The following is a 72,089-nucleotide window of genomic DNA, read 5'->3' on the forward strand; positions in this document are numbered from 1 at the left end:
AAATGAAGAAGTACTTCAAGTGTGCTATGTGATCGTAGAATACCCTTAAAATTGAAAGGGAAGTTTTATAGGATAACTATAAGACCAACTATGCTATATGGATCGGAATGTTGGGCGACGAAGAAACATAATATCTAAAAAGTAAAAGTTGCCGAGATGAGAATGCTTAGATGGATGAGTGGTATAATATTGAAAGATAAATTAAAGAATAAACATATTCGTGGTAAGTTAGGTGTAGCTCTTATAGAAGATAAGATAAGGGAGGGACGCCTTAGATGGAATGGACACTTACAACGCAGGCCTTATAGTGCACCTGTGAGGAAGAGTAACTTAGTTACTATGGGGGCAATAGAAGGGGTAGGGGTAGACCTAAAATAACTTGGGAGGAGATAGTGAGTAAGGATTTAATATCCTTGAATCTATCAAAAGAAATGGTTCATGATCGCATAAATTGGCGAAAAAAGATTTATATAGCCGACCCCACTTAGTGGGACTAAGGCTTGGTTTTGTTGTTGTTTATTAAAACCGATTGTTCACAGCTCAAAAATGATGCCAAAAAGAAGAAAAAGAAGGCGATAAAAGCTACTTGGGATGATACCAACTCAAGTGAATCAGAGAACGAATCAAGTGACTAAGAGGTTACTTGCTATATGGCATGAGAGGATGAGAAAAGCTCCCCGTCCAAATCAATTAATTATTCTTGTAATGATTCATCTGACGAATCCAGTGATGAAAGTATACCATCTTATGAAGAACTTCAAAATGAACTATTCAAAGTGCATAAGATCTTAGTTAATGTGACTAAACGATACACATCATTGAAAAATAAGAATGAATGTGTAATGAAAGAATTAGAATCTTTAAAAACTTGCTGAAAGAGAAAAAGATTTAAAAATCAATGGACTAGAAAGTAAAAATGAGAAGAAGGTGATAAAAGAACTAGAAGATTTAAAATCCAAAACTTATATGGATAATGAAAAAGACTTGTATATTTATGAACTAGAAAATAAAATTACCAAGATGTCTCAAAACCAAGAAAAGCTGTAAGAAAAGGGTAAAAATATACAAGACGTAGAAATCAATGATCTTAAAAGAAAAATTGAAGATCAAACAAAATAATCTACAATCTTACTAGAGAAAAATAGAACTTTGATAGAATGATTGATGCACAAAGAATGTCTTTGAATAAAGATGGTATAAGATTCAATGGAATTGAAGATATAAGGAAAAAGAACCTATATATGGGGTACTTTACGAAAGCCTCCAAAGACTATGATAGCATCTCCTCTAATGCTTTTACTCACACTACATGTTTTCTATGTAAAAAGAAGGGATATATTAAGTTCGAATGTCCATTAAAGAGGAAAGATGTGAACATTAAACAAGTTTAGAAAGTAAAAGAAATATCTTTTGGTAAACCATCTGAACTCAAGAAAGTATGGGTACCAAGATGAAAGACTAATTCATAAACCAATAACTCCAAGAGTTTAGGTATTCCCTTTTAGAAATTAAGAAAGCTACTTAAATCCAATTCAATATAAGGATATTGAACTAGTTGAAATGGAAATTCTTAAAGATAAGTTTAAGAGCTTATTGACGATTATAACATTGAGACAAATAAAAACAAAAATGGCATTACTGGCCAAAAATCATAGGATGATTCGTACAAGGTTTAACTTAGAAAGTATTAAGATTTGGAAAGTAATATGAATTTTGGAATTCATATGAAATCAAAAGAAAGAAATTTTGAAGCAAATTGAGCTTATTGAATAAGTATTTTGATTAAGAAAAGATATAATTTTTTAAGAGATCATGTGCAAAAAGAATATATTATACTTAAGTTTGTGAATACAATTAACCAATGGGTGGACATCTTTACAAAACCTCTCAACAAAGAAAGATTTATAACTATTAGAAGAGAACTTGAATTACTACATAGTAGGGAAGTGGTTTAAGAAGAATTTGGAATTAGAAAAGAAAAAATTTTGAAAATTTTCTAGACTTCAGACAACTTAGCTTGGAAGCTCAGATGATTGAACGCTGTAACACTAAAGGTTCAAACGACTGAATCTGGACTTCAATCTTTTGAGGTGCTATTGCTTGTTCAGTTTCTTGTCCTGAAAATATTCAGATGACTGAAGTAAATCCTCAGCCTTCTAAAGTCGCGGGGTTTATACATTTAAACTCTTTAAAACCTTAACTTCAGCCTTTTGAACCCTATTCTGTCACTCCTCCGAAGCTTTCTCTCTCTTTCTCCGTCTCTGTCAATTCTCACCCAAAAACTCTTGAATCCAAGGCTCCAATCACGTTTCTAAATCACCACTTACGGATTCTAGGATTTCCTAAACTGAGTTTTGTTTGCTCTTTGATATTCACAATGTCTCACACAAAGACAACGACTAATCGAGGTACGTCTACTGGAAGAGATGACAACTACATAGAGGGATGGTTAGTTGCACCTCAAGTTAAGCTCTGTTACCGTGCTTCTCTCCGTTCCACCGATCCCATTCTTGGTAAAGTTATCGATACCTCTCTCTTCGATGAAGAATTTCCTAAAATACTTCCATTGTTTAGGGACATAGGTTGGTTCAACTTTGTAATTCATCAAGCCAAAGGCATGTTTCTAAACCTTATCAAAAAATTTTATGCTAACATGGTTTTTGGTGATGAAGTTTTATCAACTAAGGTTCACGATAAGAAAATCATTTTAACCCCTCAAATCTTAGCTCTTGTTTTAAATATCACTCCAGGTGAATTTGAGTGTCCTACTTTTTCTCAATCCTGGATTTTGGAACAACACTTCACCCCTGAAGCCTTTTTGCCCCTAGTTATGGAAAATCAACCAGTGTATTTTGGGCATCCTCCGTTGTATAAACAACTAAATCTTAAAGCTCAAATCCTTCATAAAATTATTTCGTACAACATTTTTTCCCAAAACTGGCTCATTTGATCATCTATCATATGTCAAATGCTTTTGTTATGGTGTCTCTAAAGGCAAGAAACTCGATCTGGCTAGTCTAATCATAAAGTGGATGTGGGCTAAACTAGAAGCTGCTAGGGTAACTCTTCCCTATGGATGTGTGTTAAACCTCATTTTTGCTCAGTTCAATATCTCTACTCCATTTGAAATGTTTATCAAACGCACACACTACGATCTCTTCAAATCCACCACCTTGAAACAAATGAGTTATGATAAAGGTGATCAAGGTTGGTACTTAAAAGGAGATAGGCCTCAAAGGGTACCACCAGCAGCTCCTCCTCCACCTCCAACACATGATCAGGGTCCTCCGACAGACACACCTTCATGGTTTATGGCTTTTCAGAGTGACTCTCCTCTTTCAGCCATGATATGAGGTCTAGACTCTAGAGCCCTTAGGAGCAAGTCTCCTCACTTGATCAGCGCTTAATCCGAATTGAGGAACATCAGGCTAGTTCCTCCCGAGGTGGTGATCCCATGGACACCAACCCCACCCCTCGCAGTGATAATGAAGATTCTGAAGGGGGGGAAATGAGGATGATGATGATGATGAGGTTCTGAAAGGGGGAAATGAGGATGATGATGATGAGGAAAGAAATGAAGAAGAGAAGATGCTGAGGAAGAAGAAGAACATGATGATGCTGATAGTTGAACTATTAGAACTTAAGAATCTTTTATGATGTATTAAGTGGATGAACATTAGTCTTTTTTGGATGTATCAATTATTAGCTTGTTGTTTTGGTTGAAATTTCCTTGCTTATCTATGCTTATAATGATTTTTTTACTTATCTTATGACTTTTTGCTCCTACCCCTCTATTTTTTTTTTTTTTTTTTTTTTTTTTGCATGATGTCAAAGGAGGAGAGAATACTGTAAGCAAAGATGAATAACATACATGGCAATATGAATCTTGAATATTTTGAGCAACATATGGATTATGAAACAAATTTGAAGATATTAAAGTATATGTTAAGATATGAAACATGAATTGTTGGCCTTATAAGGCTTAACATCCTGTTTTGATGCTAACAAACAAGTGAAACTTAACATATTTGGTTGAGTAATGATATATCAGGATTTACAAGGATTAAGCATGTAAATGTAAGGTCAAGGATCCATTGCAAGCTTATACTTCAAAGAAGGATGATATATGAAGTTTAAAGTATGGATTTTAAGATGATATTTTAAAACTTGAAGAATATGAGAGAAAACTTAAAAGTATATCAAAGCTTGAAGAAAAGCAAGAGAGGCAAACGAAAGCAAAGTAAGAGAGTTCAAAGAAAAGACAAGCATGAAGACTCAAGTGTCAAGAATGTTCAAAGTCCTAGAAGTCTTTATGTAAGTGCTTCATATTTTAAATATCTTTTAAAATATTTTTGAAGCTCTTTTAGGGTTGAATATCAACTTAGAGACTATTTTTTTTTTTTAAACCCTAGAAAATATTTTTGACAAGTCACATTTAAATCTTTCAAATAATAAAAGGATTTAAAAATAAAAAATGAAAGTTTCTCAGAAGATGAAACTAGTCAGCCGACTGGTTAGAACACACTAAGATTGGTCAGCCGACTGACAAACATCAGAATGAATAAACCTGCTTAGTCGACTAACAATTTGAACTGAGATTAGTCAGCCGACTGATCATTTTGAATGTGGTTGAGCCAGCCGACTGACAAATTAATGGAATTTATTTCTGGCAAACAGAAAGACCTCAGCCGCCTGTCCAGCCGACTGACTCTGAGAAATGAACTACCCAGTCACCTGTGCAGCCGACTGACTTCACGGGAATTTGAATTTTTAACTTCAATGGAAAAATTTTTTAAAAATAGTTTTTCAAATGTGAATGTTATAAAAACTCGGTGGACACTCCAAGTAACTTAGGGAACAAGGAAATTAATTCTAAAAAGTCTATAAATACTCCCTTAACCTCAAGGAATTAATAACCAAGGCAATCGCACGGCATTATTGCTTCCAAACTCTCAATATCTCTCAAAGTTCTCTATTGCTCATACTTCATCTGGTATAATTCATTTGAATTGCTGCTGAATCACAAGTCCACGGTTCTAATACTGAGTTTTCTCGATCACTAAAGAACCCTTGGTGATCTCTTTACTTGAGTTTCAATTCTATTTCATATTGATATTTAAATTCTTGAAGTACATAGTGCTGAATTTGTACTAATCTGCTCTGTTTTGAGAGTGTTCTTATACGTAGTGTTTTCTTCATATTTTTTGTAGTTCTTGGATGATTCGAGGTGTTTGGATCGTTGACCAAGCATGGGATATCGCTTGGAGAGGTGCAGCTCTGGCCAAATTGAAGGAGTGACCAAGTGAGGGGTATCACTTGAAAAAGCAGGCTCTAGCCTACTAAAAGAGTGTATAACGGTGTTGTTCCGCCCGAAAAGGAACTGGTTTAGTTGAATCCTTTGGTGGTTTGCCAAAGGCGAGGATGTAGGCTGGGGATAAGTCGAACCTCGTAAAAATCCGGTCTCACTCTTTTTCCCTTACTCTCTTTACTTTCAGCATATATAAACTGCGTGGATGTTTAAATTCCTTAATTATATACACTACGTGGATTATATATTAAATAAACTTAAGCTTAATTTGTTTTTGGGATTGCGGAAATCGAATGGGAGTACATTGGTTGATCAATAAGTTGCAGAAATCATAAGGAAGTATGTTGGTTGATTCAACACCCAAGACTTATTAAATTTGAAAGGGTTTTGGTCAACCAAACCCAACTGTGTATATTCAGTTCAGTCAACCAAACCTCTCAAGGGTCAACAGTTAGACTAGGGTTCAGCCGACCGAACGGTTTTTGAACATACCTTCCTCAGTCGGCCGAATTGACTCATGTTGGCCTTACAAGGCTTAAAATCTTGTTATCTTCTTTTGATGCTAACAAACAAGTGAAATTTAATGTATTTGTGTGAGTAATGATATTTCAGAGTTCATATATGTGAAAGTAAGGTCAAAGTGCCCACAAGGATCAAATATGATGGAAGCAAGGTCAAAGTGCTCACAAGGATCAAATGAAACTTAAATGAGCCAAGACATGAATTACTTGTTGAAGAACATGAGGACATGAATAAGTTGTTGAAAGTCAAGGCATATTAAAGTCAAAAGATCCAAAGAAAGGCAAAGTAAGAAAGCTTAAAGAATATGGAAGTTTGAAGAAAGATGGATTCAATCCAAGGACAAAGCATGAAGACTCAAGAACTTAGAATGTTAATACTTTAGAAGTCTCATGTAAGTGCTTTAATGTTTAAAATATTGTTTGAAATATTTTGAAGCTCTTAGGTTAACTTCTTAGACCTAAATACTTTTTAAAATACCTGAATAATATTTTTATAAGGTCAAAAATTATTTTAAAAAGATTAGAATCATTTTTGGAATAAAGAGCACCAAAAAGAGTTTTTTCCCAAATACTGTCAGTTTTTATACAGCCACATTGAGGTGAATTTTTATCTATTAAACACTCATTATTTTAAAGAGTGGTAAACATAAAAGTTGTAGGATTTTCTCTTAGCTTTCTTTTGACACCAATAACACCTAATTTGGAGTTATACAGAAAAAGTTATGGCCAAAACACTGAAACGGGGTCACTGCTGTCAAACATTTAAAAACTGTTCAACGAGCAAATTTTTAAAATTCTAATGTTTTAAATTATAGCCGTTTGAACCTAATAAATAGGGAAACTCTTTAAGGAAACTTTGGCAAGTTTGAAAGCCTATAAATACATGATTTTGCAAAACAAATAAAAATGTTAAGAATTGAAAAATCTGTTTTTGAGAAGCTGAAAGTACTCTTGTTCTTCCTAAATTCTCTTGCTCACTCATTGAAAAATTCTTTTGCTGACAACTCTGAAGTGCTGATCCTTCTTCCTTTGAATTCCTACTGCTAATCCTCTTCTAAGAAGGATATTGGTGAATTCTACACTTGAGTTTTATTCTATTTCCTATTGATATTTTACATTGAAGTATATAGTGCTGAAATTGTACTAACTTGCTCTTTGAGAGAGTATACTTGTACGCAGATTTTATCTTGTGTTTCTTGTAGTTCATTGACGTTCCAAGGTGTTTGGATCGTTGGCTAAGTAATGGGATATTGCTTAGAAAGGCGGACTCTAGCCTATGTAAGGAGTGACCAAACGAGAGAATATCGTTTAGAGAAGGCAGGCTCTAGCCTTAACCAAGGAATGTTGTAATCGGTTTTGTTCCACCTATCAACGGAACAGGTTTAGTGAATCCTTTAGTGGTTTGCCAAAGGCGAGGACGTAGGTTGGGTATAAGCCAAATCTCGTAAAAATCTCCGTCTCACTCTCTCTTTCCCTATTCTTTATTTTCAGTTCATATACAACTGCGTGGATGATTTAAATATCTAAATTATACATACTACGCATATTTGGAAATCAAGTAAACTTAAAATCCAATTTTGATTTGGGTTGCGGAAACAGAAAGGGAGTACGTTGGTTACACCATATCTTGCGGAAACTATACAGGAGTACGTTACTTGGTTAATACTCCAAAGATAAATTTGCCAAAAGTTTATTTGAATTCTAAATATTTGGAAAGAGTGATTGGATTTATTTATACAGGGTTTTACTTCAGTAAGCATAAATTATAATTCATAATCACAGGGCTTATATAAACAAACAAACTATCTCAAGATCTTATATTACCAAGCTGCTGAATACTTTATATCTTGGTTTGGTTGTTTGTTATTTAACTTGTATTTGGCAAATAAATTGATTGTTTAGTTTGAAGATTGTGTTTAATTGATTGGATAAAAGAACTAAGTTTTTGATTGATTAAGGAATTAAAAAAACAAGTCAAGAATTGGTTAAAAGAAATAAAAGAAGTTTAAGGTATTTTAAAAGGAATCAAAAGAAATTTTTAGAATCCAATTCACCCCCCATCTTGGGAGGCTATTCCTAATTTCAACTCATGTCTGACACCCAACCGTTCAGCTGACCGAATCTCTAGTTCATTTTTGATTGGGTTGACCGATCTATATGTTCAGCAAATCGAACTTAAATATAGTCGACCAAATCTCGAAGGGTTCGAAAATCACCCTTAATTCAATCGACTATATCTATAGTTCAAAAGTGCCTCGGTCAATCGAACTTGACAATTGGGTCAACCGAACTTAAAATATAGTCGATCTAACCTCTCAGGTTGTCAAAATTTTTACCACAGTAAATCAGTATTAATTTGCATTAAACATAATTAAACAATTTTCAAAATACCCTCGATGTCCCAACGGTTATATTTTTTCCCAACTCTATATACCCCCTTATTTGTCATAATTAGTGGGTGATTAGCATATAGATTAGCAAATTTTCTCTGAAAATTTTAGTGAGCTAAATCTTTTTTTCTCCTACTTTTTTCACAAGTATATTGCCAAAAAACTCTTTCTCATACTCATTTGATTATATATCTTTAGAAAGAGCATATTTTCCTCACCTTCTTCATTTGCATATTGATTGCATTTCGAAATTAGGTCGAGTGTTATTCTGTTGTGAGAATATTTCATACTACTCAAAAGCTTATCTCTCTCCCATACTTGCATTTGTTGTGTATTGATTTTTTGGAAAGTAGTTTAAAGTTTTTCCTATTTTATTTTATTTATAAATATTGGATTGGGAAAAACTCTTCATTGGTTTAAGAACTTGCATTTTTATTGCAAGTTTCTTAAGCTTACTTTGTGTTTTGATAAAATCATTTTTAGTAAGCTTAAACCCTAATATTTATTATGCGTGATACTTGAAAAATATTTTTAAAATATTTGATTAGGGTTCAGGAGATGCTTTGAATATTCATATTGCAAATACATTATCTTGAAATCAAAGGTCTCACTCTCATATACACATATTGACACACATATTGTTGAGAGTTAACACATTGGTTAACGAAATTTCACTTGAGCATTAATTCCTTATCATATGTGAGTGCATTAGTTGTATTGTGCATAGTGGTACATATCTGCTTGTGTAGAAGCATTTGAATTGTACGAAAAAATGGTTATCATCTGTTGTATTCCAGGCGAGGTCTGAGGGGATGTTGATCTAGCTCGTAAGGATCAGGTTGTAAAGGTCGAGGTCAATCCTGGTAATTTGACCTAATATTGTAAACGGTACCGCTCCACCCTTTAAGTGAGCATTAGTGGTAATCCTCGGGCTTGCGAGCCGAGGCGTGAATGTAGGTACAATTAGCCGAACCCTAATAACATATCCTGTGTCATTCTCTTTCCTTGCACTATTTAATTTTCATATTTATTTTTTTATATTTCATTTTCAGTGAATGCTTAGGAAATACTAACATTGCTTTAATTGTTTAAATATTTGCTCAGTTATTTACCAATGTGATTGGGATTGCATAGACAAACCCTAGGTTGTGTAATATTCTTTGTGGAATCTATATTGACCTAGGAAAAAAATTTTAAATACCTAATTCACCCCCCTCCTCTTGGGAATACACCAATTCCAACAGAAGTAAGCTTCAAGTTTAAGATCTTCAATGGGGATAAGTATTTAGAATTGAATGTATTTACATATGTCATATGATATAATTCGAAGCTCAAATATTCCCTAAACTGACCTTAGGACTCATGCATTTCATGAAAGATTCATTTACATTAGTTATAGGTTGAATAAATTTTTAAAGGCAAATTTTAGAGGTCTCGTCGACGAACACATGAATGCCACTCGATGATGAACAATTTTCTCTCATTGACGAAAAAATACCGAGAGTCCAAAAAATTCAGACAGTGCTCTCGTCGACAAACTCATGGCCTTATTGACGAACGAGTGTTGTACACTCGTCAACAAAGGTTGGGGCGCTAAACGGCATCTCAACGAGGATACATACGAAATTTACTTAACCTAAATGATCCAACGGCCAGAACATAATCTAGGGCTGAGAACACTTATAAAAAAGAATCTTTAAACCCTAGAAGAACACTTTTTGCATATTATTGAGAGCGTTGAACTTTTTACTTACATTCTGAGAGCCTTGAATCATATTGCTAAGAATCTTTGCTTGCATTCCAAATAATACACATTTATCTTGGCATTCTCATCATCAAAATTTAACCGAATACACACACAACTTCTGCTAATTTAGGTTCGATCTTGAGGTTTGGAAAAATCTTTCATTGAGTATTCAATCTGTTATTAAACGGTATTCTTCTCCATTAGTTGTTTATCTAAAAATATTCTTAAGAGCAAGACACCTATTTTCCCATAGTTATTTATTTGAAAAATCTTTTGGGAATAACACTCTAAAGGTTGAATCCTTATAATATTCGAAGTTACATCTTTATACAAAGAGTTTTACATTATTGGTGATAAAAGTACTTGAAAAACTATTGTTTTTGAATCTTTGTAATATCCAAAAACATATCTTTATTTAGAGGTTTAAATCTTTTAAGTTATTTGATACCAAGAACTTAGATTTGCATATTATTCAAGACTATTCTTTTAAAGATCTTATTTGTTATTCTTGCATAAAGTGATTTGAAATCAAACCCTAAGATTTTCAAAACATTTATTTATAAAAATTATTTTTGCGAGATATTGATTAAAGGGTAGATTTGTGAAGCATCTCATTCTTCATATAAAGATCATATCTTTGCATACATGTTGAGTTTCATGTTTTATCATATGATTATGTACTAGGAATTTTATTGTGCTCACTAGTTTGGTTAGAAGCATTTTAAGTTTTATAGAAATTGTAATCTTTATATTGTATTCATAGTTCGAGCTGTGAACCAGGGTTGAGGAAGAAGTTATGCCTCTTGTAAGCTGCAGATTGTAAGGGAAGTTTCGTCCTAATTAAAGGAGCGGATTTTTAGTGGAATCCTTGAGTGGGTTACTCAAGGCGAGGACGTAGGCTGGGGTAGGCCAAACTTTGTAAAAATCGAGTTTGCATCTCTCTTATCCTTACCTCTATTTAATTTCCGCGTAATCTTATTTGTGTGAAGATTGTGAATATTTTAAATGTATAGTAGGTCTACAAAGTAATCAGGTAAAATATGTTGATTGACAAAATCACTCATTAGGTTGATTAATTGAAAAACATTGAGGTAGTTATAAGTAGTTTTCAAGTTTGTAATTGATAGTTTTCAAAATTAGAACTTGAAGGACTTAATTTTTAAAATACTCAATTCACCCCCCTCTTGGGATAACACCGGAATTCACAAACTATTTGGCTTTGGGAACAAGCATGCCAAGTATCTATAGTAGACAGAACAATTTGAAAGTGACTGCTTGGATTTGAAAACCAGTGTCCCAAGTATCTGAAGTAGACAGAACAACATGGAAATGACTACTTGGATTTGAAAACTAATGTCCCGTGTATCTAAAATAGACAAAACAGTTGGGAAATGGTTATTTGGATTTGAGAACTAATATCCCAAATATCTGAAGTAAAACGCAAATCTTTCCAATTTGTGGAAAACAATGAATTGAAGGGGTGAGAAGTGGAATGAACACTATTTACAAAATTTATGTAGGAAATTTGTATGATATAAACATGATGATGCATGATAGGAGGACACATCCTAACTCTTCTCATGCAATGATTTTTACAAAATGGATGTGGATTGCTTCCTATCACTATTGATGTTATACAAGAAATACATGAAGATGTACAAACTTTTCTCCTCAGGTATGCGCGTGACTATCCAATCAATAAACAAGATTCTAAACCCAATCTTCAATTTTGATCCCCATCTTTCAAATTCTAATCTGTGGAGAGAGCAGTTCGTGTTTTGCCAATGATGCCCCTATTCAAGAAACAATGATTTGAGTGGAAAATACCACTTGTATTGTCTAGTGTGAGTGCCCCCTGGATTGTCTCCCAAATTTTAGCATGTCATCTGCCCCAATCTACTTGTGACCAAGTTATTCAACTTGACCTGTTTATCTTAAGAATTTTGATTTACCAATGTTTCATTAAATTTTCCTAACAATGACACTCACTTAAAGATTGCACTCTTAATTTTTTAAATCATTTTAAAGTTAAATGAATAAGTATGCAATCAGATAACACAATCTCATTAGGAATACGAATGAAATGTTCAAACTTGTCTATTTACCTGGTTTTTGTGCTTGTTAAATAGGAAGTGGCTTTACCAGTACTCTAACACCTTGTTAGCTTTTATATTAACTTAGAGAATCAAATCAACACGCAAACACTTTTTTTTATCCCCGGACTTGCTCTTATTTTTTTTTTTTACCCCGAACTTGTTTTGGAAAAAAAAAAATAGAATTGATACTGCTCATCTGTTGCACCCACTTCTACACTATTGACGCCAACTTCTAATGGTACTTTCTTGATTTGTGTTCCATAGCCTATCCTAGCCTTTCCATCCAAAATTACGATCAGTGTCTTATCTAATATTTTGATCAATATTCCAATTTCAAGATGAACTTTAAAACACGAGACAAAATATAGGCTAATAACCGGTGCAAAACTGCAAGTGCACAGTATCGTAATTTTATAATATAGTGATGTGTATAGTATCGTTCTCAGGGATTGATGTCTTAATTTTACTAAGTATCGAAATTATACTAACCTTAATTTTATTTAGAAAGATTAATAATTTTAGACTGCGAAATTGAAATAAAGTTACTTTAAATAAACTATTCAAGGGAAAATAAAACTGGTTGCCACGTATCAAATTAATGAGGGTCAAAACTTTTAGGAAACTGATTTCACCTAGCTTCTCACTATGCTTTACTCATCTAACTAATTCGATTTCGTTTTCTCTATTTGTTAGCAAATCTCCAATTTTTTTAAAAGCCTCTTTCGATACTCAATCAGACCCTATTCTTGTTTATTATTTAACATAAGAATATGCAAATTAATAATGCAAAAACGCAATAACATCGTCGATTTTTTTTACGCTACGTAAGTTCATACAAGTCTTTTGATCTCTATATTCATCTACGCTGAATTTTTCAAGATCTATCCTATAATTCCCCCTTTCGGTAGCAAACCAACATCATCTAATTAATGACCAGTTAATTAAAAGCATGAAGTGCAGAAAAACTCAGACAAACATTAACGAAAACTACTTCAAATTAGCATCGAAAAGCAAGCATAGTTTAAAACTGAGCTACATTGTTTTCCTAGAATACAAAAATTAGTTCATGCTGAAAATTAAATCAAACATAAACGTTTTCACCATGCTTTCTTTTATTTGGAGCGTAGAAGATAAAACGACACCCATAGCACCACTGTCGCGCACCACGAACACTCCAAGCACCATTGTTGTTCGCTGCTTTGAGGTTCTCGAAAAGATATTAATTTTTCAGCGTACTGCCAACCACCCTTGTTGTTCGTGTGTTGTGTCTACGCAGCACCCCAAAAGAAACCACAAAAAATATCTTCTGCAAAGAAGCTCTTCAACTGAATCACTCCCAACTGCTCCTACCCACGGCCTCCTCTGTGTGTGCCACAAAAGAATAAAAAAATTCCTCTGCCAAGAGCTACTGTCGCGCCCCTTTTTAGCTAAAAAGAAGCTCCCAAAAAGAATTTTTTTTTCAAACTTCTAAGAAACTGATTTCACCTAGTTTCTCACTATGCTTTACTCATCTAACTAATTCGACTTTGTTTTCTCTCTTTATTAGCAAATCTCCAATTTTTCCAGAAGCCTCTTTCAATAGTCAATCAGAACCTATTCTTGTTTATTATTTAACATAAGAATATGCAAATTAATAATGCAAAAACGCAATAACATCGTCAATTTTTTTTATGCTACGTAAATTCATACAAGTCTTTTGATCTCTATATTCATCTACGCTGAATTATTCAAGATCTATCCTATAATTCCCCCTTTCGGTAGCAAACCAACATCATCTAACTAATGACCAGTTAATTAAAAGCATGAAGTGCAAAGATTACTTTGCATCGATATTGGCAAAAATAAGAAAAAATCAATCCCCGACAACGGCGCCAAAAACTTGATGGGTGCAAAACTGCAAGTGCACTGTATCATAGTTTTATAATGTAGTGATGTGTAGAGTATCGTCCTTAGGGATTAATGTCTTAATTTTACTAAGTACTGAAATTACACTAACCTTGATTTTATTTAGAAAGATTAATAATTTTAGACTACAAAATTGAAATAAATCTACTTTAAATAAACTATTCAAGAGAAAATAAAACTGGTTGCCACGTATCAAATTAATGAGGGTGAAAACTTTTAGGAAACCAATTTCACCTAGTTTCTCACTATGTTTTACTCATCTAGCTAATTCAACTTCGTTTTCTCTATTTGTTAGCAAATCTCCAATTTTTTTCAAAAGCCTCTTTTGATAGTCAATCAGAACATATTCTTGTTTATTATTTAACATAAGAATATGTAAATTAATAACGCAAGAACGCAATAAGATCGTCGATTTTTTTTTCGTTACGTAAGTTCATACAAGTCTTTCGATCTTTATATTCACCTATGCTGAATTATCCAAGATATATCCTATAATTCCCTCTTTCGGTAGCAAATAACAAGATCAGCATCATCTAATTAATGGTCAGTTAATTAAAAGCATGAAGTGCAGAAAAACTATGACAAACATTAGAGAAAATTATTTCAGATTAGCATCGAAAAGCAAGCATAGTTTAAAACTGAGCTACATTGTTTTCCTAGAATACAAAAATTAGTTCATGCCGAAAATTAAATCAAATATAAATATTTTCACCATGCTTTCTTTTATTTGGAGAGTAGAAGACAAAACGACACCCACAACACCGCCGTTGCACGTCGCAAACATCCCGAGCACCGCCGTTGTTTGCTATTTTCTGGTTCTCAAAAAAATATTAATTTTTCAACATACCACCAACCACCCCTGCTGGTCATGTGTTGTGTCTACGCAGCACCCCAAAAGAAACCACAATAAATATCTTCTACAAAGAAGCTCTTCAACTGAATCACTCCCTGCTGCTCCTACCCACAGCCTCCCCTGTGTGTGCCACAAAAGAATAAAAAAATTCCTCTGCCAAAAGCTGCTATCGCGCCCCTTTTTAGCCAAAAAGAAGCTCCCCAAAAGAATGTTTTTTTTTTCAAACCCTTGTTGTTCAGCGGCCAAGTGTCAGGATCAGGTGGCTCCAAGGGTCAAGATACTTAAACCCAATGTTTTTTTGTTCCGTTCATTTTTCATTTCTCATTTCAAAAAGTCTCTCTCTCTCCCATGTCTCTCTTTCTTTCACCCTCTCTGTTCATCTCTCTTCTCTCACCCTTTTGGTTCTTCTCTTTTCTCTGTAACTATTCTCTCTTCTCTCCTTTCTTCTTTGGTTCCATTGCAACCAAAGTCTTATCCAAGGCTTCCTTCCATATTTTTCTTTTTATTTCTTCCCTTTTCTTTTCTCTATGGCTTCCTGAATTGTTACCCCACCCTCTCTTGCAAACAAAAACCCTATCTCAGACACCCTATAGTTTGTGAGATCCTAATGCTACAACAGTTCGAGCATATGGAGTCAAGCAAGAATGAGTTCGAGACTAGACTTCAGGAGGTCTGAAAAGAATCAAAAGCTAAGTAGCCTCGAACTACCTTCCTTCTTTTTATTATTATTATCATCTTGTTGGTGAATATTGGTTGCTTGTTTGGATGATTCTGGATCTCACATCTGGGATCTGTCTAGATTAGAGTTTAATTGGAGGACAATGGTGAAGACGAGTTGTCCTCGTCCTAGTCCAGGTGAGTTAGCAACGGGGTTGACTCGCCGGGGTGAGTGGTGTGAGTCGAATCTGGGTTGACTCGCACAAGTCGACCCGGGTGGGTTGTGTGAACTCGGGGGACCCCGAGTGAGCCACATCGGCTCTATCACGTGTCCAAGTCACGTGTGGGCCTTGAGACTTATGAGAGTGGGCTTAAGCGAGTTGGGCCTGGGTGTTTTAAGAAGTGAGTTAGTCTTGATTTGGATTTTAAAAAAAAAAACAAGGCCTCATTTGATTTTAAAAATAGGCCAGCCCGATTTGGATTTTAAAAACAGGGCCTCGTTTGATATAAAAACAGGCCAGCCCGATCACTTTTTAAAACAGGGCCTTATTTGATTTTAAAAACGGGCCGACCTGATTTGGATTTTAAAAATAGGGTCTTTTTTTAAAAGTATGAGTGGGTCGGGACTGTTTAAAAGGTGTAATGGGCCTTTGGTTTAAAACAGGCTCTGGGTCATGTGTTTAAAAGTTGAAGCGGGCCTGATTTTAACACTTGAGCAGGCCGGGGGTATTTTAAAATTAAATGGGTCTGGTTTTAAAACTTGAGTAGACCGGGGGATTAATGGGCTAGGAGCTTGTTTTCAACATGGGCTTTGAATTCATTTAAGAAAGGAATGGGTCTCGGGTCTACAAATATTGGGCTCGGATTTGACTCCAATTATAGGTGGGCTTATCTTGGGTTCAGAGGATCCGAACCTGAGTTCAGGTTCGGGTTCAGGCTTGGTGAGGGTTTAGTTTGGGTTAGATCAATCTCAGGTTCACGCTCGGACCAGAGAAATGGGGAACACCTGCATTCACACACCTGCTTCACAATAACCATGCAAATCAATTCAAGAAATAGAGTTTTCAGATCATTACCCCTCTTTTTCCTCCTTCGGTCTACTTTTCCAACGGGAGAGTCTGAATTCTTGTCTGCTTCACGGTCCTTCGTTCAAAGGTTATGGGTTGACCTCGGGTCTTGGACTGTGAGGCACCACAGGGATGCCTTTCCGCTTCTGTCTTTCTCTAATTTTCTCTCTAGACTCTCAATTACTACAGATGACTCACTCAAAATATAAGCAGTTCGGAAATTATCTCAAGTATAGGAGTTTTGTCGTGTAATATTCAGGTCAAATACTAGATTGTCTTCTCAGGAAATGCGGTTTAATCTCAAATTTCACGTATTTCTAATCGAAAATAAAAATTCACTGAACTCGGTTCAGATTCGGGGTTTTCAGAATTGTTTGAGATTTCTTTTGACAAATTAAACAAACATGCAATTTAAACTTTGAACCTTAACATGCAGTGAATTTAATAACAGCAAACGGAATTCCTACGTCTAATCAGACAGATATCGAAACACGCGTTGAACTTCGGAATGAATACTAAAGACGGTAACTTTAACATGTTACTTAAAACATGCAACAATAAAAACTTAATTGAAACTCAAAAACCAAAGATTCTATGCAACTAAGGACTAACCAGAAATTAAAACTTTAACATTAACACTAAACAGAAACATGATAGAAATTTTCAAACTTTAATTAATTAAATAAAAGCTCAAACTAAGATTCAAACTTTAACAACTAAATGATAAATTTAAACACGAAAAAAAAATCAGATCTTAATTAAACCGACTTCAAATCAAATAAACCCAACAAGATTTAAATCCTAAAAGAAGAATTTTTTTTCTTTTCTTTTTAAGAAATAAACCGAACTTTAATAAAAGAAAAACAAACCAAACAAAGTTTAACTCTCACAATAATGGTAAATAAGAAGATCAAAGAAAAATATTAACTTTAACAATAGTAATTCAATGTGTATTTAAAAGCTTAAACTTTACTTGAAATTCTAAAGAGAGATAATAATAATCAAGTGATAATTTAAAGGAAAGAATTAGAGAGAGAGAGAGAGAGAGAGAGAGAGAGAGAGAGAGAGAGAGAGAGAGAGAGAGAGAATAAAAGCTTAAACTTTACTTGAAATTCTAAAGAGAGATAATAATAATCAAGTGATAATTTAAAGGAAAGAAAGAGGCTAGGGTGGCTGGTGGCTGGCCGTGGGTTGAGCAGCAGTAGGAGTTCTCGGGTGTTCTGAAGCAGCAGCACATGCAAGGGATTTTTGGGGTGGTTTGTTGTGGTTGACAGCAGCAGCAGCTTCTGGAGCAGCAATGGTGGAGCAAGAGGGTGGCCACTCGCAGGAGGCAGCCGAGAGAGAAAAAGCAGCAGCAGACGCGGTACCAACTTCAGCAGCAGCTGTAGCACCCGCAGCTGGTTGACTGGAGAAACTCACGATCAGCAACAAGGGAAAAGAAGGAGGAGCAGTGCGGCTGATTCAGCAGGCCTTCGAGAGAGAGAGCTGGAAGTAGAGGGAGAGAGGAAAGGAAGTAGAAGGTTGGGAGTAAGGGGGGACCTGAGAGAGTTAGAGAGAAGGATAAAGAGAGAAGAGAAGGGATTCTCGGGGCTGGAAGAGAGGATATAGGGAAAGGGGAGATAGAAAGCAAGGAAAAGGAGCAGGGGGTCTGCGGGGGCTAATCCAGAGAAGGAAGAAAAAAGGATTTTATAAGAGGGAGGGGGGCTGAGACCTACCTACATACAAGGATACCTAGCTAAGAGGACCCGACCTGGCTGCATGGCCAAATCACATCAGGGTTTTATATGTATTTTTTTTTCTTCTTTCTATTTCTTTGCGAACGAGGCCAATCTTGACCCTCCTGGAGCCCGTTTTTCTCGAAGCTCAAAACACATAAGTTGTAGATAATCTTCTCATCTTTCTCCAGAATTTTGAATCGTTTCAATACGAGCTCAAATGGAAAATTATGCTCGAATTACAAACTGATGCCGATTTTGGCTCCTGATAATTTTCCTATGATAAAAAATGTCAAAATTTCATAAACTGTTCAATAAAACTTATAGATTATAAATAAGACACAATGTTAAAATATTGAGAGTAATTAGGTATTTAATTAAAAATATAAACTCCAATGCATGAATTAAAATACCTAATTATGCAGTTTAAGCGTGTAATCACACCCCCCAACTAACGTTTTGTTAATCTCTAGAAAATAACGTGAATGAATTGCACGGCGATATCCACAATTACTAATTCCAATAAACATGTAATTAATGTCCATGCAACACAACCATACCATTTCACATTCAGGAATATAACTGAATTTCACACAAGTTCGTTCATATTCAATGCACACAACTCCTTAGTAAGTCACTCATGCAAGTTTCATCATTATATAGCATTTAAGAACAGTATACTCACATGAAATTAACTAAAGGTACAATTCAGAGTTAATGCAGTCATATAAGTTCGAGTATAAAGGTAAACTCTCAAGGAATGTGTGATGTGTGTGACTCATTACACCTATGATACCAGTGGACACCTACAGAACGGTCGTTTTGACTCAGCCTAACTGGTAAACCCTCAAGAACACTCAAAAGGAATGGGTTCACTCGTCATATGTGAGGAGGAGTGTCGCAATCAAACATCCCACATATTGCAATGAACAAATGCTAAGTACATGGAGTGGACTAGTCTGAGAAGGATCTAGCCTATCTATGAGGTGTCTGGTCCTTCACCCTAACATCTTCTCACCTACTCGCCATGTCCAAATGAGACCACCCTAGATAAACTTATTCACAAATTTGGCGTGAATACATCTGAGGCATTAAACGGTTGAAGAATCTTCATATTTGGAGAACATGTGTCATGTCCCTAATTTTTTGTGGTATTTCTGTGGAGCAGGCATTAGCATTTCATTTTATGTGCATTTCTATTTCTTATTCTTTCTTCTGCTCATTCTTCATTTTCTGTCTTTTCTTGGTCAATTAAGACAATCATTACACTTCATTTGTTGTCTTCATACCATCAATAGGAATTAACCTTGAACAGTGGTTCATTAACTAAGTCTATTTCTAGGGGTGGTTCAGCCTTCACATCTTGAGTGGACTACAAGACCTAGGTTTCTATCTGCCCACTAGATGTCACCTCTAGGTTAGCAAATCAAAAACAGAGACTATTGTACAAAGAATCGTCTAGAAGAAAAGAGAATCGAGTTTTGTGAACTTTGATTTGATGTTAACACTCAAAATGGCGATAAATAGTTCAAGGATATCTCACAAGGTGTCATAGTCACCACGGGTGTTCTCTTAATGCTCATAAGGAATCTTAAGTGCAATGAATCACGTGAATGTGTCTATTCAGTTTCATAAGATGTCGTCTAAATACAAGAGATTATATAATCAGATTAATACGAGTGTACTACCAATCAATTCTACATAGAGTTACAAAGTCATATAAAGAGAAACTACACATAAATGATTCGAGTGTATAATTCTTAAGTTATATGTAAGTATGTGAAGGGTATATATCAGTGTTAATCATGGCATAATCATTTATCCTTAATACTCTTTCTTTCTTTCTTTCTTTTTTCTTTTTTTTTTTTATTTTTTAAATTTATATAAAACCCAGCAAGTATATGTGCACAGTGTCACATGCAAAGTGTCACCCCCCCCCCCAAACTAAAGTGGAACATTGTCCTCAATATGAAAGCATAAGGGAGATAGAAAAGAAGTGCACGGGAAAAGTAGGGTGTACCTGGGTGGAGAAGTAATGGAAAAGAAAAACTGAAATTACAGAAAAATGTACCTGAAAGTTAACTAAAAATAAAATAAGGTAAAAAAATGAAAATAAGGGAAAGAAAGACATCACAGTTGTCTAGCGGAGGCTCTAGAAGAATTTCGTCTGGTGGGTGTAGGTCTATAAATTGAACTAGTGGGTCTTCAAATTTGAGCCACCATAATGAATCAATCTACATACCTGCACGAAAGTCAACCTCAAATGAATCAATACTCTTCAAAATATCAGACAATACATGTGCAGATTGATTTTCTTGTTTTAACAAGAAATGATCTTTATTCAACATATTTTCCAGGAAATTTATTTCTTTACGAATTGGTGTTTGAGGAAAAGTCGTTGGAATAGTTACCTTTGGTTCTTCAGAAGCATTAATATTCAAAATTTTACCTAATTCCTTGAAAGTTAAACATTCACCATTCTACTCACTCTCTTTATCGGGTGTACCAATTATCTTACCACTGCAGGGATTTGCTTCACCATTGGACTTTTTGACATTTATTCCAGTTAGGATTGACGGTTCCACGGCTGCCAAGCTCTGAGGATAAAGTACCACAAGTTGGTACTCCTTATTAATATCAGCCTCCTCAGTCGTAACTTCAGGTGTCGGGACAACTGGTTGTCTGTCGATGAGCATCTCAGGTTGGGGAACTTCTTTCCCACTTCTCAAAGTAATGGCGGCCTTCGCTGTCTCAAGAGAAACATTATGTATTTGTTGTTATTGCTACTGGTATTCTTGAGGACTAGGCTGAGGTTCCATTCGAAATTTCTTTTTTTCTAAGATATCCAACTGTGTGCTTATTGCATTAATGGTGTCCCGCAATTCATTTATGTCCTGAGTATACTGATTGATTTGAATTTGCATGAATTTTCGGAAGGCATCCTCAGGAGACATCCCAGGTGGAGCAGGTGCTGCATTAGATTGAAATCCAGATGGCGCACAGCTCTGAGGCGTCTGTTGTGGTTGATACTGAGGCCGAAGAGTATCTGGGTAATATGTTGGCTCATATTTGTCTCCACCACTGATTGGGCTGATAGGTTGTACTCTCATAGGTGCCTAATTGTATCGTGTATTCCATTGTTGGACACTTTCAGTTAGGTAATCAAAGAATGATAGTGCCTGATTCAGTTCCTTGCTGAAGAGTTCTCCATTGCACATGGTCTAAACAAAGTGCTTGCAATCATGAGTAAAATCTGTATAAAAATAATTAACTAACCTCCATGATTCAAACACGTGATGTGGACAAGTACTTAGCAGATCATTGAATCTCTCCCAGCAAGCCTGAAAAGTCTCGTCACCTTGCTGAAAAAACTGAATGATCCGTTCCTGCAAAAATTGAGTTCTCTGTGAGGGACAAAACTTATGCAGAAATTCACGCTCCATATCAGCCCAATTAGAGATAGAGTGAGGTCTCAAAGAATTAAACCACATAGTCGCTCTATCCTTCAAAGAGGTAAGAAATAAACGCAGTCTAGTAGATCCATCAGTTCTAGCACGAGAGAAAAAAATATTGCAAGTCAACTCGAACTCCGTTAGGTGCCGATAAGGGCACTCAGATTCTGTCCCGTAGAACTGAGGTAGCAACGACTTCCTCCCATACTGCATCATGAAATTAAGTTCTTCATTAAGTAAAGTAATGTAAGATGGTGCAGTGGTGTATTGAAACTGTAAAAAATTCATAAGCGTGCGTGGTGCAGGTGCAGCCATAATTTTTTTTCAAAACTCAATTTTTTTTTTCTTTTTTTTTTCTTCTTTTTTTTTCTTTTTCATGAGACTAATTAAAATGACGGGAAAAACATTAATTTGAAACTAAGACTGACATTCCTCGGCAACGGCGTCAAAAACTTGATTCACTCGAAAAATGAGCAGCTCGGAAGTTATCTCAACTGTAGGAGTTCTGTCGTGTAATATTCAGCCCAAAGGTTAGATCGTCTCCTCAGGGAATGCGGTTTAATCTCAAATTTTACATATTTCTAATCGAAAATAAAAAGTTACTGAATTCGGTTCAGATTCGCGGTTTTTAGGATTATTTGAGAATTCTTTTGACAAATTAAACAAACAAGCAATTTAAACTCTGAACCCTAACATGCACTGAATTTAATAACGGGAAACGGAATTCCTACATCTAATCAGATAGACATTGAAACACGCGTTGAACTTCGAAATGAAAACTAAAGACGGTAACTTTAACATGTTACTTAACACACAACAATAAAAACTCAATCAAAACTCAAGAACCAAAGATTCTACACAACTAAGGACTAACCAAAAATTAAAACATTAACAATAACACTAAACAAAAACACGATAGAAATTTTCAAGCTTTAATTAATTAAATAAAACCTCAAACTAAGATTCGGACTTTAACAACTAAATGATAAATTTAAACACGAAAAAAAAATCAGATCTTAATTAAACTGACTTCAAATCAAATAAACCCAACAAGATTTAAATCCTAAAAGAAGAATTTTTTTTTCTTTTCTTTTTAAGAAATAAATCGAACGTTAATAAAAGAAAAACAAACCAAACAAAGTTTAACTCTCACAATGATGGTAAATAAGAAGATCAAAGAAAAATATTAACTTTAACAATAATAATCCAATGTGTATTTAAAAGCTTAAACTTTACTTGAAATTCTAAAGAGAGATAATAATAATCCAATGATAATTTAAAGGAAAGAATTATAAAGAAAGAGAGAAAGAGGGAGAATAATTAAAATGCTGGCTGTAGGAAGAACAAGGGCTCGACTTTGGTGGCTGGTGGCTGGCCGTGGGTTGAGCAATAGCAATAGTTCTCGAGTGTTCTGAAGCAGCAGCACATGCGGGGGATTTTTGGGGTGGTTGGTTGTGGTTGACAGCAGCAGTAGCTTCTGGAGCAGCAATGGTGGAGCAGGAGGGTGGCCACTCACAGGAGGCAATCGAGAGAGAAAGAGTAGCAGCGGATGCGGCACCAACTTCAGCAGCAGTCGTAGTACCCGCAGCTGGTTGACTGGAGAAACTCACGATCAACAGCAGGGGAGAGCCGCAATACCTTCACGGCAGCAGCAAAGGAAAAGAAGGAGAAGCAGTGTAGCTGGTTTAGCAAGCCTTCAAAAGAGAGAGCTGGAAAGAGAGGGAGAGAGGAAAGGGAGGAGAAGGTTGGGAGTAAGGGGAGAGCCAAGAGAGTTGGAGAGAAAAGGAGAAAGAGATAAGAGAAGGGATTCTTGGGGCTGGTAGAGAGGATATAGGGAAGAAGGAGATAGAAAGGAAGGAGAAGGAGCAGGGGGTCTACGGGGGCTGGTCTGGAGAAGGAAGAAAAAAGGATTTTATAAAAGGGAGGGGGGCTGAGACCTACCCGCGTATAAGGATACCCGGCTAAAAGGACCCGACCCGGCTGCATGGCCGGGTCACATCAGGGTTTTATATGTATTTCTTTTCTTTTCTTTTCTTTTTCTTCTTTTTATTTCTTTGCGAACGAGACCAATCTTGACCCTTTTGGAGCTTGTTTCTCTCAAAACTTAAAACACAGAAGTTGTAGATAATCTTCTCATCTTTCTCCAGAATTTCGAATCGTCTCGATCAGAGTTTGGATGGAAAAACTATGCGCGAATTACAAACCGATGCCAGTTTTGGCTCCCGATAATTTTCCTATTATAAAAAATGTCAAAAATTTATAAATTACTCAATAAAACCCAAAAATTATAAATAAGATACAACGTTAAAATATTGAGAGTAATTAGGTATTTAATTAAAAATATAAGCCCCAATGCATGAATTAAAACACATAATTATGCAATTTAAGCGCGTAATCAACAGAGTTTCTCTATTATTCTCTTGGGTTGCCCTTCCCTTTCTCTAATTCCACAGAGTTCCTCTAACTCTAATTCTCTCCTCTCCCAATTTTTGCATGGCTCTATTAGCTCTCTGAGGGGTTTTTATCTCGATAGAGCCTCCCCTCTCGAATTCTCACTCTCACTTTCTCTCAATTTGGCAAGGTGTCTCTACTTCTCTGAGGTCCCTGTCTATAGTGCTGGGGCTCCCTATTAGTAGGGAGCCTAGGGGTGTATTTTGGTGCCAATTAATAGCCTTCTCCTCCACCTAGCAAGGAATAATTCCTTCTAACAAACTCACATGTGATTTCCTTTTTCTGATTTTGTAAATTTCTGGCTAACTTTCATTCTTCTTTTCTATGCGCAGGTGAATTGGAGCCCCAGGTGGCAGCATAGGAATGGCGGGCTTTCAGGGTTGTTCCAACTTGGCGGGCTTGGATTGAAGAGACTAGAATTTTGGCCATGTGGTGGCCCAAGAATGGAGAGCGCAAGATCTTGCTTTTGCTTTTTGTATTTTGCATTTTTCATTTGTTTTTATTTTTTTGTATTTTGTATGCTGATGTATGTATCCCCGGCTTTTCTTTCCTGCAACTTCAGTTTGTACACCTTACTGGTGTTTTGTATTTTATTTCCTAGTACTTACCTGTTGTAATTTTTTTTTTTTTTGTCACTTCTTAATTCACATTCCCTGTGCGTGCACACGTGCCCCTTCCCCCTTTAATGAATTTTAATTTTGGTTTCCCGAGTTGACCATCTTTGAATCACCAACAAAACAATGAATATGACTTTAACAACCCAATATGACTTATCCTAAAATTAAGACCTAATTTCAAAACAAGTTAAAGATTTTGGAAGTTCAATTCCAATTTTGAAAATCCCCGGACTCATGGAAACTTAAAGGGCTCGATTAACTAAACCAGTTCTTAGGCCTTGAAATTAAAATTGAAACTTAGAGGATGAGACCTAAACTTATTATGAAGAACACTTATTTTGGAATTAAAGAACCACACTCGACCTATTATGAGGACTTTAAACCAATTTTTTTTGGGTTTTGAAATTAAAATCCTAGACTTATTACAAAGAAAAATGATTTCTAAACTATTTTTTTGGATTTTGAGATTAAAATTGAAAACTTGGAGAATAAGACCTAGAGTTATCATGGAGAAAAATAATTCTAAATTTAAAGGACCTTAAAGCCTAGCCTACAATGAATTTGGAAACTACGAGACTCAACTAAGGAAAATTGGTTTTGAAATCAGCTAAATTAGAGATACTCAACTTAAAAGGACTCAATTTTCGAGCTCCTAGACTCAAACCCTAATACTTAAGGGGAATTGATTTTGGAATTATGGGGTCCAACATAACAATCAAGGTTAATTTTGCAATTAAAAGAGTTGGTCAAAATTGGCATAGTCCTTTCCTAACAGTTTGCCTGAAAACCTAAGACTCAGCTCTAAACCACAATTTTGATTTTTTAGAGACTTGATTGAAATTAGAAGGACTTGATTGGGGGATTAGGGTCTTAATTTCAAAACTCAAGGTCATTCAGGGCTCAAAATCAACTCCTGTTTCATTGGGTTTCCTTGCGAAGACCTGATTAAAATTGGGGTGTTGACAGATAGTATTTGAATGATGTTCATCTTTAGCACATTGAATACCTTAGTGTAGATATTGAGTTAATGAAATATTGAATACCTTGATCATATTCAATATATCATGATGAGTTGAGTGTATCGAATTTTTTAGAAATTGAACTTCTTGTGATTACTTAGCTTTCTATGAACTTGAATATATTGAGCATATTGTTGATCATATTGAATATACTGATAATGCAAGAGTTGTGTTTAAATGAATATCATATCTTGATTGAGCATATCAAATATATAATGTTGAATTAGGCATATTAAATGGCTAGATGTGCGTTTTGAACTTATTGAAAATTGAGCATATTGAAACATCATTGTGAACGTTTTTGTAAAGATCTCTCTCCTTAAAACCTTTTGATATTTTCCAAAGGAGAGTAAACATGAGTAAAGAAAATCCTTTTTAAAGCATTAGCATGATTTTTGAATCATTTTTGGAAAATATTGTGAATGAATTTTTGAAGATCTTGAACGAAATGATCATTGTGAAAATTTGAAACTTTTGAAAATCATAATCCTTTTTGAATAATTGAAATATGATATACTTTTTTCAAATCTTGAATGAAGTTTAAAATTGTGAATCACTTTTCTTGCAAAACTCATAACAACCCCCCCCCCCCAAAAAAAATTTTCCTTTTATAATGACAAAAAGGAAGAAATTTTCAAGCATGGAAAGTTTTTTAAGTTAACTGGTATTAATTCTCTTTTATTTGACTTGTGATCAACAATAACTGGTATCAATTTTTGTATGATCGTGCATAATTTGGTATCATCTATTGTCATAATCTTTTAACTTGCTAAAAATTTCATGAGGAACATATTGGTATATATTTTTTATGAACATGTTGTAATTGAAAATTTGTACTTAAATGTCTTAATCTTTAGCTTCACTCGTTTTATTTTGGTTTTGATGATGTATCATAGAGGGGAAAGATGGGAAAAATAGGAACTTGTATGTGATTTAGATACTTTATATATGTTTTGTTCATATTTTTTTATGAATATTTTATTATCGTCAAATAGGAAGATATTGTTAGCCGCAATGTTTCATTAATCTAGTTTTGATAATAATAAGCTATTACAGACTAATGGCTTTGTGCTTAAGTTGTTTTCTATAGGATTTAAGTCATTAGAGTTGAAGAAAAGTTAAAAGAATCAAGAGGAGAAATTGAAGACTATAATTGATTTATTTGTATTATTTTTCTTTGTATTGTATTGTACTTCAATTTGTAAAACTATTCGAGGCCGGTTTGATCTTCCTTTTGTTCCCATTTTTCTAGTTTAAGTCGAGTAGTGCTTATATTTTCTTATAGTTTTACAAATTGAAGTACAATTTGCCTTTGGGCCAACATTTTATTGTGCTAATAATAATTCATGGAACTATGTATTGTTTTTTATTATTGAATTTATTTTTCCTTTAAGTTTAAGTGCAAAAGTATGAGTACAATCATAGGTAGTATTTCTTCAATGACTTAGAGTTTCAAGTGTTCTGCAGCTCTTGTCCTTCTAACTCCGTTAGTTCGTATCTCCTAGGCTTTATTTTTATTGTCACTTGATAAGGTCCCTCTTATTGGGTTTTTAAAACTAAAATATCATGGTTTAAGGACTTGGATCTTCACATGTGAATTATAGTTCTAGTCACCTTTTGCTTATATAATGTTATTTTGATTTTGGATCTGGCCTCGTCGTTCTTTCACTATATCTAACCTTATCCTCAACTTCTCATCATTTTCTCCTATGTTGAAATAATAACTTCTCCATGTAGGGACTTCAATTTCGTCAAGATTACTTCCTCTATTCTAAAGGCTAGCAAGAATGAAGTCTCCCATATAGCTGCATTTTTAGTTATGTGATATGCCCAAAGTATTATGGGCAATTCTTTCACCTATCTTCCTTACGTGGAATCAAGTCGTGTCTTAAGCCCGTGTAACATCATTTGGATTGTATTCTCCACTTTCCCATACTCTGCAAGTATGACACTAAAATATAGCTGAGGGTTATACCCAAATCGAAATAAAACATTTTGAAATGATCATTGTCAAAATATTTACAATGTCCTTTACTACCATTATGGAATCCAATACTAGCACACAATTGAGGACCAAAAATATCTGATCGTATTTCGTTTTGTACTATATAAGAGTTTCTGCCTCCACCTATTTGGTGAAGTAATCAATAGGAACGATGAGGAACCTCTGAGGCTTGGTTGCTTGCAATAGATGACCCAAGACATCAATTCACTATTGTGCAAATAGGCAAGGATTCACTATTGTTGAGAAACTACTAGCTGGTTAGTTGGGAATGTTGGCATATCTCTAACATCTATTGCATTGTTTCACTAGATCCTATGTATCTCTTCTAATAGTTTGCCAATAGTAGCCCTATCTTAGAGCTTTATAAGTGAGTCCTATCCCCCAAATGGTTCCCATAAGCCCCTTCATGGATATTTTTTAATAAATATTTTTCTTCTTCGACATCCATATATCTCAAATAAAGAAGAGTGAAGGAGTTGTGGTACAATTGTTCATCCATTATTACATACCTAACTACCTCCCTTTTAAGCTTCAATGACTCTTTTCTACCATCTGGTAACCGCCCATCTTTGAGATAATTCAATATTGGAGTCATCCAACTGTTTGCTCCACATTCTGTCATGACTATGCATATGATTTCCTTATACGTTGGTTGCCCCAACTACTCTAAATATATTATTTTTGCTCAATCAAACTTTAAGACTAATACTAGCCTTGATAATGCATCTGCCTTTGTAGTCTCTAACCTTGAAATATACTTGATGTTGAACTCCAAGGGAGCTTTTACATGTACTCTTGCACCTTTTCCAAGTACTTGATCACCTTGAGCTCTTGGGCTTTAAAATCCCCTTTGACCTACTCCACTACTAGTTGTAAGTCACTCATGACTTTCAGCCTCTTTGCTACTCCCAAAGAGGTAGAAAATTGTAGTCTGGCTAGTAAAGCTTCGTATTCTACACCATTTTTTATTATAGAAAATTCTAACTTCAATACGTACAGTACTTCAATCTCATTAGGTGCTTTTAGGATTAGTCATGTTCTTCCTCCAAACTTATTCGAGCATTTGTTAATGTATAGCACCGACAATCCTGCCTCTTCTGTGATTTCCTTTGGTAAGTTCTACTCTATGAAAAAATTTTCCAAGACATGCACTTTAATTGTCGCTTTGGGCTTATCCTGGATATAACTCTCTCCAAGACCGATACATGCTTTATCATCCTTCTTGATACCTCAGGCTGCTAGGGAATCTGCCTTAGAGGTAAGTTAATTAAGACCGTAATTCTATAAGGTTGGAAGAATGGTTTTAACTTCTTAACTTTGAAAACTACTATGAAAATGCTACTTTTCTACTAGAAGATAGCTAACCTCTACATCTCTTAACACTCTATTCTTTGTGTCGCATGGTCATTCTATTAGAAAAGGACTAAACTAACTGTTGTGGCAATGAAGTACAAGTATAAATACAAGTTTGCTCCTACAACAACCTTGGTTAAAAGTGGTGGTGAACTTAGTTACTATTTCAACTGAGTAAAAGCCTTCTCCTCATCTCATGTAGCACTTTAAAGAATGGTAAATATTTATCCCTTGAACGAGAGAAAATCTACTCAATAAAGTTATCTTGCCTGCTAGTACCTGTATCTCTGAATGATTATGTGGGGGACGCATCTCCATCAATGCTTCTATCCATTTTAAGTTTGCCTTTATGCCTCTATGCATAACCATGAAACCAAGGAACTTGCCAATCGAGACTCCAAATGTGCACATGGTCAAATCCAACTTCATGTGATATTTCCAAAAAAGATCAAATATGCTGCTCAAATACACCACATGATGATTGGCCTATAGGCTTTTTACTAGCATATGTCTAAAGATGTCTCTATGATTTTTCCAAGAGATACTTAAAAATTCTTTTGAACAGCCTCTAATAGGTTGATCCAGCATTCTTCAATCCAAACAACATTATTTTTTGTAGCAATAAAACCATCTTCAGTAATTAAAGAAGTTTTATCCTTACTATTAAGGTGCTTCTAAATTTGAATATAACTTAAGTAAGCACCCGTAAATCTCAAGAGCTCATGCCCTAAAGTGAAGTCTACTAGCTAGTCTATACGTGGAAGTGGAAAACTATCCTTAGTTCATTCTTTGTTGAGGTCTATAAAATTTATGCACATCCTCATTTTCCATTCAACCTTTTTTACATCCCCATTTTCCATTCAACCTTTTCAACCAATATCACATTACTCAACTACTCTAGGTAATAAAATTCCCTGATAAATTCGGGTTCTAAGAGCTTAGCTACCTTTTCATCAATCTCTTTTACCCATTTTGAAGCGAAACTTCTCTTCTTTTGCTTTACTAGGCAGTGACTTAGGTTCTCATGTAGTCTATGCTCAATAACTATTGGATCTATGCCAAGCATATCTTCTACTAACGAAGAAAATATATTAGTATATTTCATTAGGAACTCCAAGAATGGTTGTCTTAATGATTTCAAAATAAGTTCTCCAATCCAAACACACTTCTTCTTTTCTATTAGGTTCAACAGTATATCTATAAACTCCTTAGTTGGAGTTCTTACTTGAAATTTCTCCTTAGCTCTAATGTCTAGGTCTTCTATTGTCAATGCCTCTCATATTTTAGATTTCCCCTTAAGAGCCATTATATAGCAACTCTAGGCTGCCATTTGATTTCCTTGCACTTCTCCCACTTTGTTTGGAGTTAGGAAGTTAATCTTTAGGTGACAAGTGAAGGTGATTGTATGCATCGCATTAAGACTAGGTGGTTGCCCAATGATCACATTATAAACTGATGGGTAGTCTACCACCAAGATACTGGTCATGGTAACTTGTTGAGTTGAGTTCCCACAGTCATAGGGAGTGTGATGTCCCTATTGGGTGGACCACATTGTAGTAACTAGATTCAAGCGGTCCAGTTCAATTTTCATTGCCGACAATATTGACCAGACCATTATATTAACCGAGCTTCTATTGTCTATTAGGATCCTTTTAACATGGTAATTTGCAATAAGTAAATACGCCAGCAAAGCATCATCAAGGTGATGTCTACTCCTTTCATGTCTTCCTCTATGAAGGTGATGATTTCATCTTCTTTTGCTCCTATTGTTTATCAGATTGTGTTTTAGCCACAAAAATTTGCCTTGTTGCATACCTTTTTCAGGTTCCTTTACGATCTCCTCCACTAGTAAGACCACCCCCCACCCCCCCCCCCCCCCCCCATATCACAACAATCTTGTCTAGCACTTGTTCCTCTCTTAGTATGGTTTCTAGCTTCATTTTTTTTTTTTTTTCCTATTCCTCCTATCCACACCTCAATCACTTTGCTTCACATATTTAGAGAGATGTGCTCGTCAAGTCAAGGCTTCAATCTCATCCTTCAAGTGTATATAGTCTTTCATGCTATGTCCATGATCTCTTAGAAGTCACAATATGCGATGTATTCTGTTTATGCAAAGGTATCATCATTGGCTTGACCCACTTCACATAACTCTTCTCCTTAAAGTGCTTCAATACATGTGTTCGTGAAACACTTAACAGAGTGTAAGAATTGAATTTATGACCTGACCCCATGTCCTTAGAAATATTAGGACGCTTATTGTTATGAGGCTTCTTACTACCTTTGATCATCTTCTTTACATTCTTTACATCCTTCCTCTTCAAGTTTGTTCTATTCTTTCTTGTTGTAATCATCTCCTACAAATTGATGCATTGTTATACCCTAGTCATTAGCTCTCCTACATCAGTCCATGGATTTTTTCCCAATGCGTCCAAAAAATCTCCTAGGCATAATGTTGTGGTCAAGGCGACCATATCTACCCCATGATCCAAGTTTTTTATCTGTAGAATTGCATTGACGACACGATGCATAATCTCCTTCAATGATTCCTTCTCTCCCTGAACGAGGCTTATGAAGCAAATAGAAGTCTTGGCAATCTTCTAACTGCTAATGAAGTGCCCCATAAAATTTTGCTCCATGTTAGCAAAAGACCCAACTAATCTGGGCTTCAACATTCGATACCATGATCTAGCATTCCCTTTTAATGTCGTTGCAAATTTCCGTCACATAATTCCATCAAGTGCACCTTGTAATTGCATTAACATTTTGAAGATGTCTAGGTAATCCGTTACCATCATATCCATCTATACTTGGCATTTTGAATTTAGTGGGCAAAGGAACTTCCATAACCTCTTTCTTAAAAAAGGATCGGAGAACTTGATTGATTGTTCACCTCATGTTGATTGATCGTGAAACTCCTTTCCCAACTTATTAGTCAGTCAATTTTCTTGAATTTCTCTTGGAATGCCGATGAGCATTGTTTATCAATACCAACGCTCTTTGCATCCTTCATCTTCTTTGCCAAATTCGAAATCTTTAAAGATGCTGCTTGAGGCATAGGTGTCTCTCCCTTTAGTGTTTTGTCTACAAGATGTACTTCTAGATTGGTTCTAAATGATCCTTCTTTTGCTACAAGCGTATCTCGAACATTTCTTTCCTTCTTTTATGAAAAGTTAGAAATTGATCTAATGGCACCATTCGTTCTTGTGACGAAATGTCATTATTGAGGCAAATGGATTGATTCAAGCAAGTGATTTTCAAAATAATGACCAAAACCAAAATTATGTGATATAATCATGACCTTGATTAAAGAAAAACCTTCAGAATCCCACCAAAGGTGTCAAAACTATTGCCACAAAAACTAGGTTGCTAGATCAAACATGACCTTAGCCACCTGAAGAAGAAGCAAAAGAGACATGAAAAATATAAGGCTTATTCTAGAGAAAAGAAAAGGTGTTGAAATGTATAGCAACAATATATGTTTGGATGATGTGAGACAATCTTACCTCTTCTTAAAGTGACCTTTATGTGGTCATACAGATCTGCCCCTCATTGATTCTCGATTTATGGGAAATTATTTAAGTTTTTTGAGCCTTTATATTAAGACCCATGGATTTCACGAGTCTTTATTGAGGGAGTCACAAGGTATTAATTATACCCTTTAATGCTCCTTTAATATTATAAATTGCCTTGGTGATCATTTTATTCCTTATCACTTTGCATTCAATTTTTTATTCCATTCCCATTTCACTTCAAAACAAGCAATACATTCCTGTAAACATCAATAGTAAAAACAAATTCAGGTGTAAGAATACAAGGAAACCACCCCTTGTAATTGAATGTAAAGGAAACTGTTCCTAAATGTAGCATCATGAAAGATACACTGAAACGGCATTTCGAGCTCAAACTATCACTTTGTTACATTCGTACCCAATGATATGCTATATACTGTGCTATTACAAATATTTGCATGTAATCCACTCTAGTAATTACCAAAGTCAACCTAATAGGACACCAAGCTAAACAATATAATAGAATATTAAAAGAAAAATCATGAGGGAGAGAGAGAGAGAGAGAGAGAGAGAGAGAGCTAAGAAAATCAAAAAATACACATATATGATACAATGGCAAGTTGGAGAACTGAGACAATAGGGGTGATCATTTTATTCTCTCCTAAATCTCATGGATTATTAAACTGTACAATGAGCCAGCTATCTCCAGCTTCCTGTCAGTACCCTGGTATGGACAATTGCAGGAAGCTTTGTTGGGCAACCCTTATGAACCTTAAATCACATCTTTGATGTTCACTAGGGCCATAAATGGCAGATGGCTTCATCTAGTCTGGTTGCATCAAGGGCAGGCAGGCTCACATTCTTGAGAATCTTGACTTGGTCCATGAGCACATCCATTCACCTTCCTGTAGTGTTGGCAGCAGGAGGCACAGCAGGAGGCACTTCCGGGGTGCTGCTTGGAGGAGTTTGGGGGCGTGGAGTGCTGATATTAGCCATAGTGTAGTCTTCATGAAGTGTATCCAATTCATGCCACCCAACCCCAGCTGAGTTCAGAATTAGGGAACTCAATATCCAAATTAAGAAACCAAGACAAGATGAAAAAAATAATAATAATAATAAATGAAGGGAAAACATTCTTAGAAAGGATACACTCTGCACTCCACATGTCTGTGATGCTAACATCAGCATCTGATAAAAGCCAATAATCCGCATCACTCTGCAAAGGAAATAGTAAATATTTATACAAACGATATACTTCAAATCATTTCTCTTTTTTAAATTAACTGATGGTATAAAACAAGGAAATTTTGCAAGTAGTGGAATAAACTTCCAGCAAAGAAATCTGTTTTTCCGGTTAAGAGGGTGAAAATGAAGGACAACAGGCAATTCAAAAATGTAATGGGCTTGTGGTCGACAAGGAAACTATAGGCATCTTGATAAAACGGTTTTTTCTCCCCTTTGCAAAATCACACCAACAAAGACTTACATCAACATCTGGAACAATCTTCATGATCCCACTCACGAAGTCTTGCGAGGCATTAAGATCTGAAGACATTGTGTGATCATCTTGTCCCTGCATTTCAATGTCCTTTCCTCTGCTATCTTCCATAACCATGGATGTCGTTGGGTTCTCACTAAACCCTGAACTTAACGGAAAGTTTGGAGGCACTTCAATGCCATTAATCTCCTCAAACTTCTCTTCAAATTGACTAAAATCAATTAGGAATAAAATGAAGATTAGCAAGCATAGTTTGTTCTGATTCTCAAAATGATCAAACTAGCATAGAGATTTGGCCCAGCCCTAAGGGGAAAATAAATCATAGCAGTATGCAAGTAAATGTGCAATTGACTAGAAACAGAAGTACCTCACAAGGTAAACATCTATGGGACCCATTGTGCTCCTAAGAACTATCCTATATCTCCTCTGAGGGTAGTCGACAGCCTGGTACACAAACAAAAAGTTTCCTGAAGGAATATGCATGAATATATTAAAAAAAATTCCCTCATTTTGCATGGCCCTAAATTACCTCATCAGGATCTGGAACTTCCAGTGTGGTTCCATGTGGAGCTTTGATTGCTATTAAAGTTTCATTCTGATAGAAGCAATGAATTTAAAGTTAAAAGAAATTGTTAAAGAAAGCAGCCACAGGAATACTAAAATCAGAAGATGACCCTATTTAGTGATGGTAAAACCATATGGTACCAAAGTTGTTATAGCACAGGGAAAGGCCTGCAGGAAAGGCCTTTTTTTTTTTTTTTTTTTTTTTTCTTCAGGTCCATTGGCATACAGTGGGAGGTAGCTCATCTCCCATCTCATATCCCTCCCACCCTTTAATGTTCGAACCCAGTACCTCCAACATGGAAGTCCCAAGCTCCAACCATTGCAATTTTCCCAGGGAACCAAAAGGCATAAGTTTGGGTAGGGGGTCAGGCAAAGAATTCTTATCAATTACTGCAAATATGGAATATATATATATATATATATATATATATAGGAGGGGTGGGAGCAGAGAGCAAAATGCCACCACCAAGGAACACAAGATCACATAGTAGAGAAAACAAACCAACCTGGAAGCAAGGTAAGCCCTTGATGTCATCTTCAGTAACAAAAAGCCACCTGAGATGGGAATATAAATTAAATAAGTATGCTGATTAAAATAATGAACTGGTATTCAAAAACTGAATTTTGGTGGGGGGAAAAAAGAGAACATTTTACTTCTGGTTGCTTTTATCTTCACTCAATTCTCTCAATCTGTCTTGCATTTCTCTGCAACAATCCAGTAGCATTAGCATAATAGAAGAAATGTGGAAAAAGAAATGTCACACAGCTACAGCTGCGGGGGCATATTATGTAACTTTACCTTATTTGTTCATCTAATCTGCACTCCTCAATGGATAAATTTTCAACTTCTGCCTGCAGATGAAAAAATATCCATGAGACTAATTATTGCACCTTGATGAAGTAGGCAAAAGACATCTTCCTTTTTTGGGTGATAGAGTAGATGATCCATATTTTTTTTTCTAATTGTAGCAGTACTATGACTAAAACTAACTTTAATGAGCCTTGTCCCATTACACAGTTCAGGTACAAATCCTACTGCACCATCCTGTTTCATTCATGTTCATATTTGACTCACCAAGGCTGTCTATTTAACAAAGCCCTCCAGGCTCTGAGTGGGCCACTGATAGAACAGGCAAGTTAGTTAGTCTAGTGTACTCCTAACAAAACAACAAAAACAGATACAGAAACAGAAAGCAGAGAACAAAATAGAACCACAACAAACAAAAATTAACACATGCATATGGGTACAAGCACACAAAATTTGTCTACTTCTGCATACCTGTAAACTGGCAACACTTTCGTCAGAATCCCCTGACCTTGTGACATCAAGTCCCCTAATTAATTAATCAATTTTTGAGTTAACATGCAAAGAAGTGACTGATAAATTTTCAAAAAAGGTTCAAGCAAAAGGAGAGGGTATCAAATTTTCAAAAAATAAAAAGATTACTCCGTACTTCCATTGTATTCTGTTCTTAAGCTTCTTTTCTATGAGACCAATTCCTTCTAGAACATTCGTTATGTCATATATCCGCCTCTTCTGCACCTGAAACAACGGGGAACTCTTCAACTGACAAATCTTTCCAATACAGGATCATAGATTGCATAGTAAAATAGTCACCTCTAAAGTCTCAGCAGCTTTATTTAGATCAAGAATACCATCTTCTGCATGTTTGATCAAATTAATGAACTTCTTTGTCAAAAGACCTGCATGAGAATCACAGATTCACAGTAGGGTTCACTTACTCTTCCACAATGTGTTTTGTCATTATTTCACAAGCTCACCAGTCAAAAGCAAAACAAAAAGGACCCACTACAACTTATAAAGAAAATCAAATACTACAAAAAGGGCACGAGCAATTAGTCAGTTACCAAGTGAACTATCATAACGACAGGGACCAACTGCTGTTGCATTGTTGCCCAAAGGAGAACCTGCAAATTCATGGAAAGAATTTAGTTACCCCTAAATTTATATTCCTTATAATCAATTGGGTGCATGCTTAATTTCGGTTGGGGGCGGGGAGGTGGGGTGGGCCTGGGGGGGAAGGGGGGAGGAGGTTGTGTTAGATGTTCATAAAAAATATGGTTGCACCCAGTCTTGAATTTATTTCATCGTATTATCCAAAATTTTAGTGAAATTGGTCGAAATTATAACTATCGAATGAAAGTTCCTTGGAATTCAAATGTGAGATTTAAACATAGTGAAATTTCTCTCTTAATTTGTCTTATTTTTTTATTGAAAGCAAACATCATTAAAGGGCTTTTAATTTTATCTAACCATTTATGTCTAAATTATCTTTACTTGTATAATAAATAATATTCAATTGCCTTTTTGTACCTTCTTTCTTCCTCAATGAAATCATCTTCTTTTGTTATAAGAAATTAATATTTAATTGATTTGTGAATTTCATTTATATTAACTAAATATGTTTTCAAATGATATATTACAGCTACCTACAATTGATGTAGTTAATCTGTAATGTATTAGTTCTAAAACTTGGATTATCATATATATTAACCATTTCTAAAGTTTCATAAAAGAATTCCATGCTTTACTGGTAATTTCCATCATCTCTAAAGTTGAAATCGAAATTGAAATAGAAATTTTCGTACTTCCAAAGCTTCGAAAATTTTAGTCTTAATCAAAATTTAAGATCTTGGTTGCACCAATCGTTCATAGTTTTTCCATTAACCAAATTCTCATTAAGATACACTACAGATTTGTAAAACATGAGTATCCAACATAATAAAATCTAATTGGTATACTCACCAACATGAGATGCGGGAGTCTGAGGACCTGATCTACTGCACTTTGTAATCCTTTTCTGTGTCTTTCCTACTTTTCCTGATATAGGGGTCTGGACAGGGCTGTTAACCACTTCAACATATCCAGGACAGGTGGTCCACTCACTTGACTCAACTTCACAATCTGCTGCTTCATTCTTCCGTTTTAATTGCTAATAAAAACAATTAATTTTCCAAAATAACAATTAGCAATTTGTGCTGGCAGACTTAATCATATGATTGAAAAGCAACATTAACTTCGGAAATAGAATAAAACCCAAAAATTGAGGTATTCCCCCAACTAAAGATTTAGAAAAATTACAACAATAACAAACAAAGCCTTAAGTGCATAAGGTGGGGTCAGGAACATGAATCCTTGTTCACCAACTTATATGATCTTGGGCAATTTCCTCCAACAATTTGAGAGTTGTTAAATCCTAACTATCTCACTCCAGGTTATTTTAGGTCTCCTCTACCCCTTACACTGACACTATCAATAACTAGCTCACTCTTTGGTCCACTATTAGGCCTACCTAAACCATCTCAGTCGCCCCTCCTTTATCTTATTTTGTACATGCGCGCTATGTTTAACCTACCGCAAATAGTTCATTCCTTAATTTATCTTTTAACATTATACCATTCATCCACCTTAGCATTCTCATCAACAACTTTTACTTTTTTAGATATGTTGTTATTTATTTGCCCAACATTCTGATTTTATAGCATAGCAAATCTTATAACCATCCTATAGAACCTCCCTTTAAATTTTAAGGGTACTCTACAATCACACAACACGCCCAAAGCACTTCTCCAATTTACTCAACCTACTTCAGCTCTATGTATTACATCTTTTTTCATTTCCCCTTCAGCTTGCATAATAGATCCAAGGTATAGAATTCTACAAGTGCTATTGCTTTCTTGTCAAGTCTAATCTTTTCTCCAATATTCCTCCTACCATGTCTAAAAGTACATTTCATTTATTCCATTTTACTTCTACTTATCCTAATTACTAAAAATTATCTCCATAATTCTAACTTACTGCACTATAGTTTCATCAATCAAGACAATATCATATGCAAACAACATAAACCATGGAAACTCATTTTGGACACTCCTAATAAGTTCATCCATCACTAATGCAAAAAAATAAGGGCTCAAAGCATCTTGTAGAACACGAGGCCATTAAGCAAAAATCAGAACAAAACCCAAAAGCAAAAGCTGCAACATAACTAGGTATGGTAACAATAGTGCCATTATGATGTAAATAACTCATCAATCTTCCTAGCAAACTAAAAATAGAAAATTAATGGAAACAGGTAACCATTCAGCAACAGGAAAAATATGACAAAGTAAATGCTTATATTATGTTCCCACATAATAAAAGTAGGTTATTGATGACCCAAAATGGCACTATAGAATGCCAAAACCCATGTGTATCCATAATTAAAATGCCAACATATGTAAAATCAATTGGAGAGTGAAATATAAGTGGCCGGTTCTTTTATTATTCCATCATCAAAGAAAGTCTAAATTTTTTTCACCAACTCTTTTTTTCAATGAATTAATCTCTTGAAAGATAGCCCATGAAAAAAAAAATCATAAAAGTAATCATAACACAAACTCTTTTAAAAAGCCAAGCCTATCAATCAACAATTTGCTGTATAGTGTGAGTAGTATGACTTGACAGGCGAATTTTATCAAGGATCCTTCAAAAGTGCTATTTTCATACAAAAGCATTAGATGAAAATTGAGAATCATTCCACAGAAAGTTTTTCCAAAAACCAATAACAGCCACTAAACCACAACAAAACATGGAGAATTGAAGAAACAATAGGACAATTGATCATACCTGTCAAAGGTACACTTTTTTTTCCCAGACAACAAAAGAAATTAATTAAGGAAAAAAGAAATACAATCAAAAGGGACAAGAAGTCCTCAAAAAGTAAAACCAAAGGAAAAAATAAAATAAAAAATTCCAGCGTCACTAAATCAAAAAGCCAATTACCCATCATAAATATATATAACATGTTAATTGGTTACCCATGTCATCCATGTTTCACCTTACTCTCTCCACAATCTATCCTAACTTCCTCTCCTCCTAGAGCCAACAACTGCAAGCCTATAGTATCCCAGAGATATTGAGCTACAGTATTTCTTTTTACTAATGTCCTCATCTAAGAAGGCAGAATTAGGCAAAATACCATCTACTTTAATCCCAAGAGCCCCATCTCTGTAATCTGATCATTTTCTGCTTTCTTAATAAAACCTTCACAAAAAATAGTACCCTTCCAACCCCATTGAAGGAGTTTCATGCACATAGGAATGATCCATAGAATCAGAGGAATCCAAGGTACAACCACCAGTTAAAGGTATGAATCAAAGCGGTAGGACTTCCAAATGTGAGATCCATGATCCAACCACGAACAAGGAAAAAGAGGCTTTTAAGAGACAAATAGTGAATGCCACATCCCAAACTGCCTACGTTAAATAAGGATGAGAAATATAAGAACATAGAAAAAGCAAATAATAGATGCTAATATTTTGTGCACTACGAGGAAACACATCATTGCATTGTTTCATGAAAATCAACCAAAATAATGACTACAAATGGGTTAAAAAATATGCCATTGGTTGCTGTAAATGGAAGAACTTAAGAATTAGAACAAGCCTCCAGGTCTGAAGAGGGCACATTTATAAGCCTCATGGCAAATGGGCCAAGAATCACAAATGCCAAGCCTGGACCTGTTCAGCTTGAACTGCCCCTTGGTACAAACCTCAGGCATAAGCACCATAAAGGTTTCCTTTTACAAGAAGTACCTATGGGGAATATTACAAAAGCAACCAATTATTTTGAAGCATTAGTTGCCAGCCTTAACAAAACACTGCTTTCAATAACAATAAGATGCATTGAGTGAAAATGATGAAGCATCAACGCCTCACAAAGGAAAAGAAACTAAAATAGAGAAACAGCAGCCAAAGAGAATCCATTGTGTATTGCCTTGATTTGTTTGAGGAGACTTGGTTCCTGAGTCTTGCATTTGTTTCGTTGATAGGTTTATAGAGTTATTGCTTTGCAAAGCCTTTTTGGCCCGGGATATGCCCAGGTTTTGTGCAATTGCTAGTTTTTGTTTGTGGAGAGTTGGTCTCCCTTTCCCTGGGTATGCCCAGAAACATCTGTAAATATCCATTTTGGTCAATACATTTACATCCATGATAAAAATAAAAAAAAATCCTCAAAAGCCCACCTCCCCACACAGAAAAAAACAACTCTCTTTAATACAGAAAATGTCATGTTTTTCATCTACAAAACAATTCTATGAAGGAGAAAAGTAATTCAGCATCTTATCACATCTAATTATCTTCTCAAGTGTCAAAGAGAAACCATCCCTATTATCAACAGATGTAAAACTCAGAAGCTAAATTGTACTTGGAAAAAAAACATTGGTAATTCTTTGCGAGAGCTAGTGTGCAGACAAACTGTAAGACCGAGAGCATCAAAAGCTATAGCTGATAGTTGCTACTCAAATCCTTTAAACTACGGCAACACGAGCACCACATTTCAACTATAAATTGACCTGCACATGGATGGTGGGCCTATGCCAGACAGGCCAATAGCTGCAAACCTTGGCCAACAATCTCCCCCAAAACAACTGCCTGCTGATGCTAGCAACAACGAAGTGGACTTGAACCAATGTAGGACCAAGTGCCTTTCACTACACCAACATCTGTAGCTAATAGTTACCCAAATCCTTTCAACTACCACAGCCCAAGTGCCATGTTTCAACTGCGACTTGACCAACACCCTGTACTTCTGCTACGCAAAATGATTGCTGCCACACCTTGGCCAACAGAAACCAAGGGGCAACAATTATATGTAAATACATACATACAACATTCCATAATAATATCAAGTAGTTTTAACCTTTTCATTAGAATATAGCCATGAACCACCAGGAAATGAAAAATGACGTGAGGACACACTCAGCTCACTTAAAATGAGAGTAGCTGCAAGATGGATCAATAATCTACACATTTTACCTCTTTTGCATCAGCATACATCTTATATAATGTCACAACTAATACTAAATTAAACAAGGTACACAGTTTCTGCCTATTTAGTCAGGTCTTCAAGTACGCATTGTCACATTAAGTTTTGAGTGTGTATATTGGTCAAAACCTCTAGTACCCATCTCACAGTGGGAATAATAACTTAGGAAGCCACAAGTAACTTTGTGCATGCCAAAGAGTGAGGTATGTTCCAAAGGGAGAGTTCCTAGCTTCCTGCACGATATACACATGGTTTGGAACCAACCAATCAAAATGCCTCATGAGACAAAGACTCTTAGTCCCAATCACCTAAACATAATACCTTGACAAATCAAAGCTAGGATGTGCATAATGGCATTAGAGCCAGGCCCAACTTGTAGATTGAGGTTTGAGGAAAAGCAGGCAAAAGCTGGTTAACCTTCATCCTCCACTTTAACAATGGGAGTTCTAGGTTGGGAAGTTGCAAACGGAAAAATTCTAGGTATGTGAGGGTCTGCAATGTGGGAAGCTGCAAACAGAAAAATTCTAGGTGTGTGAGGGTCTGTAATGTGTCTGTGGGTAAGGGTGACGGCACCTTATATACAGTTCCTATAATGTCAATGGGGATTTGGATTTTGGAAACCAACCTGTCAACATGCCTCAAGCAACAAAACAGTGAGGTCCAATGGACCAAAGCATACAATGCCACAGTAGACAGTATGTCAGTTGTGAACTTGTGACATGATCTCCACTCTATTGGGTTAGTACTACTACAAACCTCACTAGTTTATTAGCAAAGGAAGAACCAGATTGGTATTAAAGGAAGAAGAAGGAGAAGATGAAAAGAGAGGAGAGAAAAGATGAGAGCAAGTAGTCGGTCACAGAGTCTAATCACACTCTTCAGTTTAATTAAAATATTTCCTAATGAAAAATTACTCCCAACACAGTGAAAAGTGAAAACATTAATACCATAAGTATCCCAGCCTGACTTGCAGCCACTTCAACACTCTCCAGCTGAAGATGTATAGATATATCATATCACCTAACCTCAGTTTGTTACAACAATTAGACAAGGCAGGTTTCAATAAGGCCTCTGCAAATAAATCTCATAGATGATCAGAAGACTTCTGAAATCCTCTGCCAACAACCTTCATCAAGGCATAAAGTGATAGTCAACTTCAACGTCCTCAGTCCTCTCAAATGTAGATAGCAACCTAATAATCACAAAATATATATGTTACCCCCCCCCCCCCCCCAAAAAAAAAAAAGAAAAAAAAATGAACATCTTAAACAAAAGGGGCTTCAACCATACTAACTTGTTTGTATGTGGCTATGTGCCAAGCTCGGTACTCCACTTACCTCCCTGCCCCCACCACCCCCCAAAAAAAAAAAAAAAAAAACACCTTCAACAAAAGGGACTTCAACCATACTAACTCGTCTGTATGTGGCTATGTGCCATAGCTCAGTACTCCACTTCACACTAGATCTCACTTCTTCATGTAATTCTTGCAAACCTAGGTAGCAAGATTACTATCCATAAATATATAATATCCAATAGTAGACCTTCAATCTTCATTAGACTACCCCACAATATCAAGTTATCACACCTATATACCAACCCTTTTTCTAAGAGACCTCTTGATATACCGACAAGTGTTATAATTACTGCCCCAGTGCACCTACTTAAGATTCTTCATAAACAGACTAACCACCCCAGTAGCAAAGGATATGTCAGGTCTAGTGGCAGTCAAATAAATCACTTTCCGAACTAACTTTTTGTATTGACATTTGTCTTCAAAATTAGGTCCGCCATCCTTAGACAACTTCATGTTCAGATCCACAGGAGTATCAACCAGTTCAGCTCCTAACATATCAGTCTCATTTAGCTAGTCTATAGTATAATTTTGCCAAGACAAGTTTAAGCCTTTGTTACACCCTACAATCGCAGGTCCTTGATTTGAAATTTCTGCTGAATCCAATATTTAGCCTCTGCAGTCCAGCTGAAGTAACAATGAATTATCAGGGTAAACCACCCAAAGCAACATATGTCTCCCTTGTCTTAACAAAGAGAAAATCATCATAGCAAAGCACGGTACAGAGCCAAAGTTTGAAACCACCATACTAAATTTGTCAAACCAAACCCTAGGAGACTACTTAAGGCCATAAATTGCCTCAGGCAATTTACAAGCCTTGCCACTCTCCCACAGACCAACATAACCTGAAGTTGCTCCATGTATACCTCTTCCTCCATATTCCATATGAGAAACATTCTTAACATCTAGCTGGTACAAGGGCCAATCAAAATTAACAATCATGAGATCAAAACATAAACAAAATTCAATCAGGCAACTAGATAAAAGATCTCAAAATTATCAACACCATGTTTGAGCATGTCTCAAAATAATCAGCACCATACATTTGAGTATGTCCCTTGGCACCAAATGAGATTTAAGACTTTTGATAGAACCATTAAGAAGAGACCACTTAACCAACTCCTTACTAGAAGGAAAATCCACCAATTATCACTTCCCTCAAGAAGTTAAGGCCTCCAGTTCTACATCCACTGCATATTTCCACCCAGAATTAGCAAGTTCCTCAGTATGTGATGAAGAAAGAAACAAAAGGAAATAGACATGGCAAAAGAACACACAATAGAAGGAAGATTAGTACTGAAAAGTCTGAAACTTAATTGATCATAGGATAAGCAACCAAGGACTTCTGAGTACAAGTTCTGGTACCTTTCCAATGAGCAATACGTAAACCCAAGTCCAGCTAAGACGAATCTTCAAGATCCAAAATAGTAAAGGGCTAACAAGGTGACTACATAGGGTAGCGGTGTTGGGTCTTTTTTTTATGACAAATATGTTCAATAGTTTCTGAAGAGCAATAACCAGCATACAGGGAAGAATGATTTAAGTATCTCTAAAGGAATGAGGGTAGGAACAAGTTGACATAAGAGAGAAACCCACTAGTAGCTGATTGACAAAGAATAGACTCATCCAATGAACACATAGCACTAGGAAATATGGTGTTCCCTCAAAAAAAAAAAAAAAGGGGGGGGGGGGGGGGGGGTTGTCACGTATGCACTGACAATGTTTTTACAATTTTGAACATTTGTTTTTATCCTTTTGATCAAAAAAGAAGAGATTTATTAAGGAGAACAAGAAGTACAACAACGAGCATAAAAGTTTCTTTTTAGAAGATAAAAGAACAATATATATATATATATATATATATATATATGCATATGTATGTGTGTGTGTGTGTGTGTGTGTGTATCAAAACAGTACAGCCAGCCAATCTTGCTGCAAATCTCAAAAAGAAACACCTCTAAAACATCCTGCTGTGAAAGCCCACAATGAGGCCATATACTGAATCCTATTCCAAGTCATAGTCAAAGAGAACCTCTGAGCATGAAAATTTGAGCATTCCACTCCAACAAAATCTCACAAAACTGCAAAAATCGCACACTCCCACAACACCAAGCCATCTTTACCCCTCCCAAAACCTAAAATAATATAGCCAAAAAATCCTCCATCAACTCTGGAACACACCCAACTCTCTCCGAATAAACCAAAAAGATTATTCGATGCCCGTGGAAAGGAGCAATGAAGGAACAGGTGCAAGACGGAACTTTCAAAACAAAGAGAACAAACATCAAGAGATAAAGCTTTAAAAGGCCTCCTAAAGAAGAAGAAGAAGAAGAAGAATAAAGAGAGAAAGATCGATAAGAGTACTCCCATAAAGAATCACGAATCCACAAACAATGGTCCGTCTATCAAAAAGAAGACTACCCTCTGACAAACTTAATAAGGAGGCTGCAAGCCCCAGCACCTCCCTATCATTAAGATCCCTACAAAAATGGAGAACTCAAGAATCCCTACCCATTTGCAATAAAAGAAGAAGATATAAATCATTGTGCAAAGAGGGCAGTATATACAAACGAGGAAAAGATGTGCAAAGCAAAGAATTCCCCACCCAAATGTCTTCCCAAAACCAATTGCAGTACCTATTTCCCATAAATAGTATAAGGAATAAAAGGAGGATATAACTATGAAATACCCTTCCAAGGACTTGCACAGGAACATCTCCACCACAAATTAGAATCCCAACCATTACCTTGAAAGCCATATTTACTTTTAATTACTTCCTGCAAAAGGGAAGACTCTTCTATAGGAAAATGTCACAACCATTTACCCATTAAAGCAATGTTCAAAGACACCAACTTACCAAGAACCAAACCTCCCCTCTTTTGTAGACCTACAAATAACCTCCGAACTAACCAAATGATACTTTTACTCCCCAAACCCGACAAAAGAAAACCTCTCATGATTTTTACAATATTACTTGCTACCCTCACAAGAACTCTAGAAATAGACAAGAAATAAAGGATACAAGAATGACAAGCCAATAAACGTTTGAGGATCACAACACTTACTTTCTAGGTTCAAGAATAACCAACAAAGACGCACTAACTTGAACAAAATATGTGCACCCAAAAACATGTGGCACAACAAGAAACATGGGAGCATCAGGGTGCACTGTTAATAAGGGAATTTGTCTCACCCAAGGACAGTAGAGTGCGTCTGGTTCTAAGAACAACACCAGTCCAAAGAATTTTGGAAACATGCATATGAAAAATCAAGGATTGTGCTATTTCAACTAAATGTCTATTTCTTCTTTTTAGCAACTCCATTCTGCTCAGGAGTATGCAGACAAAATGTTTGATGAATAATCCATTCATCCAAACAAGAGGACTGAATCTGATTTTGAATACATTCAAGAGCATTGTCAAATCAAAAATTTTGAATACCAACACCAAATTGATTTTTTATTTCATGATAAAATTGGATGAATACATTAAAAAGTTCAAATCTATCATTTAATAGATACAAACAGGTCATACAAGAAAAAACATCCATAAAGGACACATAATACCATCCACCTTTTTTACCCTATTCAAAGCCAAAGTAGTTGAATGCACAAGTGAAACAATGACTTAAAATGACATATATTTCTAGAACAAAAGGAGGAACGAATGTGGTTTTCAAACTGACAAATTGGATCACAATAAAAAAGACTTGAATAAAGAAAAAACTTTTTTATAGCTTTTAAAAACATTTAAGTCACAATCGAGCATGCCACTAATCTAAAGAAACATTATGAGAGGAAGATGAAGATGGCGTATAAGAGTTAAAGCTACCATCAACACCATCAAAGGAACATAGCCCGTCCTTCTCAAGCCATCCACCAATCCTCTTCTTCACCCAGAGATACTGAATAATAGGATGAGAATCAACAAAGGTTACTCTATCATGTGACTCACACAAAACAAATTCAAGGAAAACTTATGCGCATATAATACAAATGAAAGAAGAATACAAGGAAAAGAGAGAATGCAGCCACAAACAAAACTTTAAAATATAAAGTACTAGCTTTCAAGGACTAACAAATTAGGTCTGCATGTCATGTGGAATGAGGCACCAAAACGAATAATCCATAAAGCAGAGGACAAAGAGGCTAGAAGCATTGTGGTACCTTAAGGTCTACAACATCAATAGATGTAGATGGCTGAGCTTGGAGTTGTTGGACCATAATGAAAGTATTGTTATATTCCTATCAAGAGTTCAAGACAGGAAAGATGATGTACCCATCCCTCCAATTGAGTGGCCAGGAATGCTAGAAGGGTCCACGAATCACCATCAACAAATGAGTCGTGGGCCCAAGCTGGTTTCCTGAAGAGATCCCAATAGCAATCAATAGTATGATCTACCTTTACAAAGGTTAGAAAAGCCTTAATCATGGCTGAACACTCTCTAGGAAAAGCTTAAGAAAGAAGAGTCAGACCACCTTCAGTAACTCATTGGATTGTAGCATACACTTCATTCAAAGAGAACAATCCACTTGGACCCAACCTATACAGGAACGTGGCAGCCAATAATTCCGCTCGTTGCTTCTTAATCAACTCAAAATTAATAGTTATTGATTGTCAGGCCTTAAATTCCTCCAACATGCCCCTTGGAGAACAGTAATTCTTACTAATGCACCTATTCTCTTGATCAAATTTTAAGAATTTCTCATACTGGTCAAATAATCCAGTTTGATTCTGGTCTTGTGAGAAGATCTCGTGAAATTATCTCAAACAGTGTTAGCAGCCCTATGAAACATCACATTGACAGCAATTCTTGGTTCCATGCTACTCCATAGCCATAAAACTAACATATCATCGATAAGCAACTCTTGAACAAACTAGTTGATAAGCCTAGGAATAATCAGACTAGGGTTAAAGGAAGGTGAAGGAGAAGAAAAGATGAGATAAGAGGAGAGAAAAGATGAGAACAAGTAATTGGCTAGAAAGCTTAATCGCATACTCTCTAGACCTTGCGTCTATTTAAGCAAAATATTTACTTAGAACAAAAATACCCCCACATAATTAAAACATAAGAAGGGAGGTCTTCACTGTTAGATTCTTCTAGAGGAGACTTTTTCTTTTGGAGTTAAACTGCACTTACTCCCCTTGATCACAGATTTGGAAGACAGCTACCCCTACAAAGGTTGTCTTTTTTACTTGGGAAGCAACGCACGGTAAGATCTTGACCCTGGACAACTTGTAGAAAAAGGAGCTCTTCGCCGCCAACAGATGCCCCCTTTGCATGGCTGATGCAAAATCAATTGAGCACATCCTTCCTCATTGTCCCTGGACCAGAAATCTTCGGAATATGGCTCTGATTAAGATCAGACAATTTACTGCCACCTCTGCAGAAGGAGAGCTCTGGGCCTGGAGAAGGATTTGACCAACAAAGGAAAAGAGAAAGGCTTTGTCTTTCATTCCTATCACAATTTTCTGGTGTTTTTGGAAAGAGAAGAGCAAGAGAGTGTTTAAAAATTCAACTCAACGCTTCAGATCAGCAAAGAGCAGTGGTTTACTAGTCGGCATAGTGGACTAGTAGCAATTTAGTATAGTGTAATTTTTTATTTTTGTGACACCCCTCAGGGTGGTTGATTTCCTGTACTTGGGCTTGCATCCCTTTGATGCCTTCTCAATAAATTTTCCTTTACAGAAAAATAAATAAATACTAAGGTTATTGTTAAAGCTTGATATACATCATTGGCCCACAACCAAATACCTTAAACTTTTAGGTGAAGTAGTAATCTAACATGGAATCAAAGTTGGTTACAAAGGGGTCCTGGATTCTAATCTTGTTGTCCACTTTTATTAAAAATTATTGTATTCCATGTAATCGGTGTTATTTATCGTTCATTTACCTCTCCATGTGCTATCGGGTTGCACGTGCAAGGGAGTGTTAAAAGCTTGATACACATGGTTGGCCCACAACACAATAGCTTAAGTTTTTAGGTAAAGTGGTAATCTAATAGTTATGTTTGGGAGTATAGATTTTGGGTCTTGCATTTGGATTTGTGTAGAATTAAAAGAAACTCAATACAATTTTATACTATATTTTGTCCAAATCCACACATTCAAATCCAAAATCCAAACTCCATGCACTCAAATGCAGGATAACTATACAAGCAGCCACTTTTAACAATTATTACTATATTACCATGTCATGTGGCATGCAATGGAATTGCTTAGTGAGGGTACTATTACTATTGTGTTAGTACTCTAACAAAGTACCACCTGAAACACATTATTTTGGCCGTAACTTATTGTGTTTTTTTATTATATTACTGCAACTAATGCTTTCTTATGAGCATTAAGATTCTTAACAAGAAAAAATAAATAAATAAATTTGACACTGGCTATGGAAGGACCTGTTAACCAGCAAACAAAATATCAATAGTTACATCACACTAATGCAAGGCAACCCAAGTACATATTAACATTACATCACATAAGAACCCTTTTTTAAGGCTAATTTCAGTTTGGACTCAAATCATGTTTATCAAAATATTCAAAATCCAATTCAAATGGTCATTTTTTCCATAGAACCACTCATCAATAATAGGCCATACTCATCCTATGCTGATTTCAAGGCTGCCAAACATTATGGCATTACACAGCCGTTTCATAACTTTTTTCACCTAAGTTAATTGGTTTGTGCTAATCAAATAACTCTGCAACCCCACCTCTCTACTTTAACCACCACATCCTTGCTTTAAAGAGGAACAAATTGAACAAAATATTCTTTATTTACCTGTTCATACAGATTATGGAACCAAAATTTTAAAAAGTCACACTGAGTATCCCACAGCCAAACAAATGTATGTGTTACAAAATTGTTTTCCAATTCCAAATATTAAACCATAATTTGATTATCTTAAAATATAATCCTTCTAAAACACTCAAAAATTAAGGCCCTGTTTGGTTGAGGGAGAAATCCAAGAGGAAGTATGTAATTTTTTACATACATACACACACACACACACACACACACACATATATATATATTTTTTTCCCAGAGAAAATATTTTTTTTTACCTTTTTTTTGAAAAATATTTTGCATCCAACCAAACACCCACTAGTTATCCCTCATTAAGCTTCACTAATTAAGAAATGTCGCCAGCAAAAAATATACGTCACTGGACCTCATATATATACTTCAATACACCAAGAAACTCATCTGAAACCAATGCCAAAGGATTTTGACTCAAACTTAACCTGTTGTGAGCATATGAAATTTTATTTCTCCCACAAGTGTTTCATTGGTATGCAGACTTCTGTCACATATGTCAGTACATCAATTTAAGGCTTTTAAACAACTTTCAAACCATAACTCATCATACTGAATCTCTTAGGGCATATGATTTTTCTGGGCTAATAAAACTATGCATAGATATAGCTAGCTTTCTCTCTCTCTCTTTCCTAGTTGAAAAAATTCCACCAATCATCCATTGTGGGGTGGAGTTAGTTCTTCTACTATTTCCCAAGGGCCATATATTAAATGAAACTCTTGATCCATGCATTGTCCTGAACTTCATTGATATATTGATGTATTAAATAAGAAGGAGCAAGTACCCATGATAAATCCTCCAAAAACTAAAGTGAACAAATGTTAATCAACATATCAGCATGCTAACAATGGCATTAATGCTGGCGTATCAAGGACACTAATTCATAATGACACAAGGTTCAAAGATATTTTAGACATTCCCATCAATACATTTGAGGAGTTTCCTGTGAAAATATCTGTCAACAAAAGGAAGGAAATTCAGTGGCAACAGAAAACTAAAGGGAATGGAAACGATATTGAACGCTCAGACAAGACATATGGATATGGACAACGATCTCAACACACAAATATCAGTTTTACTTTTAATAGGAATCATCCAGAGAATTCAGCTTTAATATGAACCCAATCAGTCAAAATTAGAGCAAGATTTCGTGCAGAAATCAGTATTCCAAGGATTCAAATCCAGAGTCAAAATAACAACTGCAGCACTTAAAAAAATTATAATTCAATATTATAGTAGTTATGTCTTGCTCAAGATACCATTCATGCTGTTATTTGCACTCCAAATACATCAATAAAAAGAGATTAATACTATGAGGGTAGGAAGAGATCAGAATGTTAGAGGAGAAACAAATTTTCAAAGCATTGGGTACTGATCCATTAGCATCATGGTTTGAAATGACAGTTACACAAATCAATCAGCGAAAGAACATCATATTCAAGTTCACATTTTACAGTAACTGCGTGACTTATAAAAGAATCTTAAATACACCAACTGGGCCAAAAAAAAAAAAAAAACCGCCACCAATGTTTAACTCAACAAAACGGAAACCTCGCCCAATCCAGATGCTAAATTCCCCTTAGTAGCATAAAAATTTTAAAATCAAATGAAATTCGGAAAATTAACCCCTCTTTGCTAAACCACAAAAATGAATTTCAATAGTCGAACCAAGCAGATCTCAGAACAATTATCCAATGCACAAATCCGCACAGCAAGCTCCAAAGCACAAACACACCCAAAAAATAAAATTAAGACACTCACAGGAGATTTAACAACGATAGCCTCAGCATCCTGATGCCGCTGCTCGATGGAGGAAAAGCGGTGATAATCCCCAGGAGAAGGGACAAACGGCGGCTTCATAGCCGAGAAGGGAAGCTGCCGCTTCAAAGACTGCAAGTGAGCATGCTCAGAGAACGGCGCAGTTCGATTCGGAGCTCGTGAATTGGACATCGGAGATAAAGACCAAGCACGAGACCAAAAATCAACGGTCTGTGATCGAATTTCCTCGTGGGGTTTGGGGGTTTTCGAAGGGTTTGCAGAGAGATGAATCCGAAATAATCGCAGGTAACACAGAGCTGAGAGTAGAGGCAGGTTGGGTGAGATCTGGGCTCCGGAGGAGACGACTGGAAAAAGCGGGAAGAGAGAGAGAGAGAGAGAGCAGAAAACGAGGGAAGGAAGGAGGGAATTTGGTTCGGATATAGATGTGGAGGGAAGCACTTATAGTAGACCAAATAAAAATAAATAAATAAATAAATGTGAATACAAACGCAATATCAAATATATAAAATAGGTAACCCCTTGGGAAAGAGACACACCTCTTCCAAAACCCAAACTCAGCACATTACATGCGTTACCATTTGTTTGTTTGTATTATCACTGGGGAAATTTCACTTTCCTATTTTAAATATTTTTATGAAACATGTGCTACAATCCACCAAATATAAATTATAGAGTGCATAAGAATTCTGATAAAATAATTCTTAATATTTTTTAAAAAATTACAATGCATGAGGGATTTAGGTTTGATATTTTTTCTTACTTCTTGTCAGCAAGAATTTATGGATGTTGACGTTGTTTTGTTGCGCAAATATATGCTAATTTTTTTGAGAAATTAGTCTGTATGATATGATGAGGGTTGAATGGCTTGAATGTTCCATTTAATTTAAGTTTTTTTATTGGCCTAATGTTGAAATAGAAAATTTAGGTTTATAAATGGTAATGAACACCTTTCCTTGTGAAAACTAAGTGGCATTTATTTGGAATTTTTTTTTTTTTTTTTTTTTTTTTTGCATGTGCAGGGTGGCATGGATTAGTGATCATCCAATGATTCAAAGCGTTAAAATCAAGTTTAATTACACTCGAGTCACTTCCACTAATCTTCCCTTGAAGGATAAATCACTTTCTTTACCCTTCCAAATGGTTATTACACAAAAAATTTAGTTAACTTGAGCCTAATCCAACGCGAGGTGAATTTTTCTTTGGCTCATCTCCTTCATCATACTTTATGACACTTAAAAATTCAAATTTTATGGTAAGTTGGAGAAAGGATGTAAAATAAATCATGTGGGATACATTTAGTTGTTATTTATGTAGGCTAATAAATCTTTTAATAAGCTAAAATAAAACTCACCTAATACAAACATAACAAGTTGTCACAGTCCCACATCATGTGTGTATTAGGGAGATCTTGGACTTATAAGGATGGTTTGAACTCCAACTATGTGAGGCACCTTTTATAGGACAAACATGTTAGGTCAATAGGCTAAAGCGGATAATATCTCACCAGAGTTAGGCCTAAAACGGTTACATTTGGTATCAAAGTTACCCTTAAGTTACTATCATGTAAGTGGATCCACATTGAGGATACTATCGTGTGAGTGGATCCTACATGCCACTCTAACAAGGACGTCAGAGATCAAATAAAAAAGTTTCACGGCCTCACATTATATGTGTACTAGGAGATCACTTTAACGAGGACATAAGAGATTGGATGGGAGAACCTGTCACGGTCTTACATTAAATGTGTATTAAGGAGATTTTGGACTTATAAGGATGGTTTGGACTCCAACTATGTGAAACATCTTTCATTAAACAAACTCGTGAGACTAGTGGGTCAAGGTGGACAATACCTCACTAGAATTGGGTTCAAGAGCATTACACAAGTCAATGTTGGACTCTATGAATGCAAACAAACCATATTCGTAGTGGAGAGGACTCGTGCTAGCACAATAAGAATAGATCATGCACCAACAAGCAAGGTCACACTTGGTATGCAAGAATTATAGCTAAAATAAGAAAGAAATTAGTATTTGAGACTTGCATGCTGGGAAACATTTCCAATATCTCGCCACTAAAAGTGGATTGTTATTCTCAGAACTTCGAAAGAGAAACCTAATTGGAATATAGAAATGTCAATTTGAACATGAAGAATGGGTAGGGTAAAATACACCTGTTGTCACTAAACTTTTAACTAAACTTTTTTATACCACTAAAATTTACTTTTATGCACTAAGATCACTCAACTATATTTTTTTTTTTTTTTTTTTTTTTTTTGTAGAATCCTTCTTTCTGTCCCATTTAAATGACTCTTCGTCATGTATGATGAGTTGGAGCTCATTTTTTGCATGTGTGACAAAAACAATGACCAATGTGCTATTTTATGATATTTGAGTGAGCATAAGGTAGAGTGTATTAAATGTTTAGTAGCTATTTTTGTGAATTTAATTTACATACAATAAGTGACTTCATGTCTAGTACATTGTTCTGTGTGAGTTTGTAGATTGGTCAAATACCTTTTTCTAATATTTGAGTGAGTCCATTGACTTCGTTTGCAATGCATAAATGATTGGTCAAATAACATTGTTCATTAGTTTTTTTTTTAAGTTAATTAAATTGTGTAATATTTTTTTTATAAATGTGAGGGGTAAACAAAAAATAACTTTTCAATATTGAGCACCACCATAAAGGATGCATTGCTGATTTTACGAGTAAAATGATATATTATGGGTGGAAGTTGATCACTTTGACTGGTGTAGTGTAAACCATATATCTTTATTAGATATAGATGACATGATATAGGCTTTGGGGCACAGTAGGTTTATGATTTGCTATTGGACTAAAGAAGGCAAGGGATTAGGTGACAGATTAAGAAAAATGGAGTCTGATAAAGATGTATTAGATATGATGCACAAATTGGATCAAGTGGAGTTGTAACAATATATATTGCATGAGAAGACCAATAATGATGTAGCTCAAGAGTTTTAGTGCAGTGACAACTCAAATTACAAGTCATATATGGTAATTGAATTATTAAAATAGGAATAGGATGAAAAAGAGAGGGTTGGCACGATTTATAGAGCACAAAGTGAGGTTGAGAAAGCTAAAAATGGAGATAAAATGGTTTAGAGTGGGGTAAAGAGGACTGAAGTGAGGACTGAGAGTGGGGTGAGAGGAATAAAAGGGCTAAGAGTGGGGTTGAAAGAGCTAAAAGGGTTGACAATGGGGCTAAAAGAGTAGAAAGTGGGCAAAAAAGGGCTAACAAGGCTGCTGGTGGGGCAAAGAGAGGGGTTGGGGCTGAGAACGACGATGACTCTTAATTCTAATTTTATTGATAATGAGTATGGCTTTAAAGATGAAGGAGACAGAGCAAGTGTTAATGATCCATTTGTTGAGAAATACACTAATAAAAATGTCTGGGAGAATATTAATGTAATTGTAAAAGAAGGAAGGGACTCAAATAGTGCTACCTTAAGTGAGTTGTATAGTGACTCTAAATCAAATGATGGGGATGTGTGTAAGAAGTGTTACCCATGGAGACCGTGGACCTCTATGCACAAAAGGGAGGAGACAGTGCAGATAAAATCTGCTGAGCTCACCTATAGTTGCAGAAAAGACTTTAAGAGTTTGCTTGTCTCTTTAGCTTGGTTGGCCAAGCAATGTGTTGAGATGTTTAGGGAAGACCCTAAGTGGTCATTGAATAGGTTTTGGGACACTATCAATGTTGAATTTCAGGTTAAGATTTCAAAGTGTCAGTCGTTGAGGGTCAAAAATTTGACTTTGAGTATGATTGAGAAGTATGAGAGTCAGCAATATTCAATGCTCTCAAGGTGTGTAACTGAAGTAAGAAGGACAAACCCAAGGAGCACCATCTAGACTCAATTAGATGATGGGGTTTTTGAGAGGCAATATGTTTGCTTGGATGATCCAAAGAAAAAGGTTTATATTGGGGTATCATCATATTGTAGGTTTGTATGGTTGTTTCCTTCAAGAAGTATACAGTGGACCATTGTTAGATAGCTTGGGAATTGATGCAAATGATTGTATGTTACCAATTGTGCATGATATGGTGGAGAGGGAGAATAAAAGCAATTAGACATGATTTCTAGACATTATGAAGGGGGAGATTCAGATAGAGAACAGTGACCATTGGACATTTATGTCTGATAGGAAAAAGGTATCATACTGTATTTGTTAGTCGCTTTAATATTGTACTTCCTTCCATGTCTAACTAATTGTGCAAATTTAAATTGTGTTGCCCTTATTTTAATATTTATTGAGGTTTTCAAGTATTTTGTTTCCAAAGTGGAACATAGAAATTGTGTTCAACATATACAAATTTCAATAACACATTGAATTGGAAAATATTAAAAGATTATTTGTGGTATGCAGTGAGGAGCATATATGTGCAAGGGTTTAAACATTGGATTTAGGAGATAAAGAAAGTTTCTCCAAAGGAACATGAATGGTTATGTGGAAGGCAACCTGCTTAGTGTCAAGGTCGCACCTCTTATGTCAACTCAAATATGACATGTTGCTTAATAATCTTTCTAAATGCTTCAATAAGTACGCTTTGGATGCAATGGAGAAGCCAACATTAACTTTTTCAGAGGTGGTGAGATCATATTTGATAAGAAGATTTTATATGAGAAGAGATGCAATTAAGAATTTCAGTGAAGTAATTTTCCCTGAAGTTCAAAAGAGGTTGGATAAAGTTGAGGAGTTATCCATGAGGAGCATTCCTCAATGGTTAGGTGGGGCTCAATTTCAAGTGTCTTCTCTAACTAGGTAGCTTGTTGTTGACTTGAACTACAACACATGTCGTTGCAAGAATTTTTACCTGAATAGTATCCCTTGTCTTTATCTAGTTGTTTGCATGAATCATGCAAATATTCATCCTGAATCATTTTTCGATGACTGCTATAGGGCGGGGACCATTTATGAGGATATATGGACATATGATAAACCCAATCAATGGGCCACGGTTGTGGTCAACCACATCTTTGGCCCCAGTGTAGCCCCCACATCGACCAAATGTGCAAAAAGACAAAAGGCAAGCAAAAAGGAGAAAGTAACCAACAAAATTAAAGGATTCCAAGAAGATGACCAAGCATGGGGTAAAAATGACATGAGTTGTTGTGCAAAAGAAGAGAATGACAAGAGGTCCCAACGTGGAAAAGCAAGTGTTAGAGCAACAAAGGAACACCAAAGCACATAGCTTGTAGAAAAATAATGAATACAAGAGCCGCACAAGAATAACAAAGATAGAAGAGGCAATAAAGAAACAAAAGAATACAAAGGAGAATAGGAAGGAGAACAAAAATAGTAGCCTACACAAAGAAGATAATCCAAGACCTAAGCTACTTGTAAGTATATTTCTTATGACTGAAAATACTCAGCTTTATACATGTTTTAAATGTTATTTTCAATTGGTTATAAGCAAAGAGACAATCACAATAAACAAACAGAGGGGCATCTATTATGACAATACTAAAGTGGATGTGTTTATTCTATTTTTAAATTTCTAAATAAATATGTTTGTGACTAATTACATTGCAATATTATTTGTACAAGGTAGTAGGCACATAATTACATTTGAAGGCACCACATATGCAATGTCAAAGACTGCTAGAGATGGTCCTCTTGGCCCCTATTAAGGGACATAACAACAACAAATCAGTAGCATAAGAATGCATTGAACAAAAGGAACATAGGGGAAAGAGGGAACGTAGGGAACCCAAGGAACTCGGACACCTCCACAACAAGGTAGAACCAAAAAAACCAAGGGTTAAGTCAATACCCTCAAGATATATAGGAAAGAAGTATGGGATGATGAAGTAATCTAAAGTGATTTAGCAGCTCTATTAGGGGAAACATTTTGTATTGAATAACTACATAATTGTTAATGTAATTGGTGTGACAAACATCTTTGTTATCGTTTGTACCACAAATCTATAATGCCTAGCTTTGTGGCTTTGCTTTATTTTTGAGACACTTATTTTTTTATTTGAATGCATATGGAGTGTGTGGGTGAGAGTGAAATATGTGAAGTTGTTGCTAAATATATTATGTGATTGAAGTATGAAAATATAATGTGCTTGTATGTATTCACATTGTCAAATAAATACGTTCAAGTGAATGTGGTGTATTTATTTGTTGACTCTATTGTACTATTCTTGTGAATCATGTTCAATCAACATTTCCAGATGCAATGAAATTCATTGCCAATTATGATTGTAGACACCCTACTTTTGCCCTAACCAGATAGAACAAGGGGTCTATTCTTATTTTCATGATTATTATTATTACCTTATTTTTATTATTTTATTATCACTATTATTTTTAGTATTTATTATTTTATTATTATTATTATTAGTATTTTTATTATATTTATTTTATTATTACTTTCTTATAATTATTTTCATTATTTATTATTACTAGTAGTATTATTATTATTACTTTACTATTATTATTTTGGATATATTTATTATTATTATTATTATTATTATCACTATTTTTTATCATTATTATTATTATTATTATTATTATTATTATTATTACTATTACTATTTTATTATTATTATTTTTAGTATTTATTATTACTATTATTGTTATTATTTTCCTATATTATTATTTATACTTTATTATTATTATTATTATTAATTATTGCTTTTAATATTAGTATTATTACTTTATTTACTAATTATTATTATTATTATTATTATTATTATTATTATTATTATTATCATTATTACTGTATCTATTATTACCATAAAAGTATAAAAAGAATAAGAAGAAAAAGGAAAAAAAAAAGAAGGATTTTTAGGGTTGTGTTTTTATAAATAGAAAAGCAGCACACAGCAAAAGGGGGGAGACCAAAAAGAAACACAAAAGAAAAAAAAAATCTCACCCGCGCACCTTCTGCTCTCCATCTCTTTCCCTCTCCTCCTTCCCTTATCTCCCCTGCCGTTTCTCGTTCTACCTCAATCTCTCCCTCAAGTTCTATTCCCTCTGCAACTCTCAGCCAGTTCAGGCTCTCCACGGCTTCAACACACCACCTTCAGCACCTGTTCCACCCTCCTGCCAACTCCCCGTGAGCCTTGCGACACAATTCCGCCCATCACCACTCTCCTGCTGCTCCTCTTGCCATACCAGACGGCCACAGCCCATCAATCCTAGCTGGCGTCAAACAGAACCAGCCCAGTCTCCCTGAATCTTAACTCCACGCCGCAGATCCGGCCACCATCTCTCGTTGCCAATCATCACCGCCCACTCGCCGAACCTGCTCTTCACGCCGTCGACACCAGTTGCAGCACAGTAGAACCACGCCCCTCCCTTCGGCCACACATCAAACAATCCAAGATCTCCGGCCAGCCTCCAGTATCTCTGGAAACGAACATAGTTGGCCCAACAGCAGCAACCCGCAGAGGCATAGGCACTCGCGGTGTCACCCATCTTTCTTCTACAGCCATCTTCATCTTGGTAAGTATCTGGTGAGCTTCCTTGCATCTATACACTACACACACACAAAACACACACTACACACACACACAGCACACAAAGCAAAACACACACAGCACACCAAAACACACACCGCATACACACACAACACACACGGCAAAACACACACTGCACACACACTGCAAACACACACAGGACCCTTGCTAGGAGTTTTCTGCACCCACACACACACACACACACACACACAACACTGTTGTCTCTGTTCCCTGCACACACATATATGTTTTTTTATTTTATTTTATTGTACATCCTTGTTTATTATATTCTGAGATACTGAAATGGTTATTTATTTTTGCACGTATATATATATATAGACATATATTTTCTGATTTTGTTTAGGTGTTAATATCTAAGGGTAGGTTTTTCATGGTTTATGCTTGGGTGGTGTGTGATTTTGTGTATGGTTATTCTTAGTGCTATTATATGTGTTTCTCAATATTATGCTCATGTTATATTCATTATAGAATTTCCAGTTTTATTATATATTTATTTTGTACTATTATCAAAATGTGTATAAGTGGGTTCTAATATTTAAAGCTTGAGTTTTTATTGTATGTGTGAGTGAACTTTGATATTATATATTATTGTTAAAGTTTTGTTTGTTTGTTTTTACCGTATTGTCATGTATTTATTACTATTATAATACGTGTTGATTATTTTGCGTTTAGGGTTTTTGTCTTAATTAAGGTTCATATGTGGGGTTATTATTATTTTGTATATTTAGTGTTTCTTTCATATGTAGCATATTAATTTTTAAGGATTGTACAGCAATTTTTGATTTGATTTCTTTCCATAATTTCCTATTTGATGGTCATATTGGATATTTACATATTAGTATTAGTTTTAAATTGTTTCCATAGTTTCACAGCTTGCTTACCCTTTGTATAATTACCTGCTAATCTTAGGGATGAGTAAATTGTTTCCTTAGTTTTGGTAATTTTGTTTCTATATGTATTGATTGTGTGTTCCCATTAGGTAAGTTGCTATTATATTTAGAATGATAATATATAGAATATTATGGTATTACTATTATACTTATATTAAGTATTATCTATTAAGATATTCTTTTTTTTATTTCTAATATATATGGTATTACCTTTTATGATCTCTTTAATATTTTGATACATATATTGTCTTGTGATAATTTGTTACTTATTATCCTATTATTTATATATTAAAACCTCCCATACTAGTATTTTCCTATAAAATATTTAATACAATTTCAAAAGTTGGGAGTGTATTTTCTTAAGTATTTTCTTAATTTTTATCCCTATGATTTTAATGTTAGGGTATGAGCTTTCGGGCTTCACGTACCTTTAGTTCTGAAGGAATATATATAGTACATATATTTTTGTATAATCCATTTATTTATTTTAATTACTTATTTATTTATTTATTTATTTATATTGCATGTATGTTTGTAAATCTACTAATAGAGGAGTAATGTGAAAGACTTTTTAAATTAACTTAGGGATAATTCCAAATTAGTTAGGTACCGTTCGTAAGAACGGGCGCGTAGGGGGTGCTCATACCTTTCCCTCGCGTAATCGAACTGCCGACCCCAGTTCTGGAAACGTAGACTCATTCTACCCCTAACGGGGCAGTAATCATATGTTCTAACCACACTAAAAGGTTAGTGGCGACTCTGACTATTCCTTATTTTTCATGAAAATTTAAAACTACATTTTTTATTTCGCCACCCCAGGGCACACACACTCCGGGACGTCATGACAGCCTGGCGACTCCGCTAGAGACTTTTGAAAGTCAAGCCAATAATTAATTAGGAATTATCCCAATTTAAATTTATTAAGTATTTAATTACTCCATTTTTGTAAATAAAATACTCCTATATTTGAATAAAGTAATTTGTTGAAATTATAATACGTTTGACTTAGTGAATATATATATATATATATGCTTCCATAGTTGTAGCTTGGAGTTAATAATCATAGATACCTTAATTAATGTTCCCATATATAGAGATACCTTCATTAATGTGAATATTACTTCCCATATAGGTAGATACCCTTTATTAATGTGAATATTACTTTCCATATAGGTAGATACTCTCATTAATATGAATATTATTTCCCATATAGGTAGATACCCTCATTAATGTGAATACTACTTCCCATATAGGTAGATACCCTCATTAATGTAAATATTACTTCCCATATAGGTAGATACCCTCATTAATGAGAATATTACTTCCCATATAGATAGATACCCTTTATTAATATAAATATTACTTCCCATATAAGTATATATTCTTAATTAATGTCTATATTTAGTTTCCATATAGGTAGATTGTGAACATTTTTACCCATTACATGTGAATATCCTCGCTTCAATGTGAATATTTGTTTCCATGATGGTTCAAGCATGAAATTGCCTATAAATACTCTATTGCTATGATTATTAAATAAGCATGTGATTAATTTTGAAATAGCATGTGCATGCATGTGAGGTAGCAGGATTAGGTTAAAATTGAATTCACACACTTTTATGCTCTATATCCGGGCTTTACCTGTTAGGATTAGATAGGGGTGTAATAGCGTTTGTGCCTTCGTAGCTTAAGCTTGATGGGACCCGCGAACCACCCCGCTCAGTGCAAGTTTTGTCCAGACCCCTATGGGGGAGGATGAAATTTCAAACTGGGGCCCTTTTTGTCCATAAGGATTAAAGCCTACCCACACATACTTGTCCATAGTTTTCCCTTAACTAGGATAGAGTCATGAAGAAACCCTATAAAATAGGTGTACCTACCCTAGGTCGAGACAGGAGCCACATCCTTCTACACGTATAGGCTTTTGTACATATGTTTTGAAATACTTTGTATTATATCATGCATTTTGCATCCATTTTAGATATACATACTACCTAATCAGTATTCTGGAAAAAGCCCAATAATGAGACCATGACTCATCCTTTCAAAAAAAAAAAAAAAATGAAGCACTTGGCCCAAGCATTATAAAACACGGGCCGACCTAATCATTTTCAAATAACTCAGGCCCAATTCTTTAAAAACAAACTTTGGCCCGATCTTTTCCCAAGCAAAAACTCGGCCCAGGCTTGATTTCCAAGAAGGGCCAAACCCAGATTTCAAAAGTGGGCCTCGACCCTATCACCTACAAATCCAGGCCAACATTTTTTAAGCAATTCAAGCTCAATTTCTTTTCAACTAGGGCCTGATCCAATCATAAAATAGCTTAAAGCCCATATTTTAAAATACTCGAGGTCTAAGTGCACATTAAATTCCACAAGCCTGCATTGAGCAAATCCAATGGATTGACTAGCCTGGGTCAACCCCAAACTCATATCATAATTTGACCCTTCGTGGAATCTAAGGTACATGGACCATCATCAAAGAAAGGAATGGTTGAGGGAGGAATTGAATTGAAATAGTGGTCCATCAATGGTCATCTTAATCTTGAAGTCTTTCATTAGTGGGATTTTTCCTAGAATGCTGGCAAAGTAGTTAGTTAGGTTACATTGCATCCATGCATTCATGCATAATTTCACACATAGTCATGCACGATAGGTCGCATGCATGTTCATATCATTATTTGTATGTATAAGTGCACTAGTTGCATCCATGCATAAACACCCATTGCATAACCTAATGGTGCATTCCATGCTCAATTTCATTACTATGCATGCATAGTCATCTCCAATGAGTCGGTAATCATATCCCAATTTCCTGTAAAACCAGTGTGCCAAGGTGGTGAAATCAAGATCTAGTATTCTAAAAGCAGGTGAAACAGAACGGTCTCTGCTCATCCTTTTAAGTTCTTGACGAAGGGTCAGACTCATGCGGAAGGATCTAGAAGGTCAGATGAGCTCTCCCGCACCAAATCCTGAAGATGTCCATCAAGATGTGTGAAAGATTAAGAATCAGATGGAGTAGGTAGGCCCCTCATGGAGCCAAACTACACGACATCCAAAGCAGGCAGTTGAAAACAAGCCTTTGTTCTAACCATGGTTGATGGAGTCATTAGCTGGTCTAGGCTTAAGCCTACACACATTTGTCCTATCAACTCAGAACCTGAAACCTCAACCGGAGAGAGATTTCCAAGTTCTGCCCTTCATCAATCCTAATATTCAAGAAGGGGGAATAGCTAAAGAAATGGGTAAAGAGCAGATACCTAGTGAAGAAATGAATCATAAGAATCAAGTTTGGGAAGAACAGCTGCAAGCTATGCAAAAAGCAAACATGTCTGGTTCATCGGATGCTTTCAATCCTTGTCTAATGTCGAATTTGATCTTAACCCCAAAGCTCAAAGTCCCAAATTTTGAGAAGTTTAGTGGGTCTGAGTGTCCACTAGCTCACTTGGGGATGTATTTACAGAGGATGGTTGCATATTGTGATGATGATGATCTGCTCATCCATTGTTTCCAAAGTAGTTTAACAGGGGAAGCTCTAGAATGGTGTCGCCGAGTAAAAATACATACATGGAGGGATCTAGCTCGCGCTTTTACGACTCAATATCACCAGGAGGTAGTTCTAATCTCAAAGAGTAGGGAGGAGAAGACGAGCAATTGCTCTTATCAAAAGAGGGAGATGACAACCCAGAGTCGCCCTATGATAGGAAAAGGGAAAGCAGTTTACCCATATCCACGTGTTGCCCATTTCCCTAAAAGCACCCCCCAGAATAGTCCCAATCGGGCAGTCATCCAAGAGCAAATTGAAGATGCAATCAATATGGGAAAGCAAAGTGCTCGGAGTCAGAACGAAGCCTTGTTAAATGGGTTGATAGAAGGAAAAGTAAGAAAGCCCAAATGACACAAGAGCAATGTTGTCAGACAGTCCCGCACATCGAATCAAGAAACAGGCTCGTTTTTAAACACCATGATGAGCAGACTGTACATGCAGGCACAAGGCCTTTGGTCATGCCCGCCCATTTTGTAAGCAACACAAAATCTCACCCTTATACTTTTAGCAGCCAAAGAATCTCCTTCCTACGTAAGCCTCTGTCCATTATGTCCTCATTTGTGCTCCTAAGTTATAGTGTCAAGAGACGATTCAGTATAGGGGGTCTTACCACTAAAAAAATCCACATGCCTTGACTTTTGAGCAAGAAAGTGAGGGTAATTAAGATGGAATCTTAGAAAATTAAGAGTTAAGAGAGCAAGAACAAGTTGTGTTATTCTATTATAAATAATAATAATAATAATAATAATAATAATAATAATAATAATAATAATAATAATAATAAATACAAATAATACAACCCTAATTACAAAAAAAAAAATGTTTGGGGGTTGTGGAATTGGAAAAAATAAATGATATAGGACGGTTCTAAGTAGCCCTAGTCCTATGGTTGACTCTATTTGTAGCGCACACACAATATCACAACCTATGAGAAGAATTGAATTAACCAAGCATGAATATCACAAACATATTCTAATGATCACAAGTTGTTGAGATTTTGAAAACATATATGATTTGGTTCAAAGCCCTTAGTTGATATTTTCATCCAAGTAATCAAGTTCACTTTAAAAGATGTTATATTAGAAGTCTTAGATCATAAGTCCTAACGTACAAATCAAATATCCCTAAGCATGGTACTAGCAACCATGTTCATGTTGAAAATCTAGGAAGATTCAAAGAGAATGAACAAGGTTTTCAATCAAGGCTCCGGGTAGGGTTTCAAGGCTTACAAAGTACTTTCAGGGGCTGTTTTACAATCCCAAAAAAATTACAAATAAATCTTTTAAGAGTCCAAAAAAATAGGAGAAAATCTATAAAATTCACTGAAAATAAAAATGTAAAAGACAAAGAGAATTGAGTGAAAGGACCTTTTTAGGTTGGAGATTTCACTCTAAATGCAGATTAAGGTTTTTATTTTTGTAAATATTTCCCTTTCTTTTTCCTTTTTTCTCCTTTTTGTATCTAATGATGTTGCCTTAATTTAGAAATCGTATTTGAATGCTAAAATTTTAATTTCCTTTCTCATTTTAAAATTCAATTCAAATCTTTCAAATCATATCTCAAAAATCATTCTTTAAATTTGATTCAAATCCTTTTCCAAATCATAATTTTCCTTTTATTTCAAAAATCAAATTTCAAAGTTTTCAAATCAAATATTTGTCTTATCTTTTTGTGATTCTGAGGTTACATTTATCCTCTTTTCAAATCCTTTCCTTTTTAAAATGCAAGATTGTACAAGGATATTGATTAACCTTTCCGTCCTAGATCACATCATTGTTGGTGTTATTTTGGGTGAATATAGGAGAATAAACTCATTCTTTTTTTTTTTTTTCCTTTTGGAATACTTTTCATTTAAAGCTTCAAGCTAACAAGGAAGGCTCTTAGACCACCTTCTTTTGTCCCAAAACCACGTCATCTATGATGCTTGGTTTGGGTGCACAAGGGGGATACTCCATGTCCTCATCTTTATTCCTTCCTCTTCTCTAATCACATGATTAAAATTCAATCATTAATGACAACTGTTCTTTGATTAGAAGTCGTAAGGTGCCTAATAACTTCATTACGCATAACCAGACTCTCAAACTCATCTCTTAATTTGTAAACCATAGGGGTCTTGTTCATAGATTATTAAGGTTTCCCTCATCTTATCCCTTCCTCAAAAGGTAAGGTGGCAACCATGCATTGTCACATTTTATCCTTCTATTCCATCCTCATCACATCATACAACAAATGAAAACTCGTATTGATAACTTTCTAGCAATGGGAACATGATTTCAAACACTAGTATGCTACTTCTTCCTAGAGAGAGAGAGAGAGAGAGAGAGAGAGAGAGAGGAAATTGTAGGTTTTTCAAGTGATTGCATGACAATGACCTCCTTGCAATGGTGGTATGGGGATAGATCTCCACCCACAACCATGTTACATTTGGTTCGTGAAATGCCTATTCTTATGAATAGGTTAGTTACAATATATTAGTTATAGTTAGTTATATAAAAAAAACATTCTTATCATAAAACAAATAACAATTTGAAACCTTTTATGAATCCATAATAAGGAATAGATAAGGAATAACTATTCCCAAATTTCACCATAGGAATGTCTTCGTTTTTTATTCATGTTGGTTGGAAAAATATGGAATATACAAGGAATAGTAATTACCTCAATTCGATTACATTTGGTTTGTGAAATGCCTATTCTTAGGAAAAATTAGCTATTTAGTTATAGTCAGTTATATATAATAAAAATATGTTGTTACCACAAAGAAAGTAACAAGGCGAATTTTTTTATAAATTCATAGCAATGAATAGGTAAGGAATAACTATTTCAAATTTCACCATGCAAATATCTATTCCTTTTTGGTTACATGCTAGACGAAATAACAAGTATATATATATATATATATATATATATATATATATATATATATATATATATATATATAGAATAATTATTTTTCACCAATTACTCATTGTATTCCATTTAATTTCGAAGAATAGCTATTCTACGACCCAAATGTGACCTTATTATATTGCATCTTATTCCAAAGAATGGCTATTCTATGAACCAAATGTAACCTTAGTTGTATCAAAAGTGAAAGAAAGGGGACCCTTTCACTTGTGAGTCACCCCTTTAATCCAAATTTGGGTTGGGTTAACTGGTCTTATCCGACCTAATTTTTTTTATACTAGTGAAGACTAGGGGTGAGCATAATTCGGTTAAAACCAAATTAAACGAGTATTTCAGTTGGTTTGGTTCGATTCAATTCGGTTTTCAATTTCATTGAATTTCATTTTTTCGATTTTTGGTTCGATTTTTGGGTTCAATTAATCAAATTAATTTCGGTTGGTTCGGTTAATGAGATTTTTTAACAAAAATTTTCGGCTAATTCAGTTAATCATTGAACCGACTGAATGTTCACCCCTAACGGAGACCCTTGCTGTGCATGGTATATGATTAATGAATAAGTTAGAAAAAAAAGAAATAATTAAAATATACAAAATTCCAATTTCATGAGTGTATTTCAAATTTTAAAACATATTAATCTAAATTAACCTACCTATACAAATCTAATACTCATTTCAAATCTTCAAACATAACTAGATATCGAGCAAACAATCATTGCATATTTATGCTTGCATAGGGTGTCTACTTTGCATAAATTTATAGAAATAAAATGTTATGATTCGCTAATATTTATGTTGTTATAGGATGTCTTTTATTAACTTTCATGAAGAAAATGATACATGAAAATAAGCGGAACAATTTTAAATTTTTTTGGAAGCATAGACGTAAATGAGGCGAATTTGGAGCGAGAGGGGCAAACCCCAAAATTGCCCCACCAAGAATTACCCTCTCGACTACCGCCTCAAATCCACCTTAAAGCATTATTTATATCCCTATCCTCAACTCATTAGGAGATTTCCCTCCCTCTAGGAACCCCAAATCCACCCCGCCAACTATAAAAAAAAAAACATACAAAATTTTGTAAAAAATATATAATTATAGGTACCATAACCTTTTTAGTAGAATAAAACAATATAATATGATATAATATAATATAATATAGTTAGAAGGTATGAATAATTACATGAAAAAATTATACTTATACACACACATATATGTGGACACACTAATGCATAAACACACATATGTATGTTTATATCAGTGCAGATTTGGGGAGAGAAAAAACATTTCCCACTAATTGCCTGAATCTGCCTCAGGTCACAAAACTCATCCAAACTACTATCCCAAATATGTTTAGAAACTACAGTATCTGACCCTATAAGGGTAAATTAGGGCAAGATATCCACCAACTCGAACACATTTATGTCCCTATTTGGAACAAGATTAAAAAATTTTAAAAAAATATAAATTGGTTCCATGAGTAGCTCATCCTTATTTATTTGTTGGTAAGAACCTCTCTTTCTAGCTAAAGCCCTTACTTAAGCTTGGTTCTTAACCAGTGATGATATAAAATAAATTATAGAAATTTGTCGAATTCAAAGAAGGTTATCGTCTTTCATTCCAAATGTACTTCAATCTACAATGATGAAATTCACTACCATTTCTTGGAATTAAGATCTCATGATGAAAATTGTCATTTACATTAAAATGGCTTTTTTTTTTTGGATAAATATAACATAGGTTGCTCTCGAAAGAAATTATTTTGTCTAGCAATTTTAGTCATTTAAAGGAAATTTCCCTAATAAATAATGTTTTATTGTTAATTATGTACTTTATATATAATTCCATGTAGAATACATATTTTGTTGGGAGAGATATCAACAAACAATCACAGCAGAATAATTCTTCTCCCTATATGTAGGTAAACACAGTGTATCTCTACTTTTATACGTGCTAAAAATAATAAGAAAAATAATCAATCACACCAAGTTACAAGAACACGAGCAATTTTTTACGTGAAAAACTTCCCCACTGTGAGGAAGAAAAATCACGGGACCTAATCCAGTTGAAACCTCCACTATCAATCAAATAATGGGTACACTAAGTCTTCTCTAATGTCAATTAAAGGTTACAAATATATATCATCAAGATATCAACAATCTTGGCAAATACAAAGAGAATTGGAGAGAATATACCAAATTCGTGGTTAGTCTTCACGGGCAACAATCCCAACTCCCGAGCTCCAAATCCGATCTCTACCATTCAAATTGTAGCACCTTGACTCATGAACCTCTCCTTCAAATTTCAGCTTGATTGGACCACAGACGAAGCAGGATAGGAGTCTTGATGAAATCTAAGCAACATGAGAAAAATCACGTTTTTCTCTCTTTCTTTTGAGAAGTGACGGATCCTCCTTTCTCCCCTCTCTTTTTATAACTTCCTTTAGGTTTTCACACTAAAAGGGTTGGGCTTTTTGCTTTCAACAAAGCCCACTTGGACTTTCCTCCACATGGAAGGAAATAACCCAACAAATCTCCCCCTTTCCGACTATGTGGAGGGAATCGCCATCCCGGCGACCAAACAACAAACTTCAAGCTTCTCCCTTGGTAGTGCTTTTGTCAACATATCAGAACCAATGTCATCAGTGTGAACCTTCTCAAGTTCCAGTAACTTATCGCTCAACGCATCTTTGATCCAATGGTATCGTACATCAATGTGTTTCGATCTTGTATGGAAACTGGAATTCTTAGCAAGATGAATAGTACTCTGACTATCACAAAACAACACGTACCTCTGCTGCTTGAAATCAAGTTCTCTCAAGAACTTCTTTGCCCATAGCAACTCTTTAGTCACTTTCGCTGCTGTAATAAACTCTACCTCTGTCGTAGAAAGAGCAATGCACTTCTGAAGTCTCGATTGCCAAGCTATAGCCCCACCTGCAAAAGTTATCAAATAACCCGAAGTAGACTTGTGAGTATCCACATCCCCAGCCATATCTGCATCTGTGTAGCCAGCTAACAATGGTTTTCTATTTCTCAAATCAAGTCTCAAACTAGAAGTGCCTTGAAGATACCTCATGATCCACTTCACTGCATTCCAGTGCTCTCTTCCCGGATTTGACAAGAATCAGCTAACTACACCAACTACATAGGCTATATCTGGTCTTGGGCAAACCATTGCATACATCAAACTTCCTATTGCTAAGGCGTAAGGAACTCTTTCCATGTCTTCCTTTTCTTTATCTGTAGAAGGACATTGCTTTGTACTTAGTCTGAAGTTGGTAGCAAGAGGAGAGCTAACCACTTTAGCTTTGTCCATATTGAACCTCTGAAGCACTTTCTCAATGTACTCCTCCTATGACAAATATATCTTCTTGGCACTTCTATCACAACTGATTCTTATGCCAAGAATTTTCTTTGCTGGCCCCAAATCCTTCATAGCAAATGACTTACTCAATTGCTTCTTCAACTGGTCAATCCTTGAAGCATTCCTGCCAACAATCAGCATGTCGTCCACATAAAGCAGTAAGAAAAATAAAATCATCATTAGAGAATTTTTGAACAAATGCACAGTGATCTAAAGTTGTCTTCTTGTAGCCTTGCTCCCCCATAACAGACTCAAACTTCTTATACCATTGTCTTGGTGCTTGTTTCAAACCATATAAGTTTCTCTTCAGCTTGCACACATAATCCTCTTTTCCTTTCACTCTGAAACCCTCTGTCTGCTTCATATGAATCTCTTCCTCCAAATCACCATGAAGGAAAGCAGTTTTCACATTCATCTGCTCAACTTCCAAGTCAAGACTAGCTGCTAAGCCGAGTACCATACGGATCGATGACATCTTTACAATTGGAGAGAAGATCTCATCAAAGTCAATAGCTTTTCTCTAACCAAACCCTTTTACAACTAGTCTAACTTTGTACTGTGGCCGTGAAGAGAACTCATTTGGCTTCTTCTTGTAAATCCACTTGTTCTCCAAAACTCTTTTTCCTTTAGGTAGCTTCACTAACTCAAAGGTGTGGTTATCATGCAATGAATGCATCTCATCTTGTTTGGCCTCAACCCACTCTGCCTTGTGTTCATCTTCCATGGCTTCTGAAAAACACTAGGGTTCTCCCCCGTCAGTCAATAACACATATTGTTCTGCTGAATACCGAGTGGAACGATGTCGGTCTCTAGCTGACCTCCTGGATGGAATCTCTGGTGGAATCTTTGGCACTGTCAATTGCTCATTAGTCTCAACATCTCCCTGAACCTGTGAGGGAACATCCACATCACCTCTACCCTAGTGGTCATCCTGAACAACATTCTCAACCTGAGATGAACAATTCGTCAAAGGAACTGGATCCACATAAGTCAAACTGTCACCCTGCTGAGACATAGATTTCTCTGCCTTCTTAATATCCTGAATCGTCTGATCTTCTATAAACACGACATCTCTGCCTCTCACAATTTTCTTCTCAACTGGATCATAAAACTTGTATCCAAACTCATCTTAACCGTAGCCAAGGAATTTACATTGTCACGTTTTCTCATCAAGTTTGGACCCTTTCATCTTTTGGAATATGCACAAATGCTTTGCACCCAAAAACACGCAGATGATTATAGGAAATATCCTTACCTATCCAAAGTCGGTCTGGCACATCAAACTGTAAAGAAACACAGGGTGTAAGATTCAACACATAAACAACAATGCTTAATGCCTCCCCCCAAAAGGATTTTGGCAATTGGGCTTGTGAAAGCAAACATCTCACTCTCTCAACTAGTGCTCTGCTATGCCATTCAATTGAGAAGTTTTCGAAGGAGTCTTTTGATGTCGAATACCCTGTTGTCTACAATACTCATCAAATGGACCAGAATACTCTCCACCGTTATCAGTCCGGATGCACCTTAGTTTCTTCCCAGTCTGTCTCTCAACTAGGGCTTGAAATTGCTTGAACTCAGCCAACACTTGGTCTTTTGACTTCAAGGTATATACCCACAACTTCCTTAAATGATCATTTGTGAAGGTCACAAAGTATCTAGAGCCACCAAGTGTTTTCGTCTTCATAGAGCCACACACATCTGAATGTACCAAATCCAGTATCTATGACTTTCTCGAATGAGGGAAATTCTTGAAGGAAACTCTATTCTGCTTCCCTGACAAACAATGAGTACACGTTTTCAGAAGTGTACTTTTTAGTCCACATAATAGACTTTTCTTCCCCAGTAGAGCTAATCCTTTCTCACTCATGTGAGCCAGTCACTTGTGCCATAACTCTGTTGTACCATTATCCTCCATCGCATTATCTATGTCGTTGGAGATCTTTGCTTGCAGAACGTGTTGACTCTATGAGTCCAATCCTGATTTGATAATGACAAATCACTTGGTATTTGATCTGTGCATTGAGATTGTGAACATGAACAATATTTAGCATGCACGGAAGGCTAAAAAATCATGGAAGCCATGACGATTAAAGTATATACATCTTGGCACAATTCATGGAACAAAAAGAGTAGAAGAATGAAGATACAAGCGGCAAGTTCAAGATCGTCATGGGAATGGGCATTTAGAACTGAATGTATTTACATATTTCATATGATTTAATTCGAAACTCAAAATATACACTAGACTGAATTTAGGACTCATGCATCTCATAAACATCTTTAGGAGATATTTAGGGACATTAAGATGTTTTAAAACCCCAAAAAATATTTTATAAAAGAACAAATAAATTTAGCAAAAA

General features: G+C 35.4%; 2 protein-coding genes across 2 annotated transcripts; both read right to left on the bottom strand.

Moving 5' to 3' along the window:
• Positions 1 to 17,708: 17,708 nt before the first annotated feature.
• On the bottom strand, positions 17,709 to 28,425 carry LOC131148339 (uncharacterized). Its single transcript, XM_058098055.1, has 3 exons — positions 28,313 to 28,425; positions 23,068 to 23,349; positions 17,709 to 17,949 (listed from the first exon to the last, which is right to left on the bottom strand). Exons 1-3 carry the CDS (start codon positions 28,423 to 28,425, stop codon positions 17,709 to 17,711), a joined length of 636 nt encoding a protein of 211 aa, XP_057954038.1.
• A 4,625-nt stretch (positions 28,426 to 33,050) lies between these two features.
• Positions 33,051 to 51,969, bottom strand: LOC131147805 (transcription factor E2FB-like). Its single transcript, XM_058097386.1, has 14 exons — positions 51,492 to 51,969; positions 37,498 to 37,684; positions 36,600 to 36,659; positions 36,349 to 36,434; positions 36,185 to 36,273; positions 36,010 to 36,064; positions 35,530 to 35,582; positions 35,385 to 35,435; positions 35,237 to 35,285; positions 34,696 to 34,761; positions 34,534 to 34,610; positions 34,155 to 34,377; positions 33,818 to 33,884; positions 33,051 to 33,711 (listed from the first exon to the last, which is right to left on the bottom strand). The coding sequence occupies exons 1-14, from the start codon at positions 51,678 to 51,680 to the stop codon at positions 33,566 to 33,568; spliced, it is 1,398 nt and encodes a 465-aa protein (XP_057953369.1). The 5' UTR covers positions 51,681 to 51,969; the 3' UTR covers positions 33,051 to 33,565.
• Between the last annotated feature and the right edge of the window lie 20,120 nt (positions 51,970 to 72,089).

Source organism: Malania oleifera, chromosome 2 (genome assembly GCF_029873635.1).
Source record: "Malania oleifera isolate guangnan ecotype guangnan chromosome 2, ASM2987363v1, whole genome shotgun sequence".
In the NCBI taxonomy this organism is placed as follows: domain Eukaryota; kingdom Viridiplantae; phylum Streptophyta; class Magnoliopsida; order Santalales; family Ximeniaceae; genus Malania; species Malania oleifera.

Excerpts from the sequence above, each read along its gene's own strand:
- LOC131148339 (XM_058098055.1), bottom strand. The coding sequence starts at position 28,425 with ATGACAGAATGTGGAGCAAACAGTTGGATGACTCCAATATTGAATTAT. Across the intron at positions 23,350-28,312 it reads CTTAAAAGGGAGGTAGTTAG|GTATTGCGGCTCTCCCCTGC; the intron begins GTATGTAATAAT and ends GCTGCCGTGAAG. Across the intron at positions 17,950-23,067 it reads GCCAGCCACCAGCCACCAAA|TCAACCAGCTGCGGGTGCTA; the intron begins GTCGAGCCCTTG and ends GAGTTTCTCCAG.
- LOC131147805 (XM_058097386.1), bottom strand. The coding sequence starts at position 51,680 with ATGTCCAATTCACGAGCTCCGAATCGAACTGCGCCGTTCTCTGAGCAT. Across the intron at positions 36,274-36,348 it reads AAGCTGCTGAGACTTTAGAG|GTGCAGAAGAGGCGGATATA; the intron begins GTGACTATTTTA and ends CCGTTGTTTCAG. Across the intron at positions 33,712-33,817 it reads AGACATGTGGAGTGCAGAGT|CTGGGGTTGGGTGGCATGAA; the intron begins GTATCCTTTCTA and ends TTCTGAACTCAG.